Source organism: Plutella xylostella, chromosome 7 (genome assembly GCF_932276165.1).
Source record: "Plutella xylostella chromosome 7, ilPluXylo3.1, whole genome shotgun sequence".
Classification (NCBI taxonomy): domain Eukaryota; kingdom Metazoa; phylum Arthropoda; class Insecta; order Lepidoptera; family Plutellidae; genus Plutella; species Plutella xylostella.
This window is the reverse complement of record NC_063987.1, coordinates 5,827,932-5,890,887: the sequence shown is the minus strand read 5'-3', so window position 1 is coordinate 5,890,887 and position 62,956 is coordinate 5,827,932. Positions and strand designations below refer to the sequence as shown.

General features: G+C 37.6%; 2 protein-coding genes and 1 non-coding gene across 3 annotated transcripts; 1 reads left to right on the top strand and 2 right to left on the bottom strand.

Moving 5' to 3' along the window:
- Window positions 1-4,138: 4,138 nt before the first annotated feature.
- On the bottom strand, window positions 4,139-55,616 carry LOC105390919 (semaphorin-5B). The gene is made up of 20 exons (XM_048621982.1): window positions 55,138-55,616; window positions 46,870-46,983; window positions 45,162-45,264; window positions 27,734-27,941; window positions 26,903-27,057; window positions 26,215-26,374; window positions 24,827-25,026; window positions 19,857-20,018; window positions 19,233-19,527; window positions 18,731-18,941; window positions 15,370-15,522; window positions 14,648-14,851; window positions 11,759-11,848; window positions 11,219-11,374; window positions 8,899-8,975; window positions 8,537-8,654; window positions 7,441-7,581; window positions 6,957-7,064; window positions 5,486-5,634; window positions 4,139-5,218 (listed from the first exon to the last, which is right to left on the bottom strand). Exons 2-20 carry the CDS (start codon window positions 46,967-46,969, stop codon window positions 4,982-4,984), a joined length of 3,027 nt encoding a protein of 1,008 aa, XP_048477939.1. The 5' UTR covers window positions 46,970-46,983; window positions 55,138-55,616; the 3' UTR covers window positions 4,139-4,981.
- On the bottom strand, window positions 6,019-6,107 carry LOC119690919. Its single transcript, XR_005253770.1, has one exon. It is a non-coding gene; the product is annotated as a U6atac minor spliceosomal RNA (small nuclear RNA).
- Window positions 42,550-44,330, top strand: LOC125488716. The gene has a single exon (XM_048621981.1). It carries the CDS (start codon window positions 42,829-42,831, stop codon window positions 44,119-44,121), a length of 1,293 nt encoding a protein of 430 aa, XP_048477938.1. The 5' UTR covers window positions 42,550-42,828; the 3' UTR covers window positions 44,122-44,330.
- Window positions 55,617-62,956: the final 7,340 nt, after the last annotated feature.

Here is a 62,956-nt window from a genome sequence, read left to right as displayed (position 1 = left end):
AGGAGCTTGGATGCCACGTGCCGTAGGTTTTTAAAGATCCAGATAAGTTTCCTTACTATATTACCTATTGCCTCAAGATGTACATACCACGTTAGGTGCTGATCTAAGTGTATACCGAGATATTTTATAGAGAAAGCTTTTTCAATTGTGGGACAAGAGCAAGTATCTTTCAGGGATTGACAGCTATATTTATGTATGTATATTTTTAGGTCTGGAGGAGGTTGAGTGGATTTATTTATAGTATGGCATAAATACTTCGTCTTTTGCGTGTTTAGGGTCAGTAGATTGTGGCTTAACCAAAGATCAACTTGCGAGAGTCCGGCTTGAGTGTCGCTAACTATAGATTTCCAAGTCTTACCCGTAAAAACTATAGCGGTATCATCAGCATATGAGAAGAAGCTTGCATTTTTAAGTTTAGACATTAGTAAATCGTTAATATAGATGAGAAACAGTGTAGGCCCAAGTACGCTTCCTTGGGGCACTCCAAAAGATATGTTACAATACTGACTCACCTTATTATCTACTTTGACACACTGTTGCCTATCAGTTAAATAATCTTTAAAAAGAGCTAGAGGTATACCTCTTATACCTATGTGTTCCAGTTTTTTTACAAGAATCGGGACAGACACGGTGTCAAACGCCTTTTTTAAATCTAGGAAAGCTGTGAGACATTTATTTCCTTTGTCAAGTTGTTCAACAATTAATGTACTTAGAGCTAGAACAGCGTCTTCCGTTGATTTGTTTTGTCTAAATCCAAATTGATGATCAGATATGATGTTGAATTTATTAAGGTAGTTGATCAGTCTTTTATTGATAATTTTTTCTAATATTTTAGCAAAAACTGTAAGTACAGATATTGGTCTAAAGTTGCCAACATCGTCTCTGTCCCCTCCCTTGTAAACTGGTGTCACAATAGCCTTTTTCAAAGCAATGGGAAATACACCTTGATTAAAACAAAGATTTATAAAATGAGTCAGCACAGGAACTAATTCATTTTTAGCAAGTTTTATAAAACTAGTGGGAATAGCATCATAACCTGAAGCACTTGTACTCTTTAAATTCATTATCGTTATCTCTGTTTCTTCAAAATCCGTATCTAATAGAGCAAAAGAGTCCGGTAGTCTATTTTTTAAATTTAAATAATCAGCACTTAATGTGTTAGGTATAGGTGGTGTTGTTATTTGGTTGGCTAAGTCACTTCCAATGTTAGAAAAATATTCATTGACAAAATTTAAAGACTGTGAAGTTGATTGTTTTAAGTTAAGTAATTGTGTGTTGTCGGTTTTGGGTAGTTTAGAGTAAGTAATACTATTTATAGTCTTCCAAAGACTTTTTGAGTTTTTAGCTGAAATTTCTAAAAGTCGTCTTTCATATGATCTTTTGATTTTTTTAATAAGATTATTGCAGTAGTTACGATAGCGTCTGTAAGTAATTTTTAAGACATCATTATCCGGATCATTTCTTAACTGTTTTTGTTGTTTATTTCTATTTCGTATGCAGCGTAGTAAACCTGGAGTTATCCACGGTTTTATGGTTCTTTTGCTATTTGGAATCGTTATAGTTTTAGTGTTTGCTTTTAAAGACTCAGATACAGCATTTGTGAGAAGATCAATGAGTAAGTGTGGGTCATTACAGAACATTAGCTCAGATAAGTTTTTCTCGGCTAAACTAAGTAGAGCTTTATTGTAGTCAGTTTTTGTTGCATATTTGGGCACATTAGAACTAGTCTTAAGATTTGACAGGAGCATAACAATCATGGCGTGGTCGGTAATAGTGGTGTTTACGACAGCAATTCGTGCAATAGTTGTACTCCTATCTAACTTTATCATAAAGTGGTCTAAACAGCTATGTAGCCTCGTCGGCAACATGTGTCCAGGCATAATACCTAAAGAAGCTAACATATTGAGGTAGTAGTGTCTGTTTCTCCTTTTAAGAGCTGTTTCATTTTCAGTGACTATTAGATTTATATTAATGTCTCCTGTTATTGTGATATTTTTGTGACTTTTAATAGTTTCTAAGTGTGAAGAAGATATGGATCAATTTAGTTCGCTCTCACCGGAACAGTTAAGTTTGTCGCACTGTACAATGCTACATTGTAATTGGGACACCTAGGTTGCTGTGTACCAAATCTTTTATGGTTGTGTCGTGTCCGTTTTTCAATTAATATATTATTCTAAATCTTAAAGATTGAGCACATAATCCATAATATTTTTTTTGTACTTAGTAAGTACATAGGTATAAGTTAAATTTATTTTAAGTAGTTAAGCAACTAAATTAACGATTTATTTTGTTTTGTGAATGCATTGTATGCATTTAATTGTTTGTGCATCTGGTTTGTATTTAGATACCTATATGAATTTGAATAATAAATACATAAATAAATTCAGTGCGACGCGGACCGTCCGCACGGATGAGGGTTTGCGTCCGTCGCGGATGAATTCGTTGTTCTCCGAGTCGTAAGGTTTCATACATTCTACCGTCTGTCGCGGACGTCCACGTCCACGTAGGTCATGAAAAGGCTATGTTAGGTGACTGAAATGAAAAGAAAAAGTTATAATTTCCAGTCTTTATTAAATTTTATATTAAGTAGTTAGCTGCATAATTATTATAACCAAAATAGGAATGGTCTGAAGTTTAACAGTTAATTTTACACTACTTACATAATATATTTCAAAGTTTATTAATCTTTCGTTTCATGTTTTAAGAAACTTAAAAGAAACACATCGGTGAGTTCAAAATATTAAAAGCCTCTAAAATAAATGACGTACCGTACTTAATTTTTAACAGCAAGCTTTCATAAATACTATGTATAAGTAATTCAATTGTAGTATTTCATAAAAACATTAACTTAAAACCCGGTTTCCAAATTATAAAAACCACTATCATTAATGACAGACACAGAGTTAACGGAAACTTGCTTTTGTTGCTTGGGAAATAAATTAACCTCCTGACACCTGGCGTGCTATGAGTAGGACATTGAAAAAATATATAATATATAGTTTAAAAATACCTATATTAAAAGTTTTATGATGTATCCCTGTTATTCCTTTAAAGTTTTATAAAGTACCTATCCCTTAAACAATTTGTTCTTTGACAAAGTGACAAAACAGTTCAGTAGTTAAAATTATAATTTTTTTTTTTAATTTAAGAACAGTGCTTACATTTATACCTCTCGGGGTCAGGAGGTTAAAACAAACGAACAGAAATAATGTAGGACACAAATAGGAATACTTATTTCAGAAACCAAGATTAAAAAGTATTGTCGATATAAGTATATATTTACATAAATACAGTTATACATTTTCACTAAAGTTTAAAGTTTATCCTTGAAAATAAAGGAATGCATTCCATTTGGCCCACAAGCCCACAACATATTAAATTTTTAATGCACATAAAACAAGTTTACACACATTCAAACTAAGTTTTCTATTTATCAATCCATTCCATATTATTATACTTACTTAATATGACTCAACATGAGCCAAAATAAATGTTGAACGTTGCCCAACTTAAATCTTTACAATAAGTACATTTTATAGTTTTTAAAATAAAATCCTACATGAGAATCTTTCTATATTTTATAATAACTTAGAATAAATGTCTAACTGTACATTGTCAATCAACATTCGATAGACATATTATTTTGTTAACTAACAACTGTATAAATAAATATAATAGTTAAATCTATGTGTAAAATATTATTTGTAAATAAAGGCATTTATTTGTTTCTCACAATAGATTGAAGGCACTGCATTTGTACTCATATAATAAAAACCTACACATTAATGAATGTTTTTCATAAAAATAATGTACCTACATATACTTTATTTTCATGGCACTAAGTTGGCTTTTTTAAACCTTACCTTTACCTTAAGTTGGCTTACATGTAGTATTTACAATTTAAAGGCCTTATACTCGTCCATTATGCCTCAAAATATTTATATTTGAAAAAATGTACATAAACTTAAGCTATATTCGTAAAAAAATATTAATTCATGGCACTACACATTTGAAATTATATTTTATTATTTATCTAAACTTTTCTAATACAGTCACAACTTGTATTTAAATAAGGTGATCCCACATCTTTTTTTTATCATTGAAAATCCTATTAAATGCAAATATAAATATTCTTGTCTGTTACATCTTCTAACTTTGGCAAGTTAATATTGGAGTTGAAATGTTTCCCTATTTATTTTCATACTGGCAATAAAACTTGTAGGATTTTAAATATAAATATTACCCATAACCTAGCATGGACATCAGAAGTTATCAGTAGAAAATAATAATAATTATTATGTAAGTATGCATGTTGTATGTAATTCCAAAACATTGCTAGGATATTTCTATCGTTGTCAACTTAACTGATTCAATACGGACGGAAATTTCATTATTCTATTCTTAATAGAAAAGGAACATCAGTAGTTATTTTGTACATACAGCCAATAAATTCGATACATACTTAATAAATCAATCATTAAGAATGAAGTACATCACATCAGAAAAAATATATATTATGAATAATTTAAGGAAGTTTGAATACTTATAGATGCCACAAGAGCAAGGGTGTACAAATGTATCCAGATCAAACTCCTACTTTATTCACCAGCTTATACAATATACAAAATTATCCCGAACTTGCAGGAATGTCACAATCGTTTCATTAGCAGTCCAAGTCCCAACTTAGCACCTAACATCACATACAAACTTGTAGCACAAGATTAGCTCAAACCATTTCACTCTAACCGTTTCACCACAACTCAATAGCCTCACTCACAATACTTATTCTGTCCGACGCACAAATAATCCCTTAACACCTCAACTGCGGCAGCCGCCGCTACACGGGTTTATTATCGACGTCGATACACACGTTTAATGCACGCTCCACTAATCACAGCGCCGTATTTATGGCGAATCGCGATATAGTCACGCAGGCAGCTGCATAGTCGGAGTCACCAATGATCTTCAGACACATAAACATTTAATAGAACTTCTCTTCCTCCATATCAAGATTATTCCTGTGGTTTGGCAAGTTCGAATGCCGTCGCAGAGTGCCCATAGAGTCGTATTCATTGGCTATCGCTTTAGGGTACAGTTTAGGGGTCGCCATACTGTTGTTGTGGTTGTTAGCGTTGGATATATTGTTGGATTTGGAGAGCAGAATGCCGCTCGCTCCGCCGATCCCCGTGAAGGAAGGCTGGCGTTTCGCTTTACGTGGCTGTGAAAAACGAACATATTAAGAAAGGTTTCATAGCTTCACAATGTTTAAATGAAATAGGGAATTTGTGAGTTTGAACAGTTAAGAAAGTAGGTAGGTAAAGGTATATAGCTGACTGCACCTTCATTACAAACTACAAAATTTAATATTAAGAACATAAATAGAAGCATATTTTTTTTCAATCAGCATTACAGTTGAGACGAATATTAAAGGAGAATAGCCGAATCGTATTGTTAAATCAGAACTCTTAATATTTTTTACACTTACCACATCTTTCAAAGGAACAGTGACATAGCTGTTCTGTTTGGCGGTGATGTAGTGCGGGCTGGACGGCACCCGTGTCGACCGGTGCCACGGCAGTCGCGTGCCGTGTCGCCGCGAGCAGTAGATCACTGCCGCGAGGCAGACTAGGCAGCCTGTGGGATAATAGTTTATAAGATATCTAAGAAAATAACGTCAAAATTGCGAAAAAATTTAACTACTAAATGATTAATAAAATATTAACATGGGTAAGAACATTCTGAGTCACATCACGTTTGAAATAAAATTGTGTTGGATGTGGTCCACCTGTTTTGGGGATATACGGTCACATCACACAGATACACATTACACACATCTATTACACTTATAACAAATCATAATATTCAGTCGATAGTTAAAACGCTGATCAACTGTAATTAAATAATAATAAAAGAAAGCTGCTGATTCAATGAATTAATTTTATACAGTACCTAGGTAATAAATTATTTAACAATTAACAAAATTTTACAAAACGTTAAGTTTATCAGTAAATCTAAATGAAAAAAATGTGGTAAAGAGTGCCTTCACCGTTTTATGTGTTCCATCCTTGTCAAGGGGAGTGCTAACCTTCTCTCCTTTCAATAGACACGAAATACAAAGTCAGTCGTTTGCTTATATACCGAGTGAGGTGAAAAACTTCAATACCGCGATGTAGGTTTTAACAATTTCTACGTTTTGTTAATTGGTTAAAACTGTGTAAATCGTTATAAATAGGTGCGGATAATTAGTAGAAACATAATGACATACAAAACTATAGAGTTTATGCCACGTAAATTTGTACATTTCAAAAATAAATGAATGTGACAAATTTTCAACACACTAGCGCCATCTCTTGCCAAACCTAAGGAACTAACATGGTTTATTATTTGGACATAGATTATTGTTCGTAGCGCAATGGAGGTCCTAAGTGTCCTAAGATCTATGCCGGTAGAGTCCGACAACGGTAACTTATCCGCTTATAAATTATTATTTTTTCTTTAACTGGTAGAGCTAAATTAATAACTACGTCAGTGTCATTAATTACAAATAATATTTTTCTGCACAATACCCCTATTTTGGTTTTGGCATTTGTTACTGATGCAAAGTTAGCTTGGTCTGACTGTAGCCGTAGAATAAAATATAATTTTATTCATCGTAAACATTTAAGTACAATAAAATTAACCATTTCAGAAAGGCTGTCATTAAGGAGAGAAGACTGTATCATGTACCTTATGTAGTTATATGCGGGAACCTGTTAATGGCATCAAGTTGTTGTGTGTTCATAAGTAATATTTAGTTATCAACAAAATGCTGTTCGTTCTCCAAGAAAATGGCCTATGTACTATTCATTTGATAAGTAACCTTATGTACTAAGCATGCTGTTTGTTTTCCAAGAAATAAATCATTCATTTCATTCAAATAAATAAAAAATGTAAAAATAAATAAGTATGTGACTTACCCATAGCGAAGGCGGCCAGTACGCAGCCCACAATGCTGCCGGCGCCCAGCGAGCCGTTGTCTTTCACGAACGACGCCGCCACCGTGTAGTTCAACATTGGCGATAATTCTGCAAGTTATTGGAGTGATTAGTGCATGTTTTGGCAGTAAAAGATAAAATTACAGATGAAATTTCGTTTCATCATTGCAAAAAAAGATTGGAAGGATTCTTGATGGTATGATTGCATAAAAGTTCTGATTGAAAATGGGGAAAATTCTCACTCTATTGCTATACGATATGTATCTATGTCTTACCTTTCGAGTGTTTTGTATGTCTCTGTTGTCGTTTATAATTGAAAAGTAATTAAAATGATTTTCATACGATATAATTTCGGTACAATAGGTGAATTGTCATTGAAAAATGCGTACACAGTCATGATCAATGTTGGCTTTTTCAACTATTTAATTTCACACATCCTCATTTGTTTCGGAAAAACCCAACTTACCATTATCAATATCATCATCACAACTCTCAGTCTGCACGGCATCCCCTCGGCAGTCGCCGCGCGAGCATGTTCGCCGCCGCTCGCGCTCGCCGCCCGAGCATTCGGACCAGGCTGACCACGGGCCCCAACCGTCTTCTGTGCCTGTGAAGAGAGAATGATGTTTAGTTGGGTTAGTGTGATGAACGTGAAGATTCTTGGGTGAGTATAAAAATAGTGTATGCTGTAGCATTTGTGGCGTTTACTTTATTATATATTATGTTGTAATTATTTGCGATCCATTTGTCCCGCCGCGCCGTCACTAGACGTAATTTCGCAGGTAAGGGATTCCCACGCTAGGGAATCTAGGTATACGTCACTATATCGTTTGCAGACAAGTAGCCAATATGAAAATTGCTGCTGATCATAGTATAACTGCGTCCGCACGTTTCATATTGTTTCTTATTCTACCCTGAGTTAAGAAGTAACCCAAATAAACCGTCACAGTTTATATGAGCTAGTTAAAATATTTTTCCCATTATTAGGCATTTTACTGTGTCAACTTGGTGCCATCCTTTATCCAAGCATTTGACAACACATTAACATACCACAAGGCTGCGTGTGACAGGGGCGGGTGCACGGGGGGCGGCGACAGGGCGCGTGGGGGCTGCTGGCCGCCGGCCGGGGGGCGCTAGTGTTATTTTCTCTATGGGGGCGCGCCGGACATACGCCGGGGGCGGTGCAGTAACGGGCTTCTACTCATTGATGGTGCTCGGGGATCGAACCCGGACCACCCAGAACTATAGACCGCCTTTTTGTACTGTTTTATTTTTAAGTTTTGTTTTTTGTAATTTTTATTCTTGGTGCAAATAAAGTGTATTGTATTGTATTGTATTGTATTGTATATAGACCACAGAGGTAGTAATAGTAATCTTACCTTTATTAGAATCGCGAGCTCCACTTCGCCTTGAAAAATCCCGTGGGAATTCCAGAATAAAAAGTATCCTATATCTTCCGCCTGGTAGCTTACAGCCAAATTGATTCAGCCGATTTTGATTAATAGTGTGCCTAACACGATTTTCTTTTCTATATTTATGTAGGTATATGTAGATGAACATACCGGGGCGGGTGCACGGGGGGCGGCGACAGGGCGCGCGGGGCTGCTGGCTGGCTGGGGGGCGCGAAGAACAGACACCGGGGGCGGTGCAGTAACGGTCTTCCTCTTTGGCAATTGTTAGCTGTGGACGGTTGAATGTGATGTTTAGGGTTACGCATGGATGTTTTAGGCACTGCAGAACAATGGACAGTCTTACTAAATTTTATTATGTTTGATAAAATATGTATAAATACAGTCTTCTTGATTTGACTACATTTGATTCTACCGTCGGTATTAATTGACGGTTTTAAATTATGGATTTATTCATTTAAGCAATTTATTATCAGATTTCGCGGTACTTTTGTAAAATAAATGAGGAACCTTACCTTTATTTGTTCCGGTGTTGCCGCTCTGCAAAGGAATTTGAATCTTTTCTCAGTGTAGCTTCCATCAGTTGAGTTGCCTGCAATGGATAAATATGAAATTGTTAAAAATTAAGCAAAACGGTATTGCCAACAGGTGTTGCAAAACGGGTACACTAAGCCACTAGGGTGTGACTGTGAGTGAAGAGCGTCCTAAAAAGTACCTACTATTGAATATACGCGAAAAAAATAATATTTAAGAGCGTCCTAAAAAAGTGTAGCTGTCTATGGTACTATTACTATACTATTGAATACTACTATACTATTGAATATACGAGAAAAAATATATCATTATTTCTGTTTATTTTTATTACCCGCCACTTCGGCTTACTATACCACTTCTGCAACATCTTGTTGTGATATAGAGTCGTGAGCACAAGTTTCGATCCTCCGTTAACGTTGCGTATCGTCAACTGTCACTGTCAAAATGTAAGGCAAATTTAGTTCCAAAAGTGACATTTGTTTTTCCATATGTAAGGTGGAATTTCACCAAACGCTAAACGTATTTAGTAGCCTGTCATACGTCTGTCAGTTAGTACAAAATGTATTTAAAATTTAATTTAATTACGTTTAGGGTTTGGTAAAAGTGACCCTTCGTGTAGATTCGAAAATAGTATCGAATCCTATGGTCGTTGCACTGTAGAGCGATCCGGAAAAAACGCAGCACATTCTATTCGATAGTCTATTCGAAAGTGCTGTCAACCTGTCAACAACAAAATGGCGGTGTATAGATTTGCGAAAGTTTGACAGCTATCATTCCATAGGTCATAGTCAGAATAATATTATGTTTTCTGTGGTCATTCTTTTCGAAACTCATTCGAAAGGTAAAAAGTGTTCGAAAGTGCTGTCAAGTTGACAATAGTCGCACTCGCATTCGATTCTATTCGTTAGCTCGAATTTTCGTGATACGGGTACTGTTGCCCGAGCACAAGTTTCGATCCTCCGTTAACGTTGCGTATCGTTGAATCTATGCGATACCTAATTCGAATCTACAGTCGAAAATCGATAGCATTGAATGCTAGCGTTGGCTAGGAGATTCGAAGGTTCGTTTAGAAACTGCTGTCTTAACCTTATTATATCCTAAATTTCGCATTTTTTTTGTTTTTATTATGAAAATATTGTTGAAATAAGTGCTATTATTTAATATTATTTAATTAAATAAATAAACAAAGTGAAATTAAAATAATTCTATCAATTATTTTTAAAAGTTGTTTTAATTTTATATCGTATTATGAACAAATATGGACGTTTGTGATTGTGAAACCAATTTGACGTATAGATTCAAACAAAAACGCTAGCGATAAAATTTCGTTCGAATCTATGCGTCAAATTGGGTTCGTAATCGCTAAAATGTCAAATTTATATGGGCAAAGACTTTCGAATCTATACGCTTTCGATACCATAGTCGATAGGTGAATGAATTTCGAATCTATACGCTTTCGATACCATAGTCGATAGGTGAATGAACGTCACTGTTATTTTTCCATATGTTTGTGTAGTATCGAAAATTAGTATCGAATCCTGTGCTCGCCCTACTGGTCGTCGTCAGTACCTACTACAACTCTATTAACTAGCATACCGTCAGCGGCGACCCAGGGCGTCCAGGCGGCCTTCCTGAGCCTTCCTGGCCTAGCCCTGTAGGATCTTTGGCGCACTTATACAGGGTGTTGCAAAAAGGCTAGGTATCTTAAGACACTAGGGGGGGTCCAAGTGGGTCATAACGAGCAACTTTAGTAAGTAAATACTTGTATTGCAACACCCTGTAGAGTCGCCCCCCACCCAGCGTGTACGCACCTAGGGCGGCGACCCAGGGCGTCCAGGCGGCGGCCTTCTTGAGCTCGCACGCGCGCAGGTCGCACGCGCTCCTCTACGCCGCGCCGCCCTCACACTCCACGCCGCCGCAGGGTGCAGGGTTGTGCGGGTTCTGTGCCGCTCTTGTACAGGGTGTTGCGGGGTCTGTGCCGCTCTTACACAGGGTGTTGCGGGTTATGTGGCGCTCTTATACAGGATGTTGCTCTTATACAGGATGTTGCATGTTCTGTAGCGCTCTTATACAGGACGTTTCATGTTTGGTGGCGGTCTTATACAGGGTGTTGCAGGTTCTGTGGCGCTCTTATACAGAATGTTGCATATTTTGAGGCGCTCTTATACAGGGTGTTGCAAAAAGGGTAGGTATCTAAAGACACTAGGGGGTCTCTAAGCGGGTCATATCGAAAGACTTTAGTAAGTAAATACGCGTATTGCAACACCCTGTAGAGTCGCCCACCATCCAGCGTGTACGCACCTAGGGCGGCGACCCAGGGCGTCCAGGCGGCGGCCTTCTTGAGCTCGCACGCGCGCAGGTCGCACGCGCTCCTCTCCGCCGCGCCGCCCTCACACTCCACGCCGCCGCTTTTAGGGGAAGGGTTTGTGCAGGTTCTGTGACGCTCTTTGATGCCGGCTGCGGGGGAAATAGAGAGTGGTTAAGTAATTTTATGGTTAAAAACATTGGTGGTTAGATTGCTTAGGCCCACTGCATAGGTCTCTACTCTTTCCCATAGGTATGCAACGGCCGCTCTTTTCACATAATTTCTTTATCTTATTCTAGCTGGGAATTCCGTGATAAAAAGCAGTATATGTGTTAATCCAGGGTGTCAGCTAACTTCATACCAAATTTCATTAAAATCGGTTAAGCCGTTTTGACGTGAAGAAGTAACAAACATACACACATATTCACAAACTTTCACATTTATAATATTAGTAGGATAGTTATTTTTATTTTGAATATATATAATCGTGATTCACACATCGTCTTCAAAGTTTTCTTGCATTATTATGTACTGACCTTTAGGACCACAAGTGAGGGTGTCGCTAGTGCAGTTGGACCACGGGCCCCACTCGGACCAACCGCCGTCCACTGGCGCTAGCTCTGGGTCTGGAAACAATAGTTTATGGTTATTAGATACAATGACATACTTGGAAAAATATAATAAAAATACATATTTGATGTACACACGGCAACGTTAAATGGTTGGCAGGGCACACTAACGTAGGTAGTGCATGTGTGTGTCGGCGACGTCGACGTAATTATTTAGTTCTGGGCAACCCACACACGGATATTGTAAGCATGTAGTTGTGCCAGAGACAATGATTCATTGTTTTTATGATATGAAGCAAAATTTTGCGAGGCATTGTAATAGATTGAATGGCTCAGTTGGTATGATACAAGACTTACAATAATCGGAATGGTGGTTCAAATCCCACTGAACTTATAATATTCCTTTTTTGTTTTTTTTTATAGATTTAATTTATTTTTAATATGGTTAATAATATTATTGTAGTATATACGAATAAAAGCAACACAGAAAGTAAATAAAACAAGTTATTAACTGTTAAAATTACCAAATTTATTCTTGCCGTAACATAAACATTAAGGATGTTACGTTTTTGTTGTTTTCCGTTTTAAAACATAGTTTTAGTTTATATTAATAAAGAAAATTTTCAATTAGCAGTTTTAAATCATAATAAACATCAGAAAAGGATGGACTGGCTGTTTTACTAAAGTAAATAGGCAAGTCATTAGTTATATGAATCAACATGTTAATTAGCTAGAAATAAGATAACTTATTCCAACCTCAGTAACAATAACATCATTAACACATTGGCTTACCCATAATTGTAAATAATAATAAGTATTTAACAAAATAACTAAAATCTTATACAAATGGAAAAAATAAAAATTACTGAGCTAACCCCACTAACTATAATTTTCACCACTTTTTCGCCATAATATCTTACGTCCATCCTTGTCTGATTTAAAGGACTTTTCATCACTAAATATCACCACATTGTTGCACCAATCAAAGTTTAAAAGAGTCAGTCGCAAAACGCACTCTGTTTCGACGATGCTGATCGGTTAGAGCAGTTTTCTTCGTCGGCCTCCGACACCGCAACCCAGCAGCATGCAAGTGAACCCGTACGGTTTGTAGGGATAGATTATGTGTTGTGGCCGTAGAACGGGTGCTGCAGAACGGATCAGCGCTATGTGCAGCTACGATTTCTCGATGGCGTGTTGATGCATCCGTATAGACGACTACTGTCTACATGTCCCGAATCTGCGTATCGGTGAACCCATAATTGAACAGTTCTCCTCTGCAAACAAAAAAAACAAATACTTAGCTTATACAAATACAAATATTCTAACAGTCAAATAAAATATTTGCAATTCTATGTTACTTACCGTTAAACGTCTTGCGATTTCACTAATTGTAATGTTTTGTTCATATAAATACGATTATCTCCGCCTTTTTGAACATGGTTAAGTGACTTTCCATAGTGACTGCGAAGAGTAATTAATTAAATTGACAAATCACAAAGTGAATCACTTTGCAGACGCAGAGGTGAATTGTCATTGTCACTAAAACTAAAAACAAATTTCGTTTATTCATATTGTATGAGGGTAGAATGGTTTTAATTCTCAAATGAAGAACGAATCATATATTTTTGGCGAAGAGAAATAGTCGACAGCTATGCAGCTTGTAGTCATTTGTCAGTTTCAAATATATTAATTTTATACTCAACAGCGTTTAAATGAACGCAAAATTTGAATTAAGTTAAATAAAAATAACCATCCGTGGACTCGAACTCACGACCTATGTTTCATTAGTCTAACATTCTACCAATGAGCTACGAAGTGTATAGACACAGGTAGTGAAATTTTGCTTCACATCAATTTTATAACTATTTCACTAACACTACCGGTTGATATTTTTATGTCACAGCTGGTATACGGGCGTTTGCCTACGCGCAAACTCGTTTGTGCTGTTGTGTGTGTGTGTGGTTTGTTACTGGTGTGTAAACCGATTTCTGCGTTTATGCACACATAGAAAACGTTAGTGTGCACACATACACTACGTTAGTGTGCCCTGCCAACCATTTGACGTTGCCGTGTGTACAAACACAAGTATATTTGAAGTAACGTTTGAGAACGATGCTAACGAACGAATGGCTACTGTGCTTTATATGTTACAATATCGAAGAATTTATACATAAATAGTGCACTGCAGGGAGTCCATATACTCCTAAAACTAGAGAGCTTTACGATAATATATCCGCTTTGCAGTCGTTTCATATTGTACATAGGACAATCGTACGTGTTGCGAACCCGCATCGCGCCGTTTAGCAGCTATCTGTAAGGATAAGGATGGCGACGGTGGTTCCATAATCAGACGTTCCATAAGAGAGTGACATCACGCGTATTGCGCTATGATCGCTACATAAAAACTGACCTGGACAAGGCGGCAGTGTAGTACAATACAGCTGCTGACTATCCAGCCCCACGCACACGCGGCCGCCGTGGCGCGGCTCGGGCGAGGAGCACGCTCGTCTCCGAGACTTGATGGTGATGTACCACCAGCGTATATAGCTACCTAGTACCTACTATCCGGGGTATTTGAGTAAGTGAAGATGAGCAATGCTGCTTAGATTCCGCCGCATAACTAGTAGGATAGAAAAGCGACGCGGGTGTCTTAAATACTTGGTATTCTATACGAGCGTAACGTGTCACGTGGCGTCGAGCGTATCGCAACGCTTTGCTACGTCTACGGGATCCCACATATTAAAATACCAGATTCAATAAGACAGCATGGCGTCGCGCGTTGCTAGCTCATATCGCGTCGATTCGCAGTAACTTATACGTGTTCGTATGGATTTCCCTGAAGGTATTTAGACTGACCTGGACAAGGCGGCAGTGTAGTACAATACAGCTGCTGACTATCCAGCCCCACGCACACGCGGCCGCCGTGGCGCGGCTCGGGCGAGGAGCACGCTCGTCTCCGGGACTTGATGGCGATGCCGCAAGTAGCCGAACACTCTGACCAAGCTGACCAAGGTGACCAGCCGCCGTGGACCGTGCAGTTGGAGACGGATATGCTGGCGCCTGGAATGAGAAGTTTGTAGGAGTTAGTTGGCAAATGAATAGCTTTTGTATGTCGGTGCGATCATGTAATAAAATGGTAGCAGAGACAGTGATAGTGCCTTCAGCCGGCAAAGTGTGACTGAGTTTTTGGACCATTCGCATAAACAAATTCTTATTTACTCGCCAGTAGTAAATATGAATTTATAAGAGGCAGTCGAGTCACTACCTATCGGTACACGAACCTTTGTGCAGAGAGCTAGTTTTACACCAATCGAGCAGTGAAAAGTAAACGCTGTATGGTGCAGAATAGTCGCCAACCATCCTAAATTAGCGTTTGCTTTTCTCAGACACTTACCTTAGCACGGGGCGCTGTGCCATATCTATCTATCTATCATGGCTAGCTGATTTTCCGCATTTAGCCTCTAAGTGTTGATATTTATATTTAATATGTATCTATCTATGCATTTGTAGATATATCAGCTGTCCGATACGTTGGGGTCGGATAGCCGTGTGTGAGATGTCCCCACATATTTATTTACCTTGGCACGGGGCGCCTCCGCGGTGCGGGCGCGGGTTGTCGCAGGCGCGGCGCCGACACATGCACATGTCGGGCGGCTGGTCCGAGTACATGTCGCGAGCGGTGTCTTGCACGCACGGCTCGGGGGCAGACCAGGATGACCAGCCGCCGTCCACTGGAATTAATACGTTGGTTATTGATATAGGAGCTCTGAACCCCCGTTATACACCCGAATAAAATGTTACTTAGTGGACTCTAGACCTTACAACAAATCTACGTTACGACAGAGTGGTAAGGACTGTGCGTTGATTCTCATACTGTTATTCAGGACATAATATTTTATAAATATGTATATACTAGAGTATATACTAAGTCTATGATCAATACATTATTTACTCACAAAAGTACAAAAAAAATAATAATTGATTTGCGTTTCTACAATCTATATCCATCCTATTTGCACCGATAAAACGAACGCTACCACAGACACATACAAACTTCAACTTAAAATACCCTTTTTAACCGCAGTAAATAATCCACTGCATAATTCGCCAACCTTGTCAGGAATTTGTCTATGTCACTTCCTTGTCTACTGGTAACAAACAACATGGCTGTACATATTATTTTCTGTAAATTACAATAAAAGTTAATTATACCCAATATGTGAGTATTTCTCCTATTTCTCTACAAATATCCACTGCGCAACGATATATAAATAACAGGTTATGGGCGATATGGCGCAAAGTTACCCAAAGTTGGAAGCTTCAAGCTTCGACAATTGGCTCTTCAGAGTCAAATGCTTGTTAGACGAAAAACAAATAAAATATGTTTTAGACAGCAAAACCACCGAAAAGAGTGACGAAAAATACACAGCGAACGATGCGAAGGCTAAATGCATCATAGTTCAATGCCTTACGGACAAGCATTTAAACATAATAAAAGAGTGCAACACGGCACAAGAAATGGTAAAAGTACTAGAAGACACATTTCAAAGAAAGAGTATAATGACCAAGATTCATTTACGAAGAAAGTTGCTAAACGTGAAACATGAAAAATCCGAGAAACTAGAAGAGTATTTCGCAAGGTTTGATACCATCGTACGGGAACTGGAATGCACCGGAGAGAAGGTGGAAGAGAAAGATAAAGTCTGCTACATACTGACAGGACTAGAAGAAAGGTATGACAGTTTAATAACAGCAATAGAAACAATAAATACAGATATTAAGTTAGAATATGTAAAAGCGAGACTATTAGATGAAGAACTAAAGATGAAGAACAAAAATCCGGAACACACAAGTGAAGAAACAGCATTCCCCAACATAGTGACATGCTACAGATGCAACAAACCCGGACACATAGCAACAGAGTGCCGAGGAAGAGGAAGAGGACAGAGAAGAGGAACACAATTTCAAGGACGAGGAAACAGAGGTCATGGTCGAGGAAGAGGATATATAGCAAGAGGACAAGGTCATCAATATGGAAACTACAGTCAAGAAGGCCAAAGACATCATTCGAGCCAACAGGGGTCATCGTGGCAGCACACGGCTGCAACTGCATCAGAAGAAAACAAAGAATTTTCATTCATAGCAGGTACACAAAATGATAATTTTAAGAACAACAAAGTTGGGAATTGTAAATTAGAGTTCATTGTAGATTCAGGTTGCACAGAACATCTAATTCAAAGTAAATACGAGAGATATATGTCAGAAATTCAATACTTAGATAAAGAGGTAAAAATATTCATAGCAAATGGAGATTACGTAACAGCAAACAAGAGAGGAAATATTTATGTCACAAGTGATAGCGCAAGTATGAAAATAGATGCACTTATAGTAGAAAGTTTATCATTTAACTTACTTTCTGTAAGAAAAATAGTTCAGAATGATTGTGAAGTAAGGTTTAACTCTGAAACTGTAGAAATTCAGAAGAATAATAATAGCGGTAATAAAATAGTAGGATACTGTTCAGGAAAATTATATAAGTTACATACAGAGATAGCTGTAGATAGATGTAACTATGCTAATTTCAGCACCGGAGAAGTATGGCACAGAAGGCTGGGACACCTCAACCGTAGGAGTTTACAAACTATGAACCTACCGGTAAGCAAAAATGTATGCGGTCCATGTATGGAAGGAAAAGGAAAGAGGAAACCATTCCAAAGGATATTGAAACCAAGGTCGCATAGTATAGGTGAATTGATACATACAGATATAGCAGGGCCAGCAAATATCGAAGGTTTAAACGAAGAGCGATATTATCAGACTATAATCGATGACTACTCACACTTTTGCGAAGTGAGACTCCTAAAAATTAAAAGTGAAGCAACAGATAATATTATACACTACATAAATAGATTTGAAAATGAAAAAGGAATAAGAGTTAAGAAAATAAGATGTGACAATGGAGGAGAGTTTAAAAATAGAAAAATGGAATCATTTTGTCAGGAGCGTGGCATTATTATACAGTATACTACCCCATACTCACCACAAAGCAATGGAGTTGCCGAACGCATGAATCAGACGTTATACAACAAAGCCAGAACACAACTGAATGAGGCTAATCTGCCAAAACATCTATGGGGAGAAGCAATATTATGCTCAGCATATCAGCTAAATCGATGTCCATCATCTGCCATTAATTTTGAGACACCAGAATGCATAATGAGAGGAAAAACAGACCTGTCAAGGCTCAAAACTTTTGGAAGCAAAGCATGGGCTGTGATTTTACCAAGACACAGCAAATTCGAAGGCAGAGCGAAAGAAGGGAGAATGGTTGGATACGCACCAACTGGATACAGGCTGTGGGATCCAGAGACTAACAAAATAATCATCAGTCGAGATGTAAGATTTGATGAATCAGACATCATATATCAAGAAAAGAAACAGGACAATAATGTAAGATACTACCAAGAAGAAGAACATGGACAAGAAAATGAACAAGATGAGAATGTACAAAGAGAAGCTGAAGTGCAAGTTCATGAAGAGAGACATCAAGAACTAAGTAGAGAACAAAGAACTAGAAGGCTACCTACATATTTAAAGGATTACGAATTGGAAGAAGACGTTATAGAACAAGAAGCAAACATAGCATTCTGTCTACACATAGAACCTCAAACATATGATGAAGCTATTAAAGAAGGAGAAGGAAGAAAAGAAGTGTTATAAGTTTATTTAATTGCAATATTTAATTAGAAATTTAATATTGAGAGGGGGTGTCAGGAATTTGTCTATGTCACTTCCTTGTCTACTGGTAACAAACAACATGGCTGTACATATTATTTTCTGTAAATTACAATAAAAGTTAATTATACCCAATATGTGAGTATTTCTCCTATTTCTCTACAAATATCCACTGCGCAACGATATATAAATAACAACACTCACCAGGCGCATCAACCTTCCCGCACTCGCCAGTATTCTGCCTAAAGTACGGCTCGTAGATATGCGTGGGGGCGTCCACACACAGCTCTCTGGCGTCGTCCCACCCGCAGTAGGGGTCTCCCACGCCGAGGCAGATGGAGCGAGTGTTGTAGCGAGCACAGCGTGGGACGCCCAGCCGGAGGAGCGACGTGTCGCTTCCTATGTAGAGCGACATCTGGGGGAAAATGTGTTGGGTCAACAAAGGTTCGATAGCTGATAGTGATGCTAACAATTCAAATGGTATAAATGTAGCTCCCTGGTTCGAATGCTAGAATATGAAAAAAGAAGTTGCTTTGTTTAAGATTGAAGAATGCAAAAAATAGTTTTAAGCGTCATAGAGGGTGTCTGTAAGATGGATGGATAAAATCGGAGCAATCTATCTCTATTGTCTCAATAAAGTTTACAATCAATCTATTAAAATTTGATTCCTTCAACGTGGATAAGCAATAATGACATCAACACTCACCGTATCCTTAACAAACTCCATAGTCAGCACCTTCAACCCCTTCCCATCATCCAAGTTCCACGTTTCCACCAAACAAGCGCCTTCAAACTTCGGCAATACTGCCAGTTTCAACACTTGATTCTTCTGAGTAGCCACAAATATCACGTACTGATTGCCAACAGGCTTGGCCACTGTGACGTCAGAGGTTATGTGAGTGAAGCGTTCTAAGGTCGCCGTGTATAAAGGCTTGCCTGTGATTGGTTGGACGGCTTGGTGCATTAGGTGGTAACGCATGTATTCTATTGTTTCGTGTGGCCTGTTGGGGAATAATTTGAGGTTAGTTTTCATCATTATAAATCAATGATTAGATATTATTGCGGACTATAATTGTTCTCTGGATATAGGCCGGTCCTAAAGAGTAGTTATGATATACTAAATGAAAAGAAGTAACGAAGAAGGAAATGTAGATTTGATTCATTAATAAATAGGATATTAATATCTTCAGTTCGTCATCATTACCATCATCAGCCAATAATTGTCCAGTCCTAGATAAAAACGATTAAAATGTTTAAGTTTAACATAGAATCTCTACGGTAACTACACTTGCTGCGAGTCGGGTAGGTTAAATCATAGAACTACACTTACTGCGCGTCGGGTAGGCAAGAGAAGTGGTTAACGGCGCGCGGGGTAGGCGCGCGGGGCTCCCAGCTGCTGCGCGGGCTGTCCTGCACTTTGAAGGCACCGCTGAATGCTGCCTTCACATCGCTCATGTTGTACACGCAGATGGCACTGCCTGCTATGCCGTTGCTGTTGGAAAAATATATTGTTAACTCTGATTCGTGTCGAAAACCCGTGGGGATTGCGGGATAAAAATTTCTACCCCGATTTGGAAGTTTTGTTACTTTAGAAGAGGTTTACAAATGGTGTTGTGTGTGATATACGATGGCGTTGTGATTATACTAATTTCAACTTTTTGATTACCTAACATAAACAGTTGAAATTCGTGTGTTTCAAAGTCAGCTGTAAACCTTCTAAACTTACAATACCTGCAGTCCTGCATACGTCACGAAAATCTATTCAGTAGTTTTTACTATTCTTTTCTCACAATGTTTTGCGATTACATTTAGAGGTATAATATACCGAGCCTGTGATTGGCCACTCCCTAGGCGGGCCCGTAAACAGCTGTTCAATATAATTAGTGGACCAAGATAGATTAGACCTGTCAGGCAAACAATCAGCTGACAACATCTAGTTAATTAGCGAGTGAGTTTAGTGCAAGTTGCAGCGCTTTACGAGTATTAGGTATTATTGGTCGTTACCATGAACTATAACTTAACTTTTAAAGTACCTGGCATATATAGTTTGTACGTGTCAATTTCGTTACTTAGCATTGATTGCATTATAAATCGTTACACAGGAAGACAAAGTAAAGTTGGTTTTCCTTTGTAGTCATCAAATATTTATGGGATTTCGAATGTCAAAAAACCAATAATATAATGGACACGGATCAAAAAACCGGCTTCAAACCTCATCTCTGTATCACAGTGATCGTGCTCAAGTTCCCCTTCATGGTGACAGCATCACAATGAGATCTATACTCTGTCCCACAGGGGTATAATCGTGACAGTTCTGACATTGCGAAAAAGAGACGCTTAGCTACATTAAGCGTAAGAAAGAAACGTTAAGCTGTAAATATTTTTTGTCCTTTTTGCTGTGGCGCCTGTTTACGTCAGTTCTCTTTGCCAAACAATGAAACAAATGAAAAATCTTTGCCAAACAAAGGCTGACAGTTACAACAAAATTTTCTAAATGCTATTTATTTTTGATTTGCTAGTGATTTGTGGGTGTTTATTAAGTTTATTAGACTATTATCATCACTTAACGAGTGTGTGACATGGGTGGGTGGATTTTGTTCGGTTGTATAGAGCATATTGAACGAAAACACGATGGAATGATGGGTGAGATATATTTTCACATGTAAGTAGATACTATCAAGTTTAACAAGCTTACATTCATCATAGTACTATCTATTGGCTCGATTTTAATATACTAATTTTAATACTGTAAGGTCTTTTAGTATCAGTTTTAAGTAAAAATTACGAGGTACCATATCATAACAAATCACATGGTGTTGCAAGTTATTGAAAATTTATTTTACTCACAAATATTATAGTATGCAAAGAAAATACTAGAAATTGTAACGGACTCGGGTTGGGTTTACAAATGGGGCGCACGAATTCGGTTTTTGTGAAGATTGTATTTTGTAGAAGTTATTCTCCTCTTTCAAATGAGGTGCCTCTCATTGTGAGGAAACGTTCGTTTCGTTTTTTTCTTCTATGTGTGATTTCTTCTGTATAATATAAAGTTTATTGTATTGATAGGAAATGCGTGTTTCCTTTAAAAAAAACCTTATCACATATTTGGCCCACGATTATAATGCTCATGCTCATCCATTTATCTCTGCTTCATAGGTCTCCGACAGAAAAAAAAATTTCAAGAAAATGGATAGACATTACCGGTCGCACAAATTGGGAACCAAAGAAACATACAAAAATTGTGTTCGGCACATTTTGAAGAGGATTGTTTCGATTGGACGAAGACAATGAATCATACAATCCACTCAGTTTGTGTATATTAAATAATTATATTGAAATCAAATAAGTATGAGTAAAGTTTTTTTTCTTATATCGTCGGTTGACAGGAAAAACTCACTAAGGCTGATTTTTCAATATTCAGATAAATGTTATCTGGGTAATACAAACATTGAGAAACATTGAGACGCAACAGCATCAAAATTATTTCCCAGCAAAACTTTTATCTGGCTATTGAAAAATTAGCCTTTAGTGTCTTTTTCCTATCAACCGACGATATACTCAAGTTTTGTTTTTGTTATTATGATAAGTAAAATTTCCCCATATTTAGGTTTAATTTTTTTGTCGGCAACATCTATGGTTTGAGTGAGAAAGAGAATAGTGCACACGGCGATTGCCAGTCTAGAGGTAGTAGGTCTATGCTCTGTCCATTATATTATTGGTTTTTTGACATTCGAAATCCCATACATATTTGATGACTATAAAGGAAAACCAACTTTACTTACCAGACATAAGGAAACGTCAAAAATGCAATAACATAGTGGAAGCTCTATAATCTATCTATATACAGAGTCGCGAGCACAAGTTTCGAACCTCCGTTAACGTTGCGTATCGTCAACTGTCACTGTCAAAATGTAAGGCAAAGTTAGTTTCATAAGTGACATTTGTTTTTTCCATATGTTAGGTGGAATTTCACCAAACACTAAACGTATTTAGTAGCCTGTCATACGTCTGTCAGTTAGTACAAAATGTGTTTAAAATTTGATTGAAATACGTTTAGCGTTTGGTAAAAGTGACCCTTCGTGTAGATTCGAAAACAGTATCGAATCCTGTGCTCGCTGCACAGTGCCACAAACTTATCTGTTCCGGTGAGAGCTCACGTAAGTGTCTAATATTTCTTCATTCTTTAAGATGTTAAGTTTTCCCGTGATGATTATTTACCCTTGCGGTTTTAATAAACCCATCTAATCTATATCAATATATAATTTATTAGTAAATAATGAGATATGGACCAATTTAGTTAACTGTGACCGGAACAGATAAATTTGTCGCACTCTAATAACACTCAAGCTCACCTCTGAGTAGTGAAGGCGGCGACCAGCACGCGGCCCCGCGGCACATACTGCACACTAGTCACTTCGTCGTAGTAGAACGGCACATCCCCCGGCACAGAGCACGCGAGGCGAGCCTTCAGGAACGTGCTCCAGCTCTCGTTCATGGTGAGGGCATCACAATGACACCTAATCTATCTATACAGGGTAACTGCCTCTGTGGTCTAGTGGTAGAAGCTTCGCTTCATGACCCAGAGGTCCCGGGTTCGATTCCCGGGTGGGATCATCAATTTGTGTTTCTAAATTGTGGTTCTAAGTTTGGTTAGGACACAGAAGGCTGATCACCTGATGTCCGAAACAGTGAAACGATCCATGCTGTCCGATGGGCATGTAAAGCAGTCGGTCCTGCGCCTAGCTCTCTCCAGTCGTGTCGGTCAATCCGTCCCATTGGGTTATGAGAGTGATGGAACAGAGAGTGCTCCTGTGTACTGCGCACACACTTGGGCACTATAATCTACTCCTGCGTAGATGGCTGATCTCAAATGAGATTGGCCGCCGTGGTCGAAATTCGGCTAGGAGGACATTATCTATACAGGGTGTTGCAAAAAGGGTATACTAAGCCGAAACCTACATGTGCAGCATAGTATATCTAAAAATAAAATTAATTTTCCATAGTAAAAAGTCACGTGACCAACAAAGTTTCAATGGAAAATGTTTTTTTTTTCGGGAATTTTGAAATTCTGATTTCAGTTTCGGGCTTAGATATACTGCACATGTAGGTTTCGGCTTAGTATACTCTTTTTGCAACACCCTGTATAATAACACTCAAGCCCACCTCTGAGTAGTGAAGGCGGCGACCAGCACGCGGCCCCGCGGCACATACTGCACACTAGTCACTTCGTCGTAGTAGAACGGCACATCCCCCGGCACAGAGCACGCGAGGCGAGCCTTCAGGAACGTGCTCCAGCTCTCCTTCATGGTGAGGGCATCACAATGAGACCTAATCTATCTATACAGGGTGTTGCAAAAAGGGTATACTAAGCCGAAACCAGCATGTGCAGCATGGTATATCTAAGCCCAAAACTGAATTTCTAAATTCGCGAAAAAAAATATTCATTTTCCATAGAAACTTAGTTGGTGACGTGACTTTTTACTATGATATTTATTTGATATTTTTATCGCGAATTTTGAAATTCTGATTTCAGTTTCAAACTCAAACTCAATTTTTTTTATTCATCGTAAAAATATAAAATTTTCTGATGAACGTCAATTTTTACAAACTACTCTCCGTTCGGATAAGGGGGGCTCTTTCTGTCTAAGGAGAAGAACGGGCGTTTCGTTTCGGGATTAGATATACCATGCTGCACATGTAGGTTTCGGCATACCCTTTTTGCAACACCCTGTATAATAACACTCAAGCTCACCTCTGAGTAGTGAAGGCGGCGACCAGCACGCGGCCCCGCGGCACATACTGCACACTAGTCACTTCGTCGTAGTAGAACGGCACATCCCCCGGCACAGAGCACGCGAGGCGAGCCTTCAGGAACGTGCTCCAGCTCTCCTTCATGGTGAGGGCATCACAATGAGACCTAATCTATCTATACAGGGTGTTGCAAAAAGAAGTAAAGAGTATAATAAGCCAAAAGGGGGTGACTCAGATAAATCTACAATAATCTTACCTCTGAGTAGTGAACATGGTGAGGGCATCACAATGAGACCTAATCTATCTATACAGGGTGTTGCAAAAAGGGTATACTAAGCCGAAACCAGCATGTGCAGCATGGTATATAGTAAAAAAATCATTCTCCATAGTAAAAAGTCACGTCACCAACTAAGTTTCTATGGAAAATGAATATTTTTTTTCGCGAATTTAGAAATTCAGTTTTGGGCTTAGATATACCATGCTGCACATGTAGATTTCCGCTTAGTATACCCTTGTTGCAACACCCTGTATAATAACACTCAAGCTCACCTCTGAGTAGTGAAGGCGGCGACCAGCACGCGGCCCCGCGGCACATACTGCACACTAGTCACTTCGTCGTAGTAGAACGGCACATCCCCCGGCACAGAGCACGCGAGGCGAGCCTTCAGGAACGTGCTCCAGTTCTCCTTCATGGTGAGGTGGCCGCCGGCGTCGTTCTTGCAGACTCGGGCTATGCGGGAGTAGACCGTCTGTTGGGGGGGAGGTGTGGTTATTGTCAATTTTATTGGTTGATTGTTGTTGGTTGTGGTGGGGGTAAATTTGGTGTAGGGACAGCTCAGGTAATTATTAGGGTTATAATCTTTAGATACGTAGGTATTGGAGTTTTTTGCTCTAGTTCTTCTCCGTAGACTATAACTATAAGGACCCTATCCGAATGAGGACTAGTTTCATTTTTAGAATCACATTTTACAAGGAAGAATTTACTTTGAACTAAGTACTTAGCAGCCCTGCATAGATTTATTCTATGTATTATGATTTACGGAAAACTGCTATATTTTAACAAAAATAAAATCTAACTATCGGTTTCACAACCTGAGAATGTCACGTTAAGCAACTTGAGCGGCTGAATTGTCGTTGTAGCACTTAAGTTTAAGCTTAGTTAGATTTACATAAATGGGCATAAGCATCTGGCATCTTTATGAACCTATTAAAATAATTCAACCCTGGATCTATAAAACTGTGATTTGACTAACCGATTATAATTCCGTTTGACTTTGATTTATTTATCCAATAATAATAAAACGTGAACCGCTGTTTATTTCTAGTTAACAGCACAGATGTTATCTAGAAAAGCAATAACAACCTATGTGCAGTTCCTGGTGTGAATATTAACTTAATTACTCAGTTCGACCTGTTAGTTACAACACGTCTTGTTTACATGTTACAAAGTTGAAAGACGTGTTATTTTCTGCATATGGTTTCACTCGTTTTCTGTACTTACCTATAATGGCGCTTCCTTGGGAGCAGCAAAGGAAAGCAGAATATTCATTAGTTTTAATTTTCAGAAGTGATCATCGTGATGGATGAATGTTATACAGTCGATACCTAAGCAGGCAAATGGCTAATACCCATACCGAACCAAGGATTAAAATTTTCCATCGTTTTTGTTATATTTTAGTATCTAGGTAAGTTGCATGTAACTAATTCATCTTGGCAACTCATACTTTTGGGTTTGCTATAGATATAGGATTGATAGTTTATGTGTTAGATGCATGCATGCGTCGCGTAATCTCATTGCTAAATCTAGAGGGTGTTGCAAAAGTTTTACAGAAACACTCCCTACTGAGTAACGCCTTTTTTGACATCCCGTATTTCTGTCTTAAACACTAACCTTCTCCCTGTACCCTTTTTTGACACTCTGTGTGTTAAACACTAACCTTCCCACAGTTCATGTACTCCACGGCCACCTCCCTGAAGACGAAGTACACGAAGTGGTCGTCCTCGAAGCTGCCTACAAACTGGGGTTCATTCAACCAGTTGGGGTCGTAGGGCGGCGTGCGCAGCGGCCCGAGGTCTCGGGTGGATGCGCCGCGGGACCTGTGTGAATTAGGATTCGTGTGTAAGTCAGGGTCTAAATAATCTGAAAGAGCATGAATCTAGGTCAAAATTCTGATTGAGTATTTGAAAAACAAAACATGGCTCATAGTAAGAATTCAGGAGAACACCAAAATTTTCTAGGGGAAACTATTTTTTTTTCGCCTTTAAAAGTAGTAGAACAAAAGTTGTTTAGAATGACCTCCGTAGTTATCCACTTTTTGCAATACTCTCTCTGTATATCGCTCTCATATGGTTACTTAGGTTGGTGCTCTGGAGCTTGAGCACAAATTGTAATTTAAATAAACATTCCCAGTAAAAGATGTCCTACTCTGTTTTACTATTAGGTCTGTTGCTGTAAGTACTTAATAAATTTGAGCTCTGACAAACAATTCCTAATTTTCATAAAGTCCTTTCTGTTTCTAAGCTGTAAAGCACACATAACGTAAACACGGAACGAATGCACCAATTCGTCAAGCCCAGTTAGGAAGACATTAAACATTTTATGGCTTTCCGAAAACCAGAACTTACCGGCCGATTGTCGTGTAGGAACTGGTGAAGTCTGTAGTGGTACCGGCGAAGAATTCTCCAGTACTGGTGAGGATGCTGGTGACGTTGGAATGTGGACTGTGAGGGCAGCTGGCGACCCCGCTACTCCAGTCGAGCACTTGGCCTATGGATTCGATCTGCAAATAAGAGCGACATTTTAAAGATTGTTGATTACGGGGGTTATTTCGTTTGGCTTTTTGATACTTCTTTGTTATTGTTAAGCATGGGTACATTACAGAGGATTCGCAATTTTAAATCTATTGGTCTGGTCACTTTAATTGGGGTTTATTAGAATACGAGTACTTAACGCATTTTATTGCATTATTTACTAGGATTATCTTTCCAAAGATCACAGGTTCTACGTAGGATGTAATTCTAGTAGGATGTAATGAAAAGTTTATGGGCAATAAAAACAAAACCGTCATAAACCTAGTTTGTAAGACCGGTCAACGAGGTAAAACACCGTAGAATACTTATTCAGAATATTCTAATTTACACCACTGAGCTCTCTGAAAAGTGAAATGATCCATATTGTCAGATACGGTCAGTCTAGACGAGCGGCAGAAATTGAGATACATATACATTGGTCTGATCACTCCAAAATAAATCTGGGTTACACTGGACAGTTAAACCAGGGCCAAACCACGAATATTTTATCTAGACTGTCAGCCAAGAAGATATTAGGTACTTATTACTTTTAAAAAGTCGTAGAGTGTGTCTCTGAAACGAATCCAGCAACACAAGGGTCCCACTCCGCGCGCTGCAAGGGGTGCAGGGGACACATGGGGCGCAGGCAGGCGGTACAGTACTGACCTCTCTCCAGCTACACACGGGGCTGAACGCGTTGGTCCCGCAGGCCAGCAGGCGCGCCCCGTGCGCCAGCAGCACGCGGATGTAGTTGCGGCAGTCGCGCTCGCTCTGCCCCTTCACCAGGCACAGCTTCACGGCGTCCTGCGGCGCGCCCCACTCCGCGCGCTCTAGGGGGCGCAGACCGCGTAAGGAGAGGCGGAGGAGTGCGTCTCTGGAAGAGGGTGCTTTGGTTGGTCAGTGTGTTTTTGTAGGTAAACAGCATTGGTAGGTGATGTTGAGAAGCTTTATAGTGGAATTTGGCAGTGATATAGGTACAGGGTATAATTATTATATAAGTACCTAATTATATTGTTGATTGTTAACTTCTTAAATTTATGCATCTTAAGCAGTTCAGTGATGTTCTGAGTATTTAGTAAAAAAATAGGTGTGAAAACTTTATTGGTTTGTGTGTAAACCTTATGTTAATTTATAATATGTAATAGTATAAGCTGTTTGTTTTCCAAATAAAGAAAATTAAATTAAAATTAAATTACAGGGTACAGGTATAAGGCAGAGAAATCTGACGCCTCTCAGAAGCTTTGTTTCTATGAGAAGGGGGTCAGGTTTCTCTGCACATGCAATTTGCGTAACTATAAAATCCACGTTTTCTTCTATCATCGCGTCATCTGCATTCATTATCTATCAAAGCTTCAATAGATAGTGTCCGCTAGAGGCTCTACTTTGTATGCATGAAAACGTAAACTTTCATAGTTTTCAGCAAAATTATCAAAACTTTTATAGGCCTAACGAACTGTTATATGAATGAACACGTCATACTAAACAACTAACACAATCAAAATTACAAAACTGGTACTAGTTATAGTTGTCATAAGTATTTATATACCGGTAATTTAGATACCTACGCATGTGAGGTGTTAGAGGTAAACAACTTGTTTGAAGTGTTTGACCGAAGCTTGCGATCTACCTGTAATACCCACTCGCCATTTCAATATAATTAGCTTTATTTGGTCGAGTGAATAGGTCAACAGTAACAGCCACTAACGCCTCAGATACTTATCTAAATTAGCGATATAATAAACGATTATAAACAAGTTACACTATGACTAGGTACGTATATACAATATTTACCAGGTGCTAGTTTTCTAATTTTGATTGTGTCCGGAAGTTACGCACATGTTATAAAAAAGTAACACCTTTCCCTTTAGATCAAATTAGTCACACCCACAAATTAATTTCATTCGCAAGATCTATGATAGAATGTCTAGCCTCGATCATGCGAATTTTACACATAATATGTAGATGTGTTTTGGAGATTACCGAATAAAGTGGAGAGGCTAATATAAAATGGAGTAGTTACCCAAGGATACGCAATTATAATGAAGTAATACGTAATGTATATGTAAATAACTATAAGAAGTAATGTGTAGAAACAAGAAATAAAAAGTGCAATTTTCTGGTCAACCTCAGAAGCCGGTCATTTCCGTGTTTTAACCGCAACGCAAGTACGTCGCACGGAAACGAAACTGCTGATAAACTCAACTAGCGTTGCACCACTACCGGGGATTCTATTATGAGCTTTAGGGTGCAAATTGGCAGCCGGCGACATGAGGATGGAGAAGACGACAGGTCGCAGCGCCTGGTACTGGTTTAAGTTTTCAGGATATAGCCAAAGCCTCTGGCTATATCTCTATCTCTTCGTGAGTTATTAGCTTCCACACTTCCCTTTTAGCGCTCCTACTAACACTACTACTTTTATATTACTTACATATTTCTACAGATTTTTTGTATCCCTATCATCGAACTGGTGCAATGGCCATATTAGACCCATAAAAAACGGTTTAGCATGTATTGAACTCAGTTATTGGATAAAATTATGCACATACTTCCTTATTCGTGAGCTTTACCGATGTATAACTATGTAAGTAACAATTTATTATGCCCTTCTATAAAGCTAAGTGCTAAATATTGTTTGCAATGACCTATTGAGTACAATTTATTACGATGGTATAAGATGCTTTACTTGTTTTCCTAATTGCATATTATTATAATGTCAGCTAGTAGGTATTTATTATAATGTAAGTAACACAATGTCATCTAAATGGCTAGAAAAATACTGAAGGCATTCCTACATAGAATCTATACGGAATTTGCTACTACACAATTTATTAGCGATTAGAGTACCTATACTTTTGATTTAATTAAATACCTATTTCAATATTTAATTCACTGGCAAGTACCTACGTTCTAATTGCTATTACTATGTATCTACCAATACTTAAATAAACTGGATCTGTTATTTAAGATCTATATTTTCCATCTAGTACCTACCTACAAAGAAAGGATAAAAGCCTGCCACACAATATTATGAACTGCAACTATTAAATATGAATCATTTCATACATACTGACTCTTTCAATACGTATTACGAATTGGGCCTGTATATGGGCGAGATAAAAATACAACCTTAGACCTGGGGACATTAGTTACGCGTTCTGCCCCCGTATTTTGTAACTTTTTGAGAGTTAGCAACCGGTGATAATTGGTATCAACTTAGAGACTTATTAACCGAAAACACAAAAAATCTTAGTGAAAGAAATATGCAAGAAGCCTACCAATATATCCTTACATTCAACATAAACGTTTGTGAAATCAGATAAGTCAGTAAAAAGTTATTAATTAATAATGCTCTAAGTTGTCAGCCATTTTATACCAACCAACCCCACATGGAGTTACATAATACGGGGGCTGGGCTGGATGGTTCAGTGGTTAGTAACTTCCACTGTAAAAGCACTGAGGGTCTCGGGTTAGACATCCGACCGCGCAGATATTTAATATTTATACCAACAGATGTTTGTATGATGTGACTTAATGTGACCGAAAAATTAGAATAGGTTCGACCCACCCCCTTTTACTTGGACTTGGGTCTAACATAACTCATGCAAAAATGGGGAATTCACTTCGAGTACAAAAAATATAATCACGAAATAAATAAATAAACGCTTGTAGACACAAAACAGTACACAAATGCAATTGATACTTGAGCATATCGCCTACTTGAGTAGCTCAAGGGCCAATCACTGTTGCGTTTCAAGCTATTTTAAATATCGAATTACGTCCTATTGCACTTCTAGAAACGGATGCTGAGCATACAGTCGTACAAACTTGTTTGGTTAGGTATTAGCTAAAAATAAATACACTCATTTTCTACGTATGGTCAGGTAGAGACTAAGTAAAATATAAAGTATTTGAACTGGTATTATACTAAACCCTCTATAGAGGAACTTAATAAATAAGCAATCAAGTTAAATCAGAAAGTGTAAATGACTAGAGCTGTACAAGTGTACTCTCTCTCTCTCTCTCTCAGCCTTCCGTAGTCCACTGTTGGACATAGGCCTCTCCTAACGATCGCCACCCCAAACGGTCACCCGCCATCTGCATCCAGCGGCTTCCCGCTACCTTCCGCAGATCATCAGACCAACGGGTTGGGGGGCGACCGACACGCCGTTTGCCGACACGGGGTCTCCACTCCAGAACCTTTCTACTCCATCGGTCGTCGGCTCTGCGGGCTACGTGGCCAGCCCATTGCCACTTCAGCGTGCTAATCCTTTTGGCTATGTCGGTAACTTTAGTTCTCCTGCGGATTTCTTCATTACGAATCCTATCTCGCAGGGACACGCCTAACATAGCCCTTTCCATAGCACGCTGAGCAACTCTGAGCTTGTGGATAAGCCCTTTGGTGAAGCACCACGTCTCGGCTCCGTAAGTCATCACTGGCAACACGCACTGATTGAAAACTTTTGTTTTCAGACACTGAGGTATGTTTTCAGTGAAGATGTGTCGTAATTTCCCGAACGCTGCCCATCCGAGTTGGATTCTACGAGCTACCTCTTTATCGAAGTTGGATTTACCTAATCGGATCACTTGTCCTAGGTAGGGATACTGATCAACAACTTCGATGGTGACACCTCCTACAGTTACGGGCGATGATGAAACATGTTCGTTCGACATGACCTTTGTCTTGTCCATGTTCATTTTCAGCCCAACTTGTTTAGAGGCATCATTGAGGTCTGTGAGCATTTCGCCTAACTCCTCCAGCGTTTCCGCCATAATAACTATGTCATCAGCAAATCGTAGATGAGAGATATATTCGCCATTGACGTTAATGCCCAGTCTTTTCCACTCTACAAGCTTAAAAACATCTTCCAGTGCACAGGTGAACAGTTTCGGAGAAATAACATCTCCCTGTCTCACGCCCCTTTGCAACTGGATCGGTTTTGTGCTATGTTCGTGTAATCGAACTGACATTGTGGCAGCATTGTACATACATCTCAACACCTCGATATAGCGATAGTCTATATGGCACCGCTGAAGGGATTGAAGCATCGCCCAGAGCTCAATAGAATCAAAGGCTTTCTCATAGTCCACAAACGCTAGACATAAAGGTAGATTATACTCCTCGGTCTTCTGTATAACCTGCCGAAGCGTGTGTATGTGATCTATGGTACTATAGCCTTTTCGGAACCCGGCTTGTTCGGGTGGCTGGAAGTCGTCGAGTCTTTGCTCGAGACGATTCGTAATAACTCTCGAAAACAGCTTGTACACATGGCTCAGAAGTGCAATGGGTCTATAATTCTTCAATAGGGCTTTGTTGCCTTTCTTGAAGAACAAAGTCACTACACTTCTGCTCCATGCCTCCGGGCTTGTGCCTTCGAGTATGACGGAATTAAACAGCCTCCGAAGTGCTATTAAAATCGGTCTACCGCCGGCTTTCAGAAGTTCTGTCGTTATTCCATCATCTCCCGGAGCTTTGTTGTTTTTTAGCTGTTTGAGAGCTATACTAATCTCGTCTAGACTGACGTCCGGAATATCTTCGGTATAGTGTCGGGTGAGTGGCGCTCGGCTGTCGTGAGCACCGCTGGTAATAGGGTTTTGTGTTGTGGTGTATAACTGTCCGTAGAATCTCTCAATTTCTCCCAGAATTTCGGGCACTGATGAAACGGTGTTGCCAGTGTCGGTCTTCAGTTGGGTCAACAGAGTCTGCCGAACAGATCGATCTCTAGCAAAGACTTTGGAGCCCTTGTTTTGCTCTATTGCGTCTTGAATGCGCTTGCAATTGTAGCGTCTCATATCGCAACGTCTTGCTTTGGCGATCTGTCTGTTTAGACGTCTGTATTCGACCATATCAACTGAAGACTGCAACCTCATTTCTCTCCGTTCTCTTATGAGACTCAGAGTCCCATCTGAGAGTTTTTGAGGTCCTCGGTTGGTTCGGGACGAAAAATATTTCGATCCTACCTCTCGGACAGTTTCCACAAACCTATTATTTAAATCGTCAACTGTAACGCAATTCTCTAAACATATCAGGCGGTCGCAAAGCTCAGACTGAAAGCTTTCGGGATCCTGGATTTGAGCAGGAGTAGGACGGAGCGTGGACTTCATTAGACGGGAGCGTTCTATTTTGCAGTTTATATTCAAAGTGCCTCTTACGAGTCGGTGATCGCTGCCGGTCTTAACCCTACTGATCACTGAGACATCATTGAATATGTGCTTCTTATCCGTCAATATGAAGTCGATCTCGTTTTTAGTCTTCCCATCGGGGCTAATCCACGTCCACTTCCTTTGTGGCTTCTTCTTGTAGAAGGAGTTCATCATATAGAGGCCCTCCTTCTCCAAGAAGTCAGCCAGCATTTGCCCACGATGGTTCCTGACTCCAAATCCATGTGACCCCACTTTCGTCTCGCCGCCTTCTTGTTTTCCGAGTTTCGCGTTAAAGTCTCCCATCACCACCGTGAAATGAGTAGTGAACTTACGCAGGGCAGACGATACGTCTTCATACGCAAGTTCGACCTCATCATCGGTGTGCTTAGATGTGGGTGCGTAAACCTGTATGACCTTCATTGAGTATCGTTTAGATATTCTCAGGATGAGGTACGCAACCCGTGTCGACACACACTGTACAAGTGTACACACTGTATAAATAAAAAGCTTAAGTCATTGGGAAAAGTTAATGTGCAGAATAATTCGAAATCTGGCAATTTTATACACATCATAATACATATTATCAGTAACCTAAAATAGGTAGGCAAATTTAGGGACAATATACATATTGTAGATAGGTAGATTCGCACCCAAGATATAAAAAAATATAATTATGATACTAGAACAATAAAGCTAACTCTAATTTTACTCTAAATATAAAAGTGCAGGTGTGATAAATCACATATTCTAACGTTTACGTGCCATAATAATTTTAACAGCTGTTTTACATGTTATGTAACTTCCGGCAGACTCCTATGATGAATATAAATGGCGCGGCGGATGTGGAATTTCACAAGCCTTGTTATAATAATTCTTACATTATATTTTAGGTACACATATGCACACAGGGTGTTGCAAAAAGGGTAGAACAAAAGTTGTTTAGAATAACCCGTGTCACCCCCTTTCGTCTTAGTATAATACAATTTTTGCAACACTCTGTATAAAATATAAAACGACGATACGGTTCGCACCCTATCACTGCTATCAAGTAAGAAGTATCGAGCAGCGAAAAGAACACGCTCCGGCATTTCAAATTGTAATTGTAATTTTAGGCACAGGTGTTTATTTTATATAATTACTTATTTATTGAACACTTATAAACATATTGTGTAAGTGTATGCTATAAGTATATAAGTACCTAGGTACAATCAAAGGTTACTTTCCTTCTAACCTCAGGCAGCGTTTTGGTTACAAAGTTGTAAACCTTTGCAAGACAACCTTTGCAGAATACAAGATGAATTATGAGCTTATGACCCATATCTACTTCTGCTATAGATTATAATAACAATTAATGATTAATGACCACTTGGTTGACTTAAGTATTTCAAAGTTCCTGAGCCTACACTATTTTAACCCACGCTTTAAGAGTGAGCGTAAAAGGTTCTTTATTTTTTTAAACAAAATAAAGCTTCGTTCGTTATGGATTTTCAAGGACTAATATTGTAAAATATATCTTAAGTAATATACTTGGCTCGCTAGTTATGGACAAAACCAACCAATCTGTGCTAAGGTTATTAATAATGGTATTGACTTTCGATAAATACACATAACAGTAACTCAACTTGTATTCTTTGATGATAGCCGAAATTAGTTTTTTTAACCTAGATTAAAAATTTGCTGCTTATTTTAAAGTGACTAATGAGGAAATGTTCCACATTCGTATATTATAAGTATGGCTGATCGAGTGGATTGGATTGCCGTGGCATTTCCAGTGGAGTTATCGCGAAGTCAAAACAAAGTAACATTTACGAAGAAATTTGTGTCAAATTCAATACATTTTTTGTTCCAAAATCTTTGTGAAATCACTGATCACTACAGATCTATAGTCTATCTATTGATAGGGGGGCACCAGTGGACGACTGTTTACCTTTACTAACACTTAAAGAACTTAAAGAGTAGCATCTTAGTAGGCGTACTCAGGTATATATTATACCGTTTATACTTTTATTACTCCAATATATTTTGATTGTCCAGGGTGCCTATTAGAAGTTGTGTTTGAAGTGTGGAATGTTGCGCCAAACGTGATACAAAGTGACCCCGCAGCGAATTAAGATAATAAAATACTATTTCGTATTTGCAATAATGGTCTGTCTAACTGTTGAGATAACTGTAAGTCAGTGGTTCACTGCAAAATATTTGCTTCCGAATGTTTTTATTTTTAAGTAGGTACCATTCTTCTTGTCTACAGTAGTTTTTTTTCCACACAGTGGCAATGAAGTTCTTACAAAAATACTCCTACATTGTTACATCAACTCATTTACCATATTATTATAGGATGAGTCAAGGCCCACGGCGATAGGTTTCATTATTCGATAAGAGAACTTGGTTCATACTATAATCGTACTAGTAACCTATGCAGCACAGTGCGCACAAAACAACTAGATCCTACCTAGAGATCTAGATAACCTAGACCAGCCCGAATGATCAATATCTTGAGCACTAGTTGGCATCTCATTGCTAGTCAGTTGGGAATATCAAAAAGTAAAATTTGTTCGGCCAGGACAGCCAGTTAATAAAAAATAAATGTTACATTAAGTTTATAATAAACCTATTAATCACATTTATAATATGTATTAAAGGCTAGCCATCCATCATTGATATTGAGTAAGAACCGTAACGATGCTAATTTTAGAACCAGTTTCTAATCATTTGACATCCCACACCGGGCACAGTTTAAAATAATGATTGAATTAATTTAGACCTGAGTAGTAAATACACAGAAGGTCATAATTTACTGTCCAAATTTAAACAAAATGTACAAATAAGTATATAAAGATTTCACACCTTTAGAACATAAATAAAATATTATGATGATGTTGTGTTTGAATAGTTTTATTTGGCTATTTCGTGTCTATGTATATGAAATACGTAATAGCCATTTATTTGATACACATTATTTACGCTTGTACTTTAGAAACACCGCAAACAAATGAAAAACGGTAATCACAAAATTTGATTCCAAATTCAAATAGAAACCGATCAAGTTCTAATTTTAAAATCCGCTTCTGGGTCAATTTGATAAGCTATCGCGCGCCACGCGTTTGTCAAACAGGTGAATGACTCCGAGCTCCGAACTAGCTGTTAGACGCGGCCTGTGTAGTTGTGTACACAGTACTGCACCCCTACTCTTGAAAGGCAATGTATTGCGTCTGTCTTGCGTTCCCAACATAAAAAAAATCATAACTTCTCTTCAGAGGCGTTTATCCAAAAAGTAAAAATACTAATATGATCAGCTAGGTAATGCCTATTTTAAGAACCTAGAAACAATAATATAATGCCTACAATTTAGAAGTTACTTTTTCCAAAAAGGCCAAAAAAGGCTTTTTCGGCAAAATCTAAAATAAATTCTACATTCTGGGTACTTGGTTCTTAGTGCTAGGTGCCTAGGTTCTAAAAAAGGGATTATATTGATGAACATTTTTGTATTTTTACTTTTTGAAAAATCGATTTTGAAGAGAAGTTATGATTTTTTTAATGTTGAGGACGCAAGAAAGACGCAATACATTGCCTTTCAAGAGTAGGGGTACTGGTTGGCGGGCGACTCGACTGGACGATCGCTGATAGCTGTGTGTGCCTTTCTATTAACCATTGCGTTAACTTTTTTGTAATCATTACTCTACGTCTAATCAGCCAGTATTCGAAGTTGTTCCTTTTGTAACCTTTTTTTTATTTATTTCAAAGTTACATATTGGCTGCAAGAGTTCGCACTGGGAACAAAACAGGCCTTTTGTAAAAAAAACTTTTCCCACTTTTGTTGTGGCTACTCTTTTGTGCTGGTAACGATTATGCAAATGCCTTGAAAGCCAACCATTTAGTTTGGAACAAAAATGTGCAATTTAAACTTCAACAAAGGCTGTGGGTTTCGAGTATGGTGAAACGATTATGGCCGATCCAAAAATGAGAAGGCAAGACGTTGATTTTATGTTTTAACCAGTTGTTGAATATGTTTTTATCACTTTAAGCTCTATGGTCACACATATAGAACTAAACTAAATTGTATTGTACCTACTTGTTACAATTTTAAAGTCCAACTGAAAACTTAATTCTTCTTTGAGTATTTTATTGTTATCCGTGCCACAAGACAACAGCGATAGGTCGTGTTCACGCTAATTCTACATATGCGTGAGACGGAACGCGCCACCTCCTCCTGCCCTCTGATGACGTCACGAAGACTATATAAGCGGGCCCCGCGATGCCCCGCTCCTTTTTTACTTACGCTAATCATACTTACTCGTATATCTATCATTGTAAATATTGGTCTAAAAATACAAGTATAAAAACGTTTTCGAGGTTTTAATTAAAATCCAAAATAGGGAAAAGTTAGTTAGGACCTCCATATGTCTCGCTCAATAGCGTGGACATAAAATTGGCGACCGTTTCAAGAGAACCGACCAGAAGGAAGATTTGAGCATCCCACCGGAAGCTCCACCGCCACGTGCCGAGGCCAGGTCACCTGGGTTCGAAGAGGACCACCACCGCTACGACCTGAGCTACGCGAACTGGGTCTACCGCAGCGACACCGCAGCGCAGCAATCAAGCAACTCCAGCCCGTCGTCCAGCCGGAGTCAGAAGCGACCAAACTACCACGTGTCACGTCGAGCCAAGCAGGCCTCCAGGCACTCATCATCATGCCTCAAGCCAAGCCCCGCCCGTGGAGAAGAACGCGCCGCACGCCGTCGCCGTCGCCCGGAGTACTTCGGACGTTCGTCCGCCACGTGTCGGCCAATCAAAGCTAAGTACCTAGCCCTATCCTACCCTTTCACATTGTAGTCCTACATCACCTATCCATCACATTCCTACTCTCCACGGTCTCAATCTGTGTGAAGAGAGTATTTTTTTTGCGTTATTAATGTTATTGCGTCTCGGCGATCAACCGCTTCTAATTTTTGAGATGCCTATTGCAAACGCACGTACCTATTTAATCTATGCTACCGCTTGCTAGCTACGAAGTTAGTAGATACTACTTCGCTATTTTATTCATAGTACCTAGGTTCCCTTTGTAGCCTACGTCTACCTATCTATTCATTTTATAGGACCTACCTTATTATGATCATAGCTTGCAGCCGCACAAATAGCAAAACAAATAATTGTTACCTTTATTAACCTTTCTCCGCAAATAACGCTGAAATACTTACATTTTATTTAATTGCCATACGTTTCCCATAACAATTACAACATAAATCACTTGCTCAAACTCATTAAGCTATCATAACAGCTTGCGATCCCTTAAACAGTGCAATACAAATTAAGTAATATCCCACAATTCAATTAGTTATTTTCTCAATTCCAGTGCTCGTCTAGCGGCCGGCACACAACTGGCAAAATAACAAACTGGTTCCCCCGCCGCGCCCGCCCCGCCTCGCTGTAGCTACCTGGGTAATCAGTAACGTGGACGAGCGTAAGATAACAGTTTTTTATAACTAATCATCATCATCATCATCAGCTGCTTTCTTCTGTTTTGGTAGTTAGCTTGTGTATTTTGTGTTCTAATGTTGCAAGGTCACTTAAGGTGGTCTACTGTGGTTGCGTGTTGATAATTTCACAGTATTTGGTCCGTGTTTTGTATGTTTTAACATTAAGTTTAATTAAATTACCTATATAAAACCAAGAAATATAACTGTTATTCATTCAAGATGCTTAAATTGGACGATTTACTTACAAAGCGCAGTTCTATAAAAGGCCGCGTTACAAAATTTAGAAACTACTTAAACACTATTTCTTCTACACCGAAGTTAAACTCTGTCCAATTAAATGAGCTTAATGTTAGAACGGCGAAACATGAACACTTGTTTAGTCAATTTGAAGAGTTACAAACCGAAATTGAAATAGTGAATTCAGCAACAATTGATTCCGAATTGGCCGAGCGGGAAATTATTGAACAAGGTTTTGTGTCCTGTATTGCAATCGCACAAGATATAGCTAGTAAAAATGCGTCAAATAATGAGCCAGAAAGTAATAAATTTGAGAGTAGTTCCTCTCATTGTCAACAATCGGATCTACAGGGGTTTAAATTACCACAGATTCAAATAGCTAAATTTGATGGTTCGTTTTATAGATGGCTTGAATTTCGCGATATGTTTACGTCACTAATACACAAAAACGACCGTATTCAACCTGTGCATAAATTCCATTATTTGAATTCCTACTTAGAAGGAGACGCTTCTCGAGTAATTAGCAATTTAGAAGTCTCGGATTCAAACTATTCAAAGGCATGGAATTTACTCACAGAGCGGTATGATAACAAAAGGCAGTTAGTTAATAACCATTTAAATTCTTTATTTAATATGGAGCCGATATTACGTGAATCAGAAAAGGCACTTCGATCACTAGTTGACAGTGTCAATAAAAATTTGCGAGCGTTAGCAAGTTTAGGACAGCCTACTGACCAGTGGGATACGCTCATTATACATATGATTTCATCTAAATTAGACGGCAATACTAGCATGAAATGGGAGGAGTGCCGTAATAACTTTCAAGATATGCCAACATTGGAACAGTTTAGTAAATTCCTAAAGGACAGGGCCGATGTTCTAGAAACCTATCACCAAAATAAGTTGATAAAAAATAATCGTATCAGTCTCACTTCACCCTCAGTGAAGGTACAAGATAGGCCGTGCTCAAAATCATTTTCCTGCATAACCGAGGAAAAAAACAACAGCAACAAAAATAATAACAGTCCGAATAAAACATGTGTCATCTGCAAAGGCAGCCACATAATTTACGACTGCCCAGTATTTCTATCCAAATCAATTGAGCAACGCATATCTGAAGCTTCTAAGTTAAAGTTATGCCTAAACTGTTTACGACCTGGACACAAAAGTTTTAGGTGCCTAATGGGCACTTGTAGGCATTGTAGAAAACGTCACAATTCCTTATTGCATAGAGTCGTGATTCCTTCGTCACAGGAAGGGTCCAATTCCACCACTACCATTACTCCAAACAATGAAACGCAAACAAACTTAGCTGCCCATCTTTCTTGCCAGCCCTCGAATCAGGTTTATCTTTCTACTGCGCAAATCAAAATAATAAACCCATCAAATTTGAAAACTATGACCGTTCGCGCCCTTTTAGATAGCGGCAGCCAGTCCACTTTTATTTCAAAGGCACTGAGGGACAAATTATGTCTCAAAGGTCAGCCTATGGATACTGTCAAGCTCATAGGTATAGGTAAAACGGAGTGCAGTTTTCTCGACGAACGCTGTACCATCCAAATCAAATCCTTGCACACTAATTATTCAGTTAGCATGTCATGTCCAGTGTTGCCAGAGCTCACGGGTAATATTCCTAAGATTTTAGTAGACACAAAATGCTTCAATCTCCCAGCCAATATCAAATTGGCAGATCCTACTTTTAATCAGCCGGCACCAATCGATGTTTTGATAGGCGCAGATTTATTCTGGGAAATAATTACTAATAATCAAACGTCATTGGGGAAAAATAAACCCTGGTTACGTAGTTCGCTGTTCGGCTGGATAGTTTCCGGTCCTATCATTTTGAGTAGCGAACCTAGCAAAGAACTTACATGCAATTTTTCACGCAATGAAGTCGAATCCCCTATTAATAGTTTAGACAACGAATTAACTCGTTTCTGGGAGCTCGAACAGTTACCAGGCAAATCGCTTTTAAGCGAAAATGAGCAATCATGCGAAAAACACTTTTTACAACACACAACTCGATTATCCGACGGGCGATTTTGTGTTCGCCTTCCACTAAAAGATTCTCCTGACTGTTTAGGAGATTCATACCAAGTAGCAAAAAAAAGACTTCTTTACCTAGAAAAGCGATTTAGAAAGCAACCGGTGCTTAAAAAGGCATATTGTGATTTTATACAAGAGTACGCAACCATGGGTCACTGTTCGGAGTTCAACGGAGTCAAACCTGAACCTTCGTTCTTTTTATGTCACCATGCAGTTTTTCGACTTAACAGCGAGAGCACCAAACTGAGGGTCGTCTTCGATGGCTCTAATCCCTCCTCATCAGGCTTTTCCGTCAATAATTTGCAGCTAGTTGGCCCGAATATTCAGGATTCTATATTCTCCATACTGTTAAGATTCCGTCAGCACAAATACGTTCTTACTGGAGACATAGAAAAAATGTATAGGCAAATAATGTGTCATCCGGATGATAGGAATCTTCAAATGATACTATGGAGAGAAGACGAATCGCTACCAATTAAAATGCTAAAGTTAAACACTGTGACCTACGGTTTTGCTAGCGCCAGTTACTTAAGTACTAGGTGTTTGTGGCAGCTTGGAGAAGAGTGCTCCGATGACTTAGTCAAAACAATTATTCAGCATGATTTTCTTGTAGATGATTTAATTACGGGTGCAGATACTGAGGAACAGCTACTATACATAATAGAGTCAGTATCAGAAGCTTTAAGCAAAGGATGTTTTCCTCTTCGAAAATTCAGATCAAACAACCCGTCTATCTTTAAATCTGCAAATCTAGATTTACAAAAAAATCTCACTCTAAGTGATTCAACTAGTGCTCTTGGCTTAGGGTGGAACCCTTCATGTGATAATCTATATTTTCCAGTCAACAGTCAAGATAGCAATGATAGCGACAAAATAGTGACTAAGAGACTAATATTGTCTCAGTCACTTAAAATATTTGATGTACTAGGCATTCTCTGTCCATTTACTATTCAATCAAAAATTTTAATTCAAAAATTGTGGATACTAAAGCTTGACTGGAATGATCCAGTACCGAACGAACTTAAAAAAGAATGGGAAAAAATTAGGAATGGTCTATTGTATCTTCAACAAATATCAGTCCCTCGACTTTCATTAATAGACTCCCCTGTTCAAATTGAGCTGCACTCCTTTAGTGACGCCTCCATGCTAGCTTATGGAGCATGTGTTTACTTACGATCAGTGAATGTCAGTGGGCAAGTAGTTGTTCGCTTGCTCTGTGCAAAGTCTAGAGTCTCACCAATAAAGCAATCCACAATTCCGCGACTTGAGCTTTGTGGTGCTCTTCTAGCTGCAAGATTATGCCAAGCGGTCGTTGAATCGCTACGATTATCCTTCACCAGGCTTGTTCATTGGTGCGACTCCACAGTAGTCTTAGGATGGCTCAAAACGAGTCCGACCAGTCTTAAAACCTTTGCCGCCAATAGAGTAGCTGAAATAATAGAGATTACTCAATCTGATGCCTGGCGTCATGTTCCTACCGATTCAAATCCCGCGGATCATGTTTCAAGAGGGGTTTCTGCTAAGCAGCTGCAGAACTTGGATCAGTGGTGGACAGGCCCAAGTTTTTTAACAGAGGCAGAATCACAATGGCCTCAACTCAAAATTCCAATCAAGACAGAATTACCTGAATTAAAATCACATGCTGTCATTACATCTGATCCACCCGTAGTTGATTTTGAACGATTTTCAAAATATAGGCGTCTGGTACGTTCCTTTGCCTACGTTTTACGATTTATACATAATATAAATAAATCAAACTCCAAACTTTCCGGTGATCTTAGCTTAGAAGAATTAGATAAGTCCTATTTTAAACTTATTAAATTATGTCAAAGTCAAAGCTTTCCAACGGAAATTAATTCACTAATGAAAAAACGGCCATTAAGTTCAAGAAATCGAATCATAAATCTAAATCCATTCCTAGATGAGAACGGCATTCTAAGAGTAGGTGGTAGATTGAATCTTTCAACTTACGAAAACGATAAAAAAAACCCGATTCTGATTTGTGCAAAACATCATTTCTGCAAATTAATTTTTGAACACAAGCATAATCAAGAATTAATGCATGCTGGTCCTCAAGCGCTACTGTACGCAGTTAGGGAAAACTTATGGCCGGTAAACGGACGATTACTCGCTAGGCGCGTAGTAAAAGGCTGTGTCAAGTGCAGGCGACTTCAGGGTCAAACACTTCATCCTCTAATGGGAAACCTTCCCACGCAACGAGTCACGCCAGCATTTCCGTTCGAATCAGTGGGAATAGATTTTGCAGGCCCATTTTCAATACTTAGCAGGAAAGGACGAGGCGCAAAAACTTCTAAATGTTACTTGTGCTTGTTTATATGTCTAAGATTCAAATGCATTCATTTAGAAGCTGTAAGCGAACTATCAAAGGAAGCTTTTATTTTATCCCTTCGTCGTTTCATTAGCCGTAGGGGGAAACCTCTAGAGATTTTGTGTGACAATGGAAGAAACTTTGTTGCTGCATCCAAAGAAGTAGGTCAATTTTTAAAGACAAATTCAGCGCCCCTATCTGACTTTGCAACCAATGAATCAATAAAGTTCAAATTTATACCAGCTTACGCTCCACACTTTGCTGGTTACTGGGAAGCCGGCATAAAATCGGCTAAATATCACATAAAAAGAGTCATGGGAAACACTAATTTAACTTTCGAAGAGCTATGTACTCTCTTCGCACAAATTGAGGCTATCCTCAATAGCCGACCCCTGTCTCCCATGTCTTCCTCTCCTACAGATCTCCTTTCTCTCTCCCCAGGGCATTTCCTGATTGGCCGACCACTAAGATCACTGCCGTCACCCTACGTGGAAGAACAGAACATCAGTCCACTACGACGCTACGCCAGACTCGAGCAGATTCGCCAACACTTCTGGCAACGATGGCAGCGAGAGTACATCAGCGAACTACAGCAACGTTCCAAGTGGCGAACCAATCACTCCAGCCTACAGATCGGAGACCTTGTCCTGATCCAAGAAGACAACACATCACCTCTGAACTGGGCACTTGGCAGAGTGTCACGTCTCTATCCCGGCGCTGATGGCATCTCTCGAGTCGCTGATCTCGAGACTCTGAAGGGTCGCATCCGAAGACCGTTTGCCAGACTCTGTCCACTCCCAAAGGGCGACGATGACCAGATTTCTTGAAGAACGAATCTTCAAGCGCGGGGACTATGTTCACGCTAATTCTACATATGCGTGAGACGGAACGCGCCACCTCCTCCTGCCCTCTGATGACGTCACGAAGACTATATAAGCGGGCCCCGCGATGCCCCGCTCCTTTTTTACTTACGCTAATCATACTTACTCGTATATCTATCATTGTAAATATTGGTCTAAAAATACAAGTATAAAAACGTTTTCGAGGTTTTAATTAAAATCCAAAATAGGGAAAAGTTAGTTAGGACCTCCATATGTCTCGCTCAATAGCGTGGACAGGTCGTAAAGGAGCCTGTACACTAAATCCACCGAGATGTTTACTTTATGGTCAACTAATAGCGTACACTTTATGGCAATAACAAACCTGTAAGCGACTTAACCTCCTTAACTTCCACCAATGTGTACACGGTGTAAAATTATAAAACAATTTTAGAAGACATAAATTAACAGGGACTGTGGGTTTGGACTCGGTCCGCTTTGAAAGCTTTCAAGACGTTGCGTGATCTACAGCTATAAAATCAAACGCTTCTAAGGAATATGCAAATACGGATGTGTTGGGTATACAACTGTGGTATGAAAGCGAATTAGGTTTGCAAAATTGCAGTGATTATTTATTATTTTGAGATGTGAAAGTAGTATATTATTATTTTTCAATGTAACAACCACAGACTGTTATTTTATCCCATCAGCATTATTCTTACTTCAAGATACAAAATATTTTATAAGTTGAACAAAATAAAACATTTTCTGAGCAAACATGACGTATCAACTGTACATTATACTGTGAACAGTGTGAACGTCACCGACTGCAATTACACTAATATGCCTAATCCTTACCACGTTGAAAACTAGTGTTTGTAGGACACGCTACTAAGAAATATTCTTCCGCGCTCAAGCGATACCCAATGCCTCACCAGACAACCCAACCGTCAGCATATCCCTTATCAACCACAACCACAGCCGTACAAACGGGTCCAAACCCCAAGTCCCAAAGCATCCTAAAGAGGGCAAGTGTGCTCAGTACTCACCTAGCGCCCACCACAACCTGGTCTCTTGCCACATCGAACAGCAATTGCGAAAATGATTTAGTGCTCTTATCTTCAAAGATATCGCTGTCAAACGCCAACAGATCTGGAAAATTGTAAATTCAATTAGAACACTGTAATTAAGCAGTTGATTTAGGCCAGACTATATTGTGGGCTACCTCAAACGCGACAGTGGCGCCACTGTGATAAATTGCCGTCACAGCCGGTTAGTGTGGCAACGGTTCGTGAAATTATACACTTTGAGCTGGTGTCTGACCACCTAAAAGTTGTCAGTATGTTTGACAATATAACAACTGGCTTCGCTTAGTCTAAAAGGATTTGCTCAATTTGCTGTAATTCTCTTGTTCAATTTAAATTTTCCTATTTAAATCACAAGATTCAGTCTCTATAAGATTCATGATTACGAGAATGGAATAGAAAGAGATGTAAAGCGAGGCATGGCTCAGTCATCCATCATTCCACTTGTGTTCTTTAATCATTAAATCAGCCTTGCATACAATAAATATCCATTAGCTTTTAATTACAGTCGTGATGAATAAAAATCTGACAAGGAGTGGATTTCTCCTAAACTTCCGCCAAACATCGTGCTATGCCATTTGCATTTGTGAGCCAATTATTAAAAATGAATTTCAAATAAAGGAAACCAATTTGTCTTTAGGTGATATTGTTTAATTTAGCTACGGATAGAGAGCATTAATTGTTGAAGAAAGCTGCTCGACAAAGTTTATGGATTGTTAAAGTGGACTTTCTTTATAGTTGAAATTATTATAATGATGAGTTACCCGTTAAGCTGTTCAATAGATTCATGAGTTAGGAGGAGTAATCTTTACGAGGTTATAAACTTAATATTTTAGTTAGTTAGGGAAATTAATTCCTGTACTTAATGATAATAAATTAAAATAAATTATTCATGTAGGTATAACATTATTAAATATGCTTCTCAGGTAATAAGGGTTTAATTTGTTACTATGAAAGATTTTTTTATTGTATTTTTTTAGGTTTAACTTCATTTGTTTTACAACATAAAACTATTTCCACTTTATAACATAAGTTATAAGTAACTACACTATGTACTTTGATAAATTCCTGTCAGCTTCACACGTGATCACGTAAATTTGAGCATACCTTCAGTATGGAATATAGCCCTGAGATCGTCTTTTAGCGTTGAGTAGTCCTACAGTCAGCAACTGATCCTTTATCAAACATTATAAAACTTTCACTAGGGGCCGTCCATTAATCACGTGAGGCTCAAAGGGGGAGGGAGGGGGTACGGAAAACCTCACGAAACACTACGAGGGGGGAGGGGGGGATCTCGTTGGACATCACGTGTATTAATTTTTTGTCCAAAAACCGCTAGGTATTTCTGAACCGAAATTTTGAACGGCGCAAAAATTTGAACTTTTTTTAGTATGACCTTGATTGACTCGCCCGCCGTTGCTAAGCAACGACTCCCCGCGCGCCGCGAAAGACCGCCCTGAGTCGTTGCAATTTTCGTTATATTTTTTCTAGTCAAAAATAGCCTTTACATAGACTTCCAAAAAATACACGTGATCCATGGGGGGGAGGGGGGGTTAATCCCAAACCTCACCAAATATCACCAAGGGGGAGGGGGGGGTCAAAAAATTAGAAAAACGACCTCACGTGATTAATGGACGGCCCCCTAGCATAATAAAATGATTAAATTAGTTACCTTGCTTGTTAATTATCCTGAAGTCGTCTTCAGGCATTTCAGCTTTACTGAGGGTGCTGAGGAGTATGAGCGCCGCTACCTGACACACGTTGGGCCACATGGTGAGGGGCTAATCTGGAACAACAGACAATTCTTGTAATTAAAAGCGTTAAAATTCATCGGCAAATTTTTGAGAGGCTGCTGGACGGAGCCAGCAGTGGACTGCTATAGGCTGCTGATGATGATAATGAATGGGCAAATGTGTTGTGTGAGCGAATCTCAAAAGCGGCACGACTTAGGTAATATTTATAAAACGTGATATTTGATTTGTTTCATAATATGATGGGTTTACGCGGAAATTTACCTACGTATGCGACGAAGCTCGCGAGAAAAATCATGGAATTTATAGTTATAATATGGCAATTAAGTGTATTGTAATAGTAATATGCTATAGGTATTGTATTTTTAACAAGAAATATTGTGTTGTAATTTATGTAGGTTAGGTAACATGCATGTCTAGGATGTAAAATATCGAATTACTAGAAATAGTCTAGACAATGAAGTCAGCATTATTTCTAAATAACATTTTATTGGATTAAACTATTAGCATTACCAGCCATATAATAAATAGATAGGCTATGAAAATTTTATAAATAAGAAAACACATAAAATTTTATCCCAGAATCCGTACAGAGAAATAGGGAATCCTATTAAGGCGATAGATAGGCTAGCTCGCCATGTAGAATTTATAAAGTAAACGTGGGATATAAATAAATACTTTAACAGTATTAGAAACTTCCATTTCCTTTGATGGTATTAGTTTAGAAAACTGGGAGACTTGCTGGCCACACCTCGCGCGCGAGTCACCGCGACCAATGTCTAGTTTCGGATGGAATATCTACTATATAAATTATTCTAGGTACTATTATTTTCAATACAATGGCAAAACAAGGATACAATAATTTGATTAACAATAAAATATTTGATTTGAAAAACAACTTGTCAAACTGAGGAAAAGTTATAATACATCATGTAAATTAATTCATAGATTTTGAACGGCTAGGTCTTTAGGCCATAGGGATATAGTTTTCATTTAAGTATCGTTATCGTACCTATCGGTTTAACTAAAAACGTGTCTTTAATTTTTAACCTGGATTCAATTTCTATCTTTGTATGGTAAATAATGTGGCAACTCGCACTTAAACAGTACAGTAGTTAAAAGCCATTAAAGAAAATATCACATTTCGTAACAAAGGGAAGCAAAATCACTTAGCCTACTTCAAACGGCGTTCTGCGACATAAAAGTAAGCCTTTTTTATGGTGTGAAGGACCTTGTCAGGAAAAACAAGGACCAAGAACAATATGTTTTCTTGTATTTTTTTAAGAAAAAATCTGTCCCGGCCCTCGATCGAACTCGAAGCCCTGGCCACAGTCAGAGACTAACCACTATGTCATCAATATAGGACCTCTACATCAATGGTTACCTCCATCATAACCCAAGATACGTCCACTGCTGCCTCTCCCAATATTACTTTACATTACCTATCAGACAGAGTAACAGTCCATTAAAATAATAATTTTTCATCCGCAGAATAATGAGCACTAAACGAAACTGGTTTAGCACTTAACTACTTCCTACTTTAAACTAGTCAGCAGTATGTATGGTGTCACCGAACCCGTGCCCAAAACATTAAAGATTACAATCATACTGAATAAATTAAACGTTACATAATAAATGTGTGTTTGGTCTTCATCACATTTATTCTCTAGATGTTGATAAACTCCAAAGAGTATACGAAATAAGTAAAGTTAGGTTATCTACTGAACGATAAGGTAATCGAGATACATGTACATATTAGAAAAATATGTTCAATTTAATAATCGGATACTGTTTTTAATTAGTGAACATTTAATTAGGGAAATGGGAATTTGACCGGACATATACTTGTAATACGCTATTTTGAATAATTTTGATCAGCCGCCTAGGACCTTTTGACAACAGATACTCGTATCGCATATAATAATGATAGATTTGAACAACAAAACACCGCAAACGTTACGCACTCTAATTATATTCTACATTTCAAACAAGCCGACCGACATCGACTGCTAAACTGATCAATATTAGGTTAATTAAGGCTGTAATGGCATAGCAAAGTAGTTATAAAAAAAAATGGCAAATAAACTAAGCTATATCTGAATGTCCTTTGTGGACATGTGGAAATCAAAAATGTTATATAAAATTAACAAGTTACAAAAGGCGGTATTGTCATTTAAAGCGATCTCTGCCAGACAACCTTTGGATAGATGGAATAAGACATTGAGATGAGAAATAAACCATGCCACAATATCTATGATCCTGGATATGGGAGGACTATAGGTAAAAGTATAATGATAAGTTGGAAATATTCAATGTTGAAGTGAAACCAGTTCAATAAACCTCGGACTATTTGATAAAAGATAAAAATGGTTCAAGTGCTTCTTATTTGACCTAAATAGTTTATGATGTGTACAAATAAATTTCTTATTTATTTTATAATATTTGCTGTAGATTTCGATGCTATATCGTTAGATAAGCGGCGATTAAGTGCCCATAAGTTGTGTACATTAACGAAGAAACGATAATATTTAGTTATAAATAGTACTTAGACTTACACTACAGGTGTATTACTATACTTTCGATAAAAAGTTGAAGTCCTTTCAGTATAAAATATATCAAACCAGTTTATTATAGGGACAAATGATCACCTTGGAAGCATCATCACCATCATCATCATCGTCACCCTTATTTATACCTTAGGGTCGAGGATAGAGTGTTTACTGTTTAGTGTGGCCGTGCTTGGGCTATGTCCTTAGTAAGTAAGCAATACTTCAAAATTAAATTGATAAGAAATCCAACAAATTGGCCTGAATTGATATCACTATGTTTAATGTACACTTATAATAAAATATGTTACGACGTAGTAAATCCTTAACTGATAACATGGGACGCACCCACTCGATACAACAACATAATTACTTTACAATTTTATTATTACAGTCGTGCACAAAAGTCTAGTTTTACCCCGTATTTAAAAAAGAAATAGAATTATACTCTGGTAGAGATTGCTTTAAACAATAAGACCGCCTTTTTTGTACTATTTTATATATGTATAAGTTGTGAAATTGTAATGTTTTCTTTAATGGTGCAAAATACAGAGTATTCTATTCTATTCTATTATAGGACTTCATAAAACTGCGAACAACTAAGTAAAAAAATCGAGTAACATTTATTTTTATATTTCGGGGGTTAATATTGTGTAGTAGGTATTTGTATTTAGTTACAATAATCTCCCGAGATTTATGGAGTCCTTCGTCAAGTCGCGCGCCTTAGACTCGCGCGCCGCGCGCGAGTTGCCCCTCCCGTATTTACCTACTTTTTTTGTCGTCAACTCGCTCGACTGTGAAAATATGTAGAGTCAGCCACAAAAGTTATAATTTATTATGCTATTTATGCTTAAGGTAACTACTTAAAATGTATAGGGTATTTTATAGGACTTTACCTTAAAATAAAACACAATATCCTTTCGGAGATGTATAATTTAAGATATAATATTCTAATAATAATCAACAACAAAAAATTGGCTTATTACTTATCAATATAAATTCACTAATATTTTTATAATCTTATATAACAAAGCAAATAAAAATAAACAATAATATCACAATATGTGAGAGAAACATTGCACTTACAATCAAACTAAATTATTTAAAACAAAATATATGAAATTAAGGCTAAAATTATCAATAGGCAACTAAAAAAAGCATTTGGCTAATAATTACTTAGGTACTAATGAAATCAGTCTTACATGTAGGAACTACAAATCACAGTTTTAATTGTTATAAATGATTTTTATAACAAACGTTACTAAGTAAAACTATCATAAATATTAAAAAATCACAAGATTAAAAGTTCGATACATAAAGCAACACTTATATTTCCACTGATAAGTTGGTTAATTGTGAAGGTAATATGTTCGTCCATATTGCAGGTTTCCTTTAATTTGGTAGTTATATTAGACCCTTTTAAGTACAAAGTTTTATAATAATGATCTTCTTCTTGTAAAATGGTCAAAAAATGTGCAATGCTTATAGGATTAGTATTGATTTTTTTGTTTATAGTAGAATGCCCTGTAGAATGTATTTTAATACCCTGGGTTGGCAGAAATAGTTAAGTATTATGTTTTCACAGTTGTCTGATTTATTTGTGTAGGTTTTTATAATATTTATGTAAGTAGTATTTATATATGTATATATGTATTATTATATGTAGGGACATGTATAAAATCATATATATACTATTGTACTATAGTTATGCATATTTTGTAGGTAGTTTTAAGTAAGATTAAGATATACTGATAGGCTAATTTGTTATTGTTTTATTGTGCTATTAATTGATTGAAAGCGTTAATGTCCTCTTCTCCCAACCTAACAAGGGTTGGCTGGAAGAAATTGCTTTTTGGCAATAAGCCCGTCTTTGTACATTGTTAGTTTTCTTTAATGTTCTTCACCTTTTATTAATTGTAACTTTATAATGTACAATAAAGTGTTTATAAATAAATGCCAGCTCTCGACCATGTTTGTAGTGCGATGAAGCATATTATTACCAGATCATTTGTCAATTCGTTTGCATCTGACCGTACTTTACATGTACTTTACATGGGCACGCGAGTTGATGATATAAAAAAACAGTAGATGCCAACTCGCGCGGCGCGCGACTCTAAGGCGCGCGACTTGACGAAGGACTCGATTTATGTCTATGTCCATCCCCATAGATTTGTTAAAAAAACATGCAGTTAAAGCGTAAGATTTTTTGATAAAAAAGACAAGTATGTTTATAGATATCCTGTTTAATTATGAATATTATTAAAACAGGTTTCTGTTTTAATATACTAGTTAAATGTGATATTAGACGCAAATGCGTTTAAAATACTGAATAATATCTCAAGGTGTCATTATGAATAACGACTTCGCCTCATCAAATTCCAAGGTCGCCTGTCACATCACTGACACAAAAAACTATAATATCTATTTCTTTTCTATTTGGTTTATGTCAATAACTAACGTGTTTAATGTCCTACCTAATGGCATTATATGTGCATCACATTCAATCTGTTACCTATCGATCAATAAACTATTATTAGATATTATAACGTATAAAACAAAACAAAGTCGACTTTCGAACGCAACCATACACACCGGTAGTAAAAGAAAATTTACTCAGAAACAAACAGTGCTACGTGCCTCCACACATGCATTCAGGAGGGTTACTCTATACTGACGAAAAACAAACGAACGAACTGTTGTGAAATTGACACGTTTTAATAAAATGATATAGGGTATCGAGCTCGCGCAGCAGCGGCAGCGCTCCGAAACTTATTTTTTCCTCATATAGAATGACCCCCAGGTTCAGGGCACTGACGATATTCTAGCTACATGTAAACAGTGTGTAAGAACAATGAGACATCTCTCTCGAATGTAGCTCAGCGGCACAACACGCCACTGTTTCTCGGAATACGGATCGAAAACCGCTGTCGTATTCAAATTGTAAACTCAAGGTTAGGGTTCGAGACTAGTTGGACTTTTTATTTATATTTATAGGTATGTATCTGGCAGGGTGTAAATGTGAATTGGAGATAACCCAGCAAGTGTAGTCACTAAGTTACTCTCCACTCGACCCAATTATAGCACATTTTGCCTTATGTGGCAATTGGTAGGTTGCTGCATGAAGGTAGAAAGCGAAAAAAAAACCTTATCCTAATCATCATAATGTAACATGAATCAAATTTATCAATCTTATCTAAATTGATTCGGAGATTGTATAGTTTATCACGATCAGATATTTTATACGAGAATACGCTTTATGTGTATTATTGATAGATTATGGAAATGAAATCATTAGCCTACTTAATTAATTTATACATATTATTAAATTAGTATGCATTATACAGCTATATGCTTGTGCATTTTACTCATTCATAAACGGCGATACGGTTCGCGACCTATCATATATTATTACAAAATATACAGCGACAAACGGATGGCTCGCTTGCAAGTCACCTCTGAGTACCCCTAGGGGGATTATGTACCTACCTATGTATGTCATATCCTTACATGATTATTTGAATTTGGAGTGTTGAGTTAGTAAAGCTTCTTAACGTTAACTATACAATCTGAGTCTCGGGTCGGGATAGTCGGGATCAAATCAGGTTTTTAGTTTTAGCGACCTTATTATTAGTACCCTTCCAAAACGAGCTGATCAAAAAGTTCCGTGTTCAAAACAATCCATAACAACTTTTCTTGGCAATGTGACCTGACCTCTGCGCGCCAATGTAAAAACAAACGATCTCAGGGACAATGAATGATTTATGACCTAGGGGAATATAATACGAGTAAATAATAATGGAGTTTAAAGAAGTATCAAGCGGGTTTTCGTGACCTAGCCTAAGTAACCTATTAGTTTTAGTAGTCTTTTATAAATGGATTTGCTGAATACATGACAAGGACTTTGTAATAAATCTTTGGTAAGTAGGTCGTCTTATCTCTTAAAAAAGCAGTTAGCTATAAGTACAACATAAAATTAAATTATCTAGATTTACCCCAGCAACATACAGAGAAGAACAAATTCATGATAAGGGTGACTTTGAACTGGCAAAATAAAGAAATTGTAATACAACGGCATGCACTACTCAGGGATAAATTTTAGCAAAAAGCAATGGGCTACTTAACAGATAACATCTTCCACTATTAGGTATTATGGTAGGTTAGATACCTACATAAAATAATCATGTACAGTGCTTGCACATAGTACTGATAAGTGTGCTTCCCATAGAAATATAGGCTATTAACATTATTTTTGCCTAAGAAAGTAAACAGTTATCTCTAAAACTGGTTTTCTCATAGAACACTTAATAATTTCTAACCTTTTAAGCTATATTGACTGAGCTATCATCTTACAACATGTAATAAATAAGTAATACCATTGAGTATGTGTGGTCATAATGTGCACAACTGTTATACAAATATTGACATAGACACTTAAAAATGTTTGACTAGTCCGCCGCTCATGTAAGTAAAATATACATTTTTAAAACCTATTAGGATGAAATGGGACAGAGACATTTGAATTGTCCAGTTTCATTATTGTGCGCTGCAGGTCATACTTCTCTGCTTAGATTAACTATATACCTACTAACAAGATCAAGTATCAGTGCAAAAGAAACACCTCGACAAATAACACCCAGCTTCTACCAATGATTTCTTATTTTGAATTGATTTGTGACTTTATTTGTTGGTATTGGCACAATGGTTGTCATATGGTTGAACATAAACCGTTTGACAGTGAAGAAAATAAGGACAGTAATTTTGCTTTCTTAATGGATGTGACAAACCATCTTGTATATATATTGTTAGTCTAAGGTTGTGATACTTGTTATTCACATGTATGTCATTGTTCAAAAACCAATCACTGCAGGCACCCCTTTATTAAATTGTCCACATCTAAATGTTCTTTGGTTCAGATACTGAATGCAAATATCTTCATTGTTACCAAGATTTGCATAAACAATGGCACTGACAATTTACAAAAATTAAGCTTGATGACAGTGTTAAGACTTTGTCACAATGAAAATGGTAATAAACTAATTACTTACTTTAATATTTATGTAATACCTAATTTACTGCATCTTCTATTATAAAAAAAATGGTTGAATATTTAATTATAATTTTTTTGTTGTAGAGATTCAAAATCTCCCTTTTAAATACAGTTTTAAAACTTAAAATATTTAAGCTTATCCTAATGAATAGTTACATATTCCTGAGAAAGGTGAATACTCCAAGGTATGCAAAGTGTGCCTACAGCATTAATAATTCCCATCAACCTGTCCTTCTAAGCAGATTTGTGTACCCGACCTCCTTGTAGGATACCTACATTACCTAGGTAGGACCTCCTGCTGTTATCTCCACCAAGCAGGTTTCTAAATTGCACCTAAATAAGTTTGAGTGGGCTAACATTGCACACAGCCTACACAATATCAATTTCGCAAACCATGAAACCACTCTCTTGATGTCATAATTTTTATGAATACCCAAGTACCCCAATATTCCTAAATAGGCAAATAATTATCAGGTAGAAACCTCCAATAATTGACAACAGGATGTTTCTGAACTGTTGAAATCAATTCCAAGCCTCGAGCCTACATCAGAGCCCAGAGCACTGTTACGAAATAAAACATGAAACTTTTTACTTACCATAAAAGTAGTGGGTGAAGTCGCAACAAATTTCTTGTTTCGACAATGCGAAAGAGGTCCATTCTCATTTCATGTGGAGATCCAGTTTAGTCCATCCATTGTTTAATTCATCTTTTTTGTTGCAGATCGCAGGTAGGTATGGATGGTAAAACTTTTTGTGTACAATCACTGTTTATTTGTTGACACTGAGCGAGGTTATTGCCGTTGCTTGAACCTTCAACATCTGGACTTTCTTTACAATACACAAGTTTCACTTTGCACTTGATAATTTTGTAAATAACACTTTACTCAATGTTCACTTTAATTTTAATAATCGGGCACTGAACAAACTCCTAAACTCCGAATCGAGGAATAAAAGCAAAGTTGTGGTGCTGGCTGGCGGGATCGGAATAAAAAAACAGAAAACACAAAACAGGCAACCGCGACGCAACAGTGTGCGTGAATTGAATGAACGCGAGATCCGCGCGCTTGTGGGTTGCCAGTAAAACACTTAAAATCCACCGACTAGTTAGAGATGTATGTAAGTAGGTATGTAACGTAATATTTTGTGATAGGCTATCTATTCTGTAATTATTGTAATGCATCGAATAATTTTCAAGCACATACAAAAAAAAATACAATAGTAAAAGGCTTTATACTAATTGGAATAATAGATAACATAGATTGCCTGTAAGAGATTGCTCTCAGCGATAAGGCCGCCTATTGTACATTAGTTCTAGTCTATAAGTATGTTTTTTTGTATGCCTGATTTATGTGGTGTTCAATAAAGCAATATTCTATTCTATTCTATTCTAACATTGTCGGAGCCAAAAATAAAAATGTTAAACCATCGGCATCTTGAGGATCATTGTATTCGTGATTCGTGACCCATAAAGCACATCATTGTGATTATTTGTGATGGATTGTCATTTCTGAAGATTACTCTAAGTTCCATACATTTCTCCGCTGGTTGGAATCAGGGAAAAGTTAATTTGATTGATGTTAAAGGCTCTGTGCTCATTTTCAACTTGAAAATAAAGTTTTTGCGAGGTCGGTTAAAAGTATACCTAAATAACAACATACAAAACTAAAGTATTCTTCCTGAAGTAGGTACAATGATAAATCTAATAATCAGTGGCGGATTTACCTATAGGCCAAAAAGGCCAGTGCCTAGGGCGGCAGATTTCAAGGGGCGGCAAATTTAGCTAATTTTTTTAAACAGTTTTTTTTTATAATTTATTTATTTATTTATTTATTTATTTATTTAGGAAAAATAACAGAAATAGATCACAGAGAGTAATATGCAGACGGATATAAAATAAATGCTTAAATCTACTTCCTTGAACATTTTTCTCAGGGATATAATATTATAATACTTTATTTGGTGACACTTTAGAATTAATTTAGTAGATATAAAAATATTTATGACTAAAATTAAGCATGCAATTTATTAAAAGGGAAAATAAATCATGCATCCTAATTATTATACATTATAAAATTATTGTCTAATTAAATTAAATTAAATTAAATTGAAAATTGAAAATTCTACAATATTATATATAATTTTGAAAATCTATATCTATAGTATTTTTAGTAAGTACCTACTATATTATTTACTAGGCTTCGCATTTTGAGTATCATCCAGTATACATCTTATTTGATTTTTGAATTTCAATTTACTCATAGTGAATAAGTCAACTGGGTGGAGTACTTTATTATACGTCTCACACATCTGTCTCAGAGGTGCTCGACTACCGCTGTTGGTCCGCGCGGCGTCCAGGGAGAACAAGGCCTTGGATCGCGATGGTCGCGAGGGTGCTCTGTAGTGTATGTGTTCCAGTAAGGCGGGACAGTCGTAGAGGTTGTTACATACATTGTAGAGAGTCATTGCGTCCAGTAAAGTCCGTCTATCACTAAGTCGCTGCAGTTTGTAGAGAGCTAGGAGATCAGCGTAACGCCCTCGGGAGTGTGTCAGCCTGAAATGTAGAGCCTTGACAAACCTTTTTTGAATACTTTCAAGTTTATTTGAATGAACTGCATAGTGTGGGTTCCACACAACTGATGCAAAGTCAAATTGGGATCGTATTAATGACTGGTATAGTGTTATGTATGTGGAAACTTGCTTGAAAGGTTTTGAAATTCTCAGCACGAACCCAAGCATTTGATAAGCTTTCTTACAAATATGTTCTATATGTTCGTTAAATGTGAGTTTCTCGTCGAACATAACCCCGAGGTCTCGCACTATACTGACTTTATTTACATTCACCCCTCCGATATTGTAGGTGTAGTTTGTTTTAATGCGTTTTCTAGTGAAAGAGATTTGTTGGCATTTTTCGTACGCCAGTTGTAACTTATGTTGTGTACAGAACTCGTTAAACCTATTTAAGTCCTCCTGGATAAGAGTACAGTCATTTTCATCTTTAACAATTCTAAATATTTTTAAGTCGTCCGCAAACGATAGTATGCTAGAGTTATGGAAACACTCGTTTATTTCGTTTATAAAGAGCAAATATTGTAGAGGCCCTAATATAGAGCCTTGAACTACTCCAGAAGATACCAATTTCTTCTCTGAGCAATAACCATTTATGGTTATAATTTGGAATCTATTCTCTATGTATGACGCGAACCATTTCAGCAGATTGCCTTTTATTCCGTTGTAAGATAGTTTTTCTAGTAGTAACATATGGTCAACTTTATCGAACGCTTTACGGAAGTCCGTATAGATGGCGTCTACTTGAAGACCGTCGTCTAATGCTTTGAATAGGTAAGTAGAATAAAGTAATAGATTCGTACCTACAGATTTCTTTTTCATAAAACCATGCTGCTGTTGGTTGATATGCGATTGAACCAGAGGGTATAGAGCATCGTGGACCATAGATTCACATAGTTTGGGGATGGTAGAAATATTAGATATGGGTCTATAATTGGGTATTTCAGCTTTGGGACCGGATTTATGAATTGGGGTAACGTGTGCTATTTTCCATCTATGTGGGAATGAGCCTTCTGTTATGCATTTGTTAAAAATTAGGTAGAGGGGGTAAGCCACTTCAGAGAAAACATTTTTTAAAAATAATGCACTTATTCCGTCTGGGCCTGGGCCCTTGTTAACATCTAAGTTTTTTAATGCAATCTCGACTTTATGTAGATGTAGGTGTAGTGTGGTTATGTTGTCAGCCAGCGGGTTAGATGGAAGACTATCCAAATCAAGCTGGTTCATAGTATTTGTAGGTTCGAATACGGATGAAAAGAATGTTCCAAACATCTCAGCTATCTGTTCTGGATCGCTGGATGAACTGTCTCCGAGTGACATAGTACTAGGATACCCCGAGCTATTTTTCTTGAGTGATTTTACGTACTGCCAGAAGCTTTTGATGGTTTTTGGTATAGCTAGTTCCGTATCCAAAATATACGCTCGAGAGCAGTCCGCAAGAAGCAGCTTGCATCTAGTACGAAGGAGGGAGTACTCAGCGTAGTCTGATAATGATTGGTAAGTCTTCCATCTTTTCCACAATTTAAGCTTTCGCTTCAATGAAGATTTAAGTGCTGGGGAAAACCACTTCGGGTATTTTGCCTGGGTGTTCCTTTTTAATGGTACATTATTATTTAAAATTTCATATAAAATTTCATAAAACTTATCCACGGATTGGGAAGCTGACATGTTTTTTAATGTGTTATCCCAATCGATAGTTTGGAGCTGTTCACGAATTGACGGGTAATCTGCTTTGTAAAAATTATACTTAGACACATATTTAGACGGAATAGTTTTCTGTGCTGATCGTTCCATGTTAAACTCAATCGGAGGGTGGTGAGGCCCGGATCGGGACAGCTCCACTCCAGATCTAACACATTTACAAGGAATGTTGCATAGCAGTAAATCAAGGATACGCCCATTTCCATTCAAACAACTATTGTACTGATAGAGTTTCATTAGTGTGAGAGTATTAGTAAGTAATTTATGAATTTCGTTAGTTGGCTGAGATGGATGAAGAGCTCTATCTGTATTATTAGGAATCCACTCAAGGTCTGGGATATTGAAATCGCCTACCATACAGTATGTAAATTCTGGGTATGATGAGTATACATTTTGAATTTTATTTAGTATTTTTTCGTATACATGTGTCCTTGATTTGGGTGGTATGTAATTAACCGATAAAAGAAGAGTGGAGCCTTGCTGTGTCGGTAGAGTGATGATTATGTCCTCATTAATTGAGTCCTCCAAGTCAAATCTTCTAGTAGCTGATATAGACTTCTTAATAGCGACAAATATTCCACCTCCGTCTAGTTTAGTCGTTAGTGATAAATCACGGTCTCTACGATAAATATTGTACCTATCGTCTACTAACTCAGAGTCATATATCCCTAATCGCAACCATGTTTCAGTGATAATAATAATGTCAAAGTCCGTATTCAATATTGAAAGTCTTAAGTCGGCCAACTTGCTACGTAAACCACCACAGTTTTGGTAATAAATATTTAAATTGTTTATTCTATTGAAAATTTACTTAGTACAGGTACATGTGTATATTTTGTTTGTTTGTAGGACATAAGAAAGTATAATGGATGGCACTCATATTTGAATTTACTAACTATTTTTATTTGGTATATTACAGTATGAGCAGAGTAGTGGTATAGGGACACATAATAGTATATGCGAGCCAATTGCATGAAATACAAAGTAACCGATATTAAGAAAATGTACAATACTAGTCAGAGTTTGAGCAAATCCTCCGAGTTACGGATCGTTACGACTCGTGAATCATCCGTCTTACGCATAAGGATGGTAGCGTTTTTAATCCAAACGAACTTGTAGTTTTTTTCCTTCTTAGCTTTACGGGCCTCGGCGTACAAGATTTTGTTTTTCAGCGTTAGGTGTTCTTTAATATAGATATTCTGGTCGTGCGCTCGGCTTTCAGAAGCTGCTAGTCCACTCGTAGGTGTACCTCCCATTGCCTTTTGTAATTGCGCTACGGTGAGTCCTCTGCGCACTCTTGCTGCTGCTAGGACGTCGTTACGAACGTGCCTTGTAGCGAGTTGCACAATTATATTTTTAGGGCGATCAGATTTTGCGTTGTGGGCCACCCTGTGCACGTCCTTAACTTGCGTGGGGGGTATAGGGTAGCCAATAACTGCACCGATTGATTCTATAACGTGCATTAGATTCTCACCCTTTCGTTCAGGGACATTTTGTATTTCTATGTTAGCGTTGCGGGACCTTTGCTCTAACTCCTCCACATGACTTTTAAGAGATTGTACGTCATTGCGAAGTGTGTCATTCTCACTGGAGAGTTTTTCATTGGCCGTTACCAGGGCCGCCACAGTAGATTCCATTTGTATGAAGTTTGACTCCCATGTAGCGACTGTCTCAGATATTTTGGACCATTTGTTATTAATATCCGCGCGCAGGTCTTCTATCATTAGTTTTACGGTGTCAAAGTTTTTGTTCATGAGTACTATGATACTATTTCCATCTAGATTGACGATTGAAGACATGGGTTCATTGACTTTGTTTAGGACAATAGGGCTATTAAGTTTGTCTTGAGCTTTCCTTTGTTTACATGACGGACATTTCCATTTTCCCTTATTCATGGGCAATATTTTCTTGAAGTCTACTTCTAGTAGTCCAATACAATGGTAATGGTGTGTATTTGAACATGCGTTACATTTCAGAACTTCTTCGGGTTTAACTTGTGTTTTACACTCAAAACAGTTCATATTTAGTTTTTAGTTTTGCAAAAGAAAAAGCAATATACTGCCTTGGCAAACTTTTATTATCGGCTTTTTGGCCCTCTATTGGTTTAGCCTTGTATCAGGTACTCTTCTTATAATTGTACTTATACAACTGTACATAGTCCATATATAAATGAACAATTAATAAACGCACTGTAATATATACTGAGGTATACTTTTGTATTTATGTGACCATAAAATTTTCAAAAATTCTAATAGCGTTTCAATAAAAATAAAATAATAAACTCGTAACACAGGATCTTCGGAGCCTAGCACAAGCACCATCTCTCCACAACTTCGTGTACCTAATATTGTTTTATTACCATGTAGATCGGCTCGTTTCCGTGTTAGAGAAATGGCAAAAGGTCTACCACACGAGTTAAACGAGAAGTTTTCTTTTCCAACTAAAATGAGTGAATTGTTACCATCGACTCTAACGGAAAAAGCCATTTCGTTAAAAAAAAATATCATAATAATATAGAATCAGATTTAGTTAACGAATGCCTACACTTTCAATGCCACGTTTCTTCTGAAAGAATTTAAACCAGATTCTGGATTATTACAAAGTCTATCTTTTTTACTGAAAAAACATAATTTGGAGCATATTTATCAAAACTTTTGTCAAAACTGATATAGCATTTCGCATGACATGGTGCACACCGGTGACAAATTTTCTTGCCTAAAACGGGGTAAATACTATCTAAGATCTACTTTAAGACAAGAAAAACTTAATAATCTATTTTGTGCATAGTCAGAACTCTTGAAAAAGATTTGATATGACAGTGTACTTAATTTATAATTTTGCAAAATTAAAATCGCCGAAGAAAATAAGTAATGTAAAATTATTTGAACTTATTGTCTGTCACCATTAACTAATTGTTACATATTTTAATAGAAATTGATTGTATTTTTTTTAAACTGTTAAGTGCAATAAACATATTTAACAAAAACAATGTTTCATAAGAGTTGTTAGGGTTAGAGAATGAGCCGTTACAGAGGTTTTAAGTCTTTAAAGCGCTTTAAAGTCGGTTTTTTTTTGTTTTGAGTTTAACAGTCTATATATATAAACCTGTTTATATCAAAATTAAACTTTCAGTACATAGCGGGTTGCAAAAATAATCTAGTCAATGACAGAAATATATAATTAAGTTCACGATCATCTAATAACAGGATTTATTTATTTAACTAAATTAATTTATTTGGGTCGCTTATTAATTTAACATACAGTTACCTATGTATAATTACCTACATGCATAATAAATCTTTTCGATTACTTTGCTCATCTTAATCTTAATTTAACTTAAATTTTCAGTTTGAATAGTTATGCGCGGTCCTTGGCAATAGCTTATGGTGCGGCGTGTTACCTTGTTAGAATGTGAACTATTCACCTATTTATTTATAGAAATCAGCTCCTGTTTATGACGTAAGTTGCATTGTGACGGGATGCTAAGCTGATGGTATGCTGATGCTGGTGCTTGAGTCTGCACTTATTTTTTATTATTTTTTTGTTTGTACTTTTTATCTTGTGTTAAAAGAAACAGCTGTATCTGACCTAAATGTATACTACAGTTTAAAATGTAAATCCTATTAGTGGCCTTATTATAACTAGCTATAAATATATTTATAACAACTTGTAACGCTGTTGGATTTAAATAAATAAATAAAAAATAAAAAAAAACTATTGAATTTCAAAAGTCAGTAGGGGCGGCAAAAATTTAATGGCCTACGGGCGGCAAATTTGTAAATCCGCCACTGCTAATAATAATATACACTACACATAAATCTATCTACACTACAGGTTACATACAATAAATGAAGCACTTCAATGGCTAAGGTATGAAAATTACGTTTGTGATGAGAGGTGGCTTAATCTACACAGGTCATAGGTAGGACACTAAGGACGCAATTTTGAAACCAAAAACCTTAACAAATTACAAGCAAAAAAAAATGATTTAGCTTCTTAACTTACAATTTTTTTCAAACAAATAACGAGAATACTGCGAAATCTCTTAATTACTGGCAACATTTATCATCTGTCACTTCCTATACGCATCAGGCCGGCACGCACACATGCATCCTAGTGCTGTGATTGGTTGAAAAGCCGTCTTCACGT

Excerpts from the sequence above, each read along its gene's own strand:
- LOC105390919 (XM_048621982.1), bottom strand. The coding sequence starts at position 46,969 with ATGTGGCCCAACGTGTGTCAGGTAGCGGCGCTCATACTCCTCAGCACC. Across the intron at positions 45,265-46,869 it reads CAGGATAATTAACAAGCAAG|ATCTGTTGGCGTTTGACAGC; the intron begins GTAACTAATTTA and ends ACAATTTTCCAG. Across the intron at positions 7,065-7,440 it reads TGATGATGATATTGATAATG|AATTATCGCCAATGTTGAAC; the intron begins GTAAGTTGGGTT and ends AATAACTTGCAG.
- LOC125488716 (XM_048621981.1), top strand. The coding sequence starts at position 42,829 with ATGAAAAAACGGCCATTAAGTTCAAGAAATCGAATCATAAATCTAAAT.